Source organism: Ruditapes philippinarum, unplaced genomic scaffold, assembly GCF_026571515.1.
Source record: "Ruditapes philippinarum isolate M1 unplaced genomic scaffold, ASM2657151v2 ctg20_1_1_1_1, whole genome shotgun sequence".
Taxonomy (NCBI): Eukaryota; Metazoa; Mollusca; class Bivalvia; order Venerida; family Veneridae; genus Ruditapes; species Ruditapes philippinarum.
Window position 1 is genome coordinate 517,341 of NW_026860204.1, and position 64,181 is coordinate 581,521.

Genomic DNA, 64,181 nt, shown 5'->3' on the forward strand with positions numbered 1-64,181 from the left:
GGAAAAACCAAAAGCAATATACATGTATATGTTCATACGTATATAAAAGAAAACAACAAGAAAGACAAACCAATTAAATGAAAGACATCATTGCTAAATTATCTTTTTTACATTTATATGATACGAACAACTTTTCGTATAAATATTATACTTTTCGTTTATTTCTACACTGACTTATTAAATTTGTTATCCATCTTTCTATTTAATTGTTCTTCCTTAAAAATTATTTTGAAGCCGGTGAAGAGAACGTATTGTGTAAGTAAACATTTCCTTTACCCCGAACAAACAAAAATGTGTGCTCCCTCGAATGCAATATTGTTACAATACCAGAACGTTAACTATTATGTCGTGTAGACAACATGCGAAGTCAGCAATTATATCTTTTTTTGACGAGCTGGAATCTTGAATATCTATATTTTCCATTTTGGCAGTCCCTTTCGTCTGCTATTCTGCTGGTTTCTTGTTTGATTCATTATACTTGTTTCCGTTTCCGGTGATGTGTTATTTCCTGTTCCGCTATCCCGCTTGTACCCGGCCCTACATTACTTGTTCCCATCCTGTTCCTGTTCGTCCTGCTACATTGCTTTCTTTTTTATTCTAGTACTTTCAGAATATAATTGATAGAAAAAAATACGTTAGAAAAAATGTTTAATTGATGAACTTAAATTTAAATTAAGACTTTATGCTTTCGTTTAAATGTTCTGCTTTAAAAAGGGTCAGTGAGTTTAAAGTTTAATCAAGTTTTACGAACAGACCTGTAAAGCTTTTAAGTGAAATATTTTATAAGCATGTAAAGGTTCAGATATGATATATTCTAATAAGTATACATGTAGTGACTTATTCATTATTGTGCGAACTTTAAGTAGAAAGTATTGCAGTTCTGAATTTTTAGACTGATTTCTTCACAGAACTGTGATAGATCTACTGATAATTCGACTACATGTGTATTTTTAAATCAAATTCAAAAGCTGTCGACACTGTTTTTTGTTCGTTTGTATATTTTTTGTTGTTTTTTTTTTGCAAATATTTATATTTTTTGTTATTTTTATATTTTTTTTTATTTATTTATTTTTTTTATTATTATTTTTATTTGGGAGGGGGGATGCTTTATTTTTTTCTGCATTTAGACTTGGTAAATTACATAAAACTCCAAACTTAATCACCATTAAGTTCAATAAAATGAACAAATATTGCTGAATATAATACCTTACCTTGTATAATAAAGAATTCATTTAAAAGCCCGTTTTTAATAAGAAATAAATTTAAATTGAAATCCCTAAGGTTTTTGAGTAGCTACTTGTGCTTACATGTACATGACTTATTATCTAAAACTTTATTTTTATAGCACCATGTGAAGACCCGTTGATGGAGGGAGGCACATTCGCACAGTGTGTGCCAGGGGATTCAGCTCAAGCTTGCCCTGGGTCATGCCATTCATGCCGGGCTCTGGGTGGAGGAATCGGAATGGGCCTGTGCTGCCCGGAAATAACCAGACGTGGCTGTGGTAAGAGTCAGCCTTTTGTTTCGTGGGAGGGGAAGAGGGGTTTGGGGGGTCTCAAATTTCAAATACTTAAAAAATAAGGTACATGTGTATATGGTGTATGGTATAAAAACATTTTTATTATATTTTGAGTTTCATGTGTGTATTACTAAGACAGTGGTTTATTCTAAGCACATCATCAATGTCCGACTTGTTTGTATATCTTACGTACAGTATGTATATTTCTTGTAAGAGTATATACAGCTTACCACTTTAAGCGAAGTTCTATATTCTATACTGTGTACTGAACTGAATTCTATTTTTAGAAAACAGCAGTCCGATGAGAAACGAATTTGAGGCTGCACGCAGACGTATCACCGGAAGTTCCGGATCAACTGGTTCCGATACTTCACTTAGTGCTGGTTCCCAGTTTCCAGACAGTGGCCAAGGTGCTCCTTCGCTGGGAACTGACTTTGGAATGACCGGAAGTAGTATCAGTGACGGTGATGGTAGAAGAGTTTTATGTCCCAATGGTTTTCCTCCGGTACAAAGTTGTTCAGCAGCCACGCCCTGTGGAATGGGTCAGGACTGTCTTGAGATCAGTCCCGGTAGAGGGGGCTGTTGTACTTCCGGCAGAAGTGGAAGTGAACGCGGGTTTTCAGGTTCTACAGGGGCATCTGCGGGTCGAGGGGATATGATGTCTGGTATGAGTAGAGGTGGTGGCGTTTGTCCGGACGGGGGACCTGGTATAGGCAGATGTTCCGCAACAACATCCTGTGGTGCAGGACAAGCGTGTGTACCTGTAAGTAGTAGCGAGGGTATATGCTGTCCACGTGGCTCAGAAGGAAGAGGACTGGGAATGCCGGGTATAACCAGGGGACAAGGATCTGGGGCTATTGCAAGAACAGGCATTCCAGCGTTAACAGGAATGAGAGGCGACTCGGCAGGTGTTGCGCCTGGATTGCCTGGAAGACCAGGTATGTCGGCAATGCCGGGCATGCCAGGTGGAATGGGTGGGTTTGGTCCAGGGGGGATGGGAATGCCGGGAATGCCAGGTATGCCAGGTATGCCGCCAGCAGGCGGAAGGTTTGGCTCTGGAGCAATGGGAGGACCTGGTGGTATGCCAATGATGGGTGACAGATCGGGCAGAAGAATTCCGCTTGAGTTACTGGCAAGAAGACGGGAAATGCTGAGAAGAGCTTTAGCTAGACGAAGAATGTTAGCTTCTAGAGCGCCATTTTCTAGAGGTGCTGCGTTTTAGAAGGTAGTCCATCCGTCAAGTTTTTAGAGGGTAGTCATTCCGTAAAGTTCGTGAAAAAACTTATTTTAGAGGGTAGTCATTCCGTAAAGTTTGTGAAAAAAAACTTATTTTAGAGGGTAGTCATTCCGTAAAGTTTGTAAAAAAACTTAAACTTAGCATTAGAAATGTCACGACAAATTAGATGCATGCATAGAACGCATGTGATTTGCTTTCTTTCCTTTCAGCGTGTCTACTACGCATGCGCATGAGATACTAAAACCTAAACACAAATTACTCGGAAAAAAGTCGTAATTAAAATTTCCTGTTGACTATGCATACGACTTTTCAAAATATAATCAAAGATTTCTTAGGTTATATAAACAAGATAATCTACGATGAATATGTGTCTGGAATGACAGCAAAGTCTAAACACTGTTTAAGCTTGTTGATGACTTATAAACATTATAATTAATTGCCTTTTAAGGGCCATAATCTTGTCAAATATAATTGTATAGAGTAGTTAAATCTATAGTTGTGACTTCTTTGGAAAAAAATATCTATATTTGTGACGTCTTTGGAAAAATATATTTCTTGTAAAAGTTCAATTGCGAATCTAAAATATTTTTTCATTCTTTAAAATAATCTGAATGCTGTTTTTTAGTTTAGAATAATAAAGTACAAATTATAAATCATGAACGTTCATGCAACAATTTTGAATCAATTGTGTAGTTGTAACTAATCTCAAAAATATTCTTTAATTAAAAAAATATGTAACTGTCACTTTTTTCCTTACTTATATCCATGTGATCTGGTGTGATTTTTTATCAAGACATGTTTCTGTTATTTACCGTACATAATACATAAATAATATTATATAAGCAAAGAAAATAATTAAATATTATTCATCCGATATTTAAGTACGTTAAATGATTATTTCGCGCATGCGCACCCCGTTTAATAGGAAATTTAGGAATTTTAGTCATTCTTTGAATGTGTGATACTTCGGCAAAATTTAAACAAGTAAATAAATAGGCTATATAAATGTGTTCTCTTAATAACGATGTTTACTCTTTTTTTTTATCAAGCATGGTTTTACTTGTTTATCATGTCTAGAATGTATACGAAAAAAAAAGCACTTGTATTTGTTTACAGGAAATTGTCCGGTTTCGTGTATCCGAACTGGCTTCCACGAATGTTATGAATCAAGTGATTGCACGCAACCAATGAGATGTTGTCAACCTGCGAATGGCTGCCAACGTCGCTGTGTTTAAATTGCTTGGAGAAAACCCCAAAAGTCGATTATTTATTCCTATATATATATGTATGTGTTGCACATAATGTTAAAAAAATCGAATGCCATTAATGTCTGTACAGCAGATAATTGTTTTATTTTGAACTTAAATGCCTGTAATTATTAAAGATTTATGGTATAGCTTGTTGTTGAATTATTATTTGTTAACATTATCTGCATTTTATCAAATTATTAGATTAAATCCTTTTTGTGTCCAACTTAACAAAAGCCAACTATCGCAATTTAAGTAATGGTTCAATATCTCAGCCAAGTTAATTTTGAATCACTTTTTTATTTTTAACTCCTATGTTTCGAAGAATAAGTCGAGACATTATAATCGCTGCGTTGTCGCCTGCATTGTTCGATGTATATAAGCTTTAATGTAAGCCAGTAAAGGTATCAATATGGAATGTTTGCTTAGTATGTCAAGAGGCAGTTGTAAGACAAAGGGACATCATTCTGAAAGCATCGTTTTTTTGGAGTTATGTCCGCTTTTAGCCCGTCTGTCCTGAAAAAAATCGAGCTATTATGATAGCTGCGTCGTCGTCGTTGTAAAAAAATAACTTTAATGAAGCCCATTACTCAATCATCAATATGAAAATTGTTTATTTAAAATAGCTTATTAGGTAGAATGATTCCCAAACTATAGAATATATCAACATGAAACTTTGAAGTGATATGGCGCAGTTGCTAAACAATGGGTATTACTCTAAAGCTATATATTTGGAGTGATGTTCCTTTTTTTGCTAAGTTGAATGATTTCAAAACTATGAATAATATCAATGTTAAACTTGAGACACTTGGTGATCATGAGTTGTTACCCTGAAGGTAATAAGAAAGAGTTATTTCCCATTTTAACTTAGAATTTCTGATAACTCATTTAAAATACGAAAGATATCAACAGGGATCTTGGAATACTTATTTGTCATGATGTGTTTGATGTGTTTTAAAGTCACAACGGCTCTGTAAAGGTAATTTTCCAAACGAAGACCTAGGGTACATTATTTCAGGCATATCCGGGAGATATTATAGAACCACTAGCCTCATGTAAACTAGGCTGATCCTATACTCACATGAAGAAGGGGCAAATGATAACATATGTAATGAGCAATAAAAAATAATTTAATAAGATAAAAAAAAACATCTATAGATTAAAACATAAAGGCAACGTTGCTGCCTGTAAACAGCTTTTTCAAACAAGTATTTTTTGTATACAAAAAGAAAACAAAACAAATAATTCATAAAAAGAGTTCAGAAAGCAAAAGTGAACGTAATCAATGCGAATGCATCAGAATTTAATTTTACACGCACGCACACACGCACTCTTAATGTTATTGTTACTATAAATAACTAAGATTATTTGTGAAAGTTCATGCGATGATAACTGCAGGTTCACAATTTGATAATTGCGAGTTTACAGGTCCATTTGGTTGATACCATAAGTGCATCTACAGGTCCATTTGGTTGATACCATAAGTGCAACTTGTCCAGACCGTTGTTACCGCAAGTGCACATAATTGTTACCGCAAATTTACATTGTCGAATCATTGGAATAAATTGAACGCCACGAAAGAGAATTGTTTCTCTACATAAATCCCATAGTATTTTATCTCCTTTTTCTCAAATACAACATAAAGTTGTTTATTCTTTTCCGAATACATTATGTCAACTATAGATTTGTATTTTGAATCTTTCTTCAGAGACAAGCACTCTCTTACCAGGTTACCTCGTTCTGATATTTGTACTATTTTTAGATATCCGGCGACATAGATATTTCCATGTTGTTTTGTTAAGTCAACTTCTTTGATTATATTTCCGTCAGTATCAACTTCAATGGCACAATTTCTCTCTTCGTTTGATTCGCAGATGACTAAAGTGTTGTCAAAAGTACCTGTCATACACACTGGTGACTGTAAGGCAAGTTTTCCTTCGCTCGATTTTTTCAAAAAACATTTATGCGTTTCTACCCCTTCCGGTGAGTAGAAAGTAATAGATATTGTGCGTACAAGTCCAAAATTAGTACTGTCTTTAAGCATGAGCAATGCAATCCCATTATTGAATTCGGTGAAAAGTACTTTTCTACAAATTGTTTCATCAACCGCCATAGATTTAATTGATTTCGTTGTGTCTTTGTGCAACTTGTAAGTTACTTTTTGACAGGAAATCATTTTAAAGATTTTTTTCAGCCTTTCCAGAATGGGAGTATAAAGAGGGGAAAAATGCAATATATTTTCCTCATGAATGAATAGTGAAAATCCGGATGTCGAGCGAGCCGTAAGACAAACTTTAAATGGATAATACACCAAACCACTTGCTAGAAGAAAGTAGTCCGGCTTTAAATCGTCCGTTCGTTTGACGCATAATGTCTCTAAAAATTTACCACCATAATTTCTGTTATACAAACATAAAACTACTTCTTTCTTATCTTTGTGAAAGACACAAGTTTGATATGGGGAACTATTTGTATTGTTTTGATATTATGTAGTATTTTTACAAAATCTTCATGTCTGTCTTCTTCTAATTGTACTGTTAATGTTTTCATCTCATCTGATCCGCTGTCCGTGCTAGCGCTTTCGCTGGCGAATTCTTGATGATCCTTACACGCGCTTATTTTCTCATAAATATATTCACAATGCAAACAAACATACAATCTGCATTTTCTGCAATACTGTGACAATTTGTTCATCGGAAAGTTGCAAATACTACAGGTCTGTGCTGACTTGATGCCATCGTTAAAGTCTGAAAGTAATAATGAAAATACCTGTATCAAATTCTAAATTTGCATAAAAATTCATAAAAAGCACGTTCAGGGGCATGTTAACCCCAGAAAAAAATGAGCTAATCAACGAGCATGTTCTATTTGAACTTGAGCGTAGCCAATCAAATTACTGCCTTCACAAACTTCACGTGATTATAGAAAACGACACGTGACTACAAAATGGCGGATACTATAACAACGCTATTCGGAACTGCCTCGGCTATTATCTATAATAACCTCGGAAACAATATGGTCTACCACATGGTTTCAGATGTGAACAGAAACAGAGAAAATGTAAAACGAATGTATATATTTGACATCTTATGTCTGTTCCGGTACTCTTAAGCTTGAAAATATGTCTGACAACAATTTGTAATTTAAATATGCCCACTGATGTTCAATTTAAACAAATCCGACTAAATGTCAGCAGATTGGTTTTTGTACTTTCGGTTTCTACAGCCATAATAATATATATATAAATTTTCTTTTGTACCTATGTATTCACATATTTTAGGTGGACTTTTACTACATATTTGGAAATAAACTTGTCATGACAACTCCCAGGATAAGATTACTATTTGTTTACATGTTTAGTTTCTTAGCGTAGGTTAGACCGAAATATCGCATCCTTTCTGTGTATTCATACTATTGTGTTCGAGGTACTTATCCGAAGACTATAACTACGCCAAACTCCCCACAGCAGTTTCTTCCCCAAGTAAATTCGGTCGTGACGTCAGAGAGCCGAATATATTTTTTTCGCTTTTAATTTTAAATTAGAAAACTTTATATCATCATTAAATTGTTCTGATTAATATACAAGAATGTAAAAAATATACGTTTAAACATTATTTTGTAAATATAACTTAGATATTTTCAAATTCATAGTGACACCGTATGTATAGTAAACAAAGACTGAAGTTAGACAGTTATTGAACAAATTGCGCAAAAGATTTTGATCTGGCACTTGTTTTAAAATGTTAACAAATTGAGTGTTTTGAACATATTTTATCTGGTAAGGATGTATTTGTAAATCCGCCAGTTGGATATGGATCCTTGGCGTACTGAAACTGGCCGCCATGTTTTTATGCTCCCCGAAAAATTTCAGTGAGCATATAGTCACCGCCTTGTCTGTCCGTCAGTCTGTCCGTCCGCTTTTCTTGTCCGGGACGAAACAACAAGAGGTATCAACATCTCATTGAGAAGGTGTGCAATTTACAAGAACCGTTATTGAGGTACTGCCCGTTGTTTATTTCTATACTTTGAAATTTGTCCGGGACATAACTCTAAAACTAGACCTATCAACATGAAACTTTGCAGATAGCTAGATCTCATTGAGTAGGTTTACAGTGCACAAGAACCGTAACTCTGTCTTGCAATATTTTGGAGTTATTGCCCTTTGTTCATTTTGACACTTTGAACTTTGTCCGGGAGATTACTCTTAGATTGTAAGAGATATCAACATGAAACTTTGTAGGTAGATAGGTCTCATTGGGCTAAAGAATCATAACTCTGCTTTGCCTTATTTTTGGAGTTATTGCCCTTTGTTCATTTTTACACTTTGAATTTTACCCGGGACATAACTCTGAAACTATAAATGATATCATCACGAAACTTTATAGACAGATAGATATCATTGAATAGAAGTGCAGTGCAAAAAAAACAACATAATTCTGCCCTGCCGTATTTTGGAGTTTTTGCCCTTTGTTCATTATTATACTTTCCTGTGTGGGGACACAGGAGCATCACAAGGTTCAACCTGTTCTTGTTGTCACATGATACAACTATCGTCGCGTGGGTTTCAGTGGTGGTAGTGATTAAAGTAGCGGGACGTAACCGCTGTTATGAGTTTGTAACTACGCAAAAGAAAACTATTTAAATTGAAAAAAATGTCTTTTTGTGACAAACAAATTTTATTTCATTTATTTCAGAAAGAAAGTGAATAAAACCAAACTTATCCATAAACCGAATACAATTTCAGACAAAAGTTTTATTTATTTAACTTCCTATTTTAACTTGACGCTGATCAACCCCACACCACTTACCAATCCCCCACCCCCGCCCCACGTGATACACCCTTGTAAACACTTTATCAAAAAAAAATTTAATATTTGAACACGAATGGGGCATATTTTACAACGATTATAGACTGGTTTGCAACATTTTACAATTTTGCCGTGTTGGGCTTTCTTTAGGGATTCTTTTTCTCTCTCTTTAATTAAATATTTAAAAAGTGTTTACAAGGGCGTATCCCTTGGGGCATGATTTGAACCCCAAGCGTCTGTGAACTTTAAAGTTTCCTTCATTTAACTGACGTTGTGTGAAAGTAAACAATACTTAAATATATATAAATATATGTGTCGCTTTAGATCTACATGTACTTGGTGTTGCTTGCTGAAGCGCATGCATACTGAAATATTGAAAATTATTATTTTCAATGGAAGGAATATTCAAATTATTCTACATTACTCTACTCAGTAGATCTATTATTATAGATTCTTTCGGCGTTCCATACACTACTGTGGATGACCTCCAGCTTTGAACATTGTAAAATAAAAATAAAAAAACATAGATACAGTATAGCTAGCTTCAAAGCAAATAAGGCAAAGATAATAAAAAAACAAATAAATAATATTTCCATACCGCACAGATGTCAATCAATACCGTCCGTGCTAGCCATTTTGAGAATATATCTTTACTTTACTTTACTGGAGTTGAGGTCGCAAGACGTCATCATCGTCTTCTATAACCCCCCCATGGTTTTGTACCCAGTTCTGATCCGGTATGGTGGTATACTGTGTTTCTCCCATGAATTTGTCCAACCTGTTTTTAAAGCTATTAAGTGAAGGAGCATTCACAACCACTTCTGGTAAATTGTTCCAGTCCGAGATAACCCGTAGAGAAAAGAAATGCTTTCTAATCTCAGTTCTACATGATTTCACTTTCAGTTTATACCCATGACCTCTTGTATTTGCATTGTTATTTAATTCAAAAAACACTTCATAGTTAATATCCTCCTTATGATGTAACAATTTAAAAACTTCAATCATGTCACCTCTAAATCGACGATATGCTAGTGAAGGCAATTTCAGTGTTTTAAGTCGTTGTTCATATGACAGATTTCTTAGTTGACCAACTAGTTTTGTTGCACGTCTTTGTACTGATTCAATTGCATTGATGTCTTTCTTAAAACGAGGATTCCAAATAATGTTTCCATATTCTAGATGAGGCCTAACTAGGGTTTTAAATAATTTCCCGAAAGATTTCACTGTGAAATGCAGAAATGTTCTTCTCATTAGTCCTGTAATTTTATTTCCTTTATTGATGCAATCATTTATTTGCTGTCTAAATTTCATATTCACATCAAAAGTAACTCCAAGGTCTTTTACAGATTCACTGTTTGAAATTTCATTTCTGGTGTTGTTTACTTTAAGATGGTAGGTATTATTGACATTATGATTTCCGTAGTGTAATGTAGTGCACTTGTTTGCATTAAACTTAAGTAACCACTTTTCACTCCATATACTTAATTTGTCATTGTCAGATTGAATTTTCTCTATATCTGCATCATCATTCGCTAAATTGTACAGTTTTGTATCATCAGCAAATAAACGCAATGTTCCTTCAATGGCATCTTCTATGTCGTTAATGTAAATCAAAAATAGTGTAGGTCCTAAGACACTTCCCTGTGGAATACCACTGGTGACTTCAGTCCATTGAGATTTTTCACTACCAATTACAACCCTTTGTCTTCTATCCCGGAGAAAAGCATCAATCCATTTTAATAATTTACCATTAATTCCATAACTTTCAAGTTTCTTCAATAATCTAACATATGGAACAGTGTCAAACGCCTTTTGAAAATCATAATAAATACAATCAAAATTTTGACTATCGTCTATCCATTCCGTCCATTTTTCCATAACTTCCAGTAATTGTATAGCACAAGATCTCAGTGTTCTGAATCCATATTGTGAATTTGAAAATAGATTGTTTTCAGTCATATGTTTCACTAATTGATCCCTTACCACCTTTTCCATAAGCTTACAGGGGACACAAGTCAAACTTACTGGTCGATAGTTTCCTGCCTGGTTTCTCTCCCTTTCTTAAACAACGCTTTCACATTTGCCGTTTTCCAGTCAATCGGTGTTTCTTCTTCTTCAAAAGATTGATGAAATAAAAGAGTCAATGGTAAACATATTGCATTCTTAACTTCTTTCAGGACTCTAGGGTGTAAGAAATCAGGTCCACATGATTTAGTTACGTTAAGATTTTCAAGTAATTTCATGGTAATTTGCTCATTGAACTGTACTTCCAAGATACTTTTACCAGAACTTCTATCATTTATATATGGAATATTGTTCAAATCTTCAATAGTAAATACAGACTTGAAAAACCTATTTAGTTCTTCAGTTTTTTCCAAGTCATTTTCCGTAATCGAACCATCGTCTCTCTTTAAGTCTGCTATTCCATTTTGGACTTTTTTGCGAGAATTCACATATTTGTAAAATGCTTTCGGATTTGTATCCTCTGCAATTTTTGTTTCAAAGTTATTTCTGGCTTTACGACATTCACGGGTAGCTATATTACGTTGACGACAAAAATATTGAAAGTGAACATGTTCATTTGTTTGTCTATATTTGTTCCATGCCCTATGTTTCTTTTTCACCGCTTTAAGAGCTTCTCTAGTCATCCAAATTGGTTTATAACCCCTATTTGATGATTTGATTTTCTTAACAGGAATATGTTTTTTCATTGATTCTGTTATTTTATCTTTGAAAAATATCCAATTTTCATTCACTTCTTTACCTTGAAATTCACTTATCCAATCAACATTACTCAAGTCAGTTTTCATTTCATCATAGTTTCCTCGATCATAAGTAAATGACTCTTTCATGTATGCCTCATTGCTGGAATTACAGTCAATACCAAAGGTAATCACTATATGGTCACTTTTACCCAGGGGACTGAAGTGTTCAATATTGTTCACTAAAAGTTCTTCTGATGAGAAAACAAGATCTAAAGTACTTGGTCTTTGGCCGTTTCTGTATCTTGTATAAAATTCTATGTTTTGATGAAGATAACTATCACGTACAGCTTCTATAAATTCATGACTTACATGATTTTCAGGCGCACTTGAAATCCAATGCTTCCAGTCTATATCACGATAGTTGAAATCACCCATAACAACTACTCTCGATTGTGTTTCATTATTCAATGCACTAATCATTTCATTTATAGCTACATTATTTTCCGCACTCGAGTTAGGAGATCTATACACTAATCCTACGAGAAGCTTCTCTAAATTGTTAATTTTAATTTCACACCAAATAGCCTCTTTAGCAGAATTCTCGTTCAGTTTTTTATATTCAGTTACTTCTAAGTAGTCTCTCACAAACAACAAAGTTCCTCTACTTGCAACATTTTGAAATTTTGGATTACAGAATACATGATATCCTTGTAAAACATAACTTGAAAGGTTCGGATTCTCTAGATTCTTTTTAAAAGCTTCTGTCAATCCTACAATATCAGGTTGATGTAAATATACTAATGCTTCAAGTTCTGACCATTTATTTGATATAGAGTCTGCATTTGTGTAAAGACATTTCAAGCCATTCTGATTTTCAATTGAAATTGAATTTTCAACAGAGTTTATACTAGTGTTTTGACTAGAATGATCACTACTTGCACTTGATTGACTAGATACGGAATTTACATCACTACCGACATAGTCTCTGTCACTTTCATTATAAATATCAGTACTACTAGTATTAGCAGATTGACTAGAACTAGATTCTTCAATGTCACTATCACTATAAATTTCAGTGCTACTACTTTCAAAAATCAATTCAGTAGATTCAGAGTCACTTTCACGAAATATTTCAATAGAATCAACATTAACAAAATCTACATTTGACTTACTGTTCATACAATCAACTTCAACAGGAGTGCTATGTACATCCTCATTCCTTGAGGTTTCAAAACACGGAACTTCTAAACTTAATGAACTGGAAACATTAACAGAACTGTAACTTTTAACTATAGTGTCATTTATTTCACAGTCTACAGCCTGGGCGGCTTCCCACCCAAGCTCTTTCCTAAAGGGGGGCCATTTTTAGAAGCACTGTATCCTTGTGCACCTTTTGAATTTGTTTTACCCCTAGTTTGAATCTGCGAGCTACCTAGCTGTTCATTTTTCTTAGGACTTGCAGTTATTATTCTATTGTTTGCAAATCTTTGGCTAAATCTTGGAATTCTACTTTCCCGCTGAGACGGTGACAAAATTTCAACATCATCAGGTTCCTGAAATCTAGGACCAGAATTATAAGCTACTTTACTTGCTAATTCAGCTTTCATTTTCTTGTATGTGAACGACCTGTCCATAACTCTTCTTCTTGCTACTTCTTGTTTCAGTTCTTTATTCATCTGTCTTTGTCTGAAAGTATAATCTGGTGTTACAGTCACCTTTGCAAAGTTAGTTTTTTCCTTGAGTTTTGCACTGTTTTTTAAAATATTCAACTTAGCCCTATCATTTGTAAATGATACCTTCAATGGCCGAGGATATTCCTCTAGGTTCTCACGCTCCCTGCCTAAACGCTCAACATTTTCAACATTAGCATTTTCAATATTTAATGTAACACACATTTCTTGAACTTTCAATTTATCATCATCACGTTTTTCCTGAGTATTTTCTCCAGATGGTTCAGATAGATTATATACAATCAAATTACCTTTCCTTTTATCACGTTCATGGTAATCTCTCACTGCTTCATCCATGCGGTAATCTAAATGTAAGTTACTTACAGTTTCCATTTTCTCCTCTAATGCGTTTACTCGCGACTCCAATTTTTCATTTTTGACAGTTAACTTTGTGATAGCACTGAGTACTTTCTTCACGCTTGGAATAGCTTCTCTACAGCCTGTACAATACCAAAGGAAATTTTCAACAAGTCCTAAATCATGCAATTGGTCATGAAATGATTCGGTCATTCCAGAACACCTTTCATCAATACAAAACCATTTATCACACAAGTCACACTGAACTCCATCATCATCATTTTCAAGCAATTCATGACATGCTGCACAGCTTGCCCTTTGACTATAATTATGCTCTGAATCACTTAATACAGACATATTATCAGTATCTCTCTGTTTATTTCTTGAGTTTTGTGAAGGTTTATTGAAGGGCATCTTGGTCGGATTTCAGTTCTCAAAAAAGTCTTTAAAATATGCAGAATTTCAATTCAGAATGTTTCCTTAGTATACCACCATTTCTAGTTGAGTTGAGGGACTGGGTACAATAATGTGGGAAGAGGGGGTTTGGGTAGAAATGCCAATTTTTTTAATCGACTTTGAAAACCATGTGTTGCCACCATAACCGGAACCGGAAGTCTCCTTCAAATGCAACTATTGCTACAAATGTCAATATTAATAAAGGCACTAACTCCAAAAAACGTTTCCAAGAATTGTTGAAATTATCAATTTCTTGCAGCGTCTTTTCGTTTTTTTTCACTCATGTTTAAACTTTTTACATGTAGGACTATGTAACATTATCAAGTAATATGCACATATAGTAAGCGCGTGTAATATCTATAAATAGATTAGCATATGTTAGTGTATAATTATATATACATTATGTTGTTGCAGACAACAAGATTCTGGAAGAAATTTCCCAGACTTTCTTATTAAGCTAGGTAGATCTATGTGAACATAATATTTTAAGGTATTATGTATTAAAGTGTTAGTTAACTTATTTGCCATAATTAATATAAAATTTTATGGAATTTATTATGCTCTCGCAAAGGACCTTCAAGATCTTATTTCTATAGAATTTATTGCACACGCGTGCTAGCAATTTAAATTCCATACTGTACATTCAAGTACAGTAAAACTTGATATATGACCAATAAAGTTCTGAATTTATACGTTTTTCAGGAGTCATCAAAATTAAATTTTAATATATTCTTGACACACATTTATACTAATAGATCCAATAAATATCAAAGGATTCTTATTTCAAAAATATCGACGTTTACAAGTATTATAACATTAATTAAACAACAACAACAACAACAACAACAACAATTTTATATGTTTTCAACAATTAAAGAATATATTTCCTTCTTTTATCTTCAATATCTTACTTTTTTAAGATATGGTTAGAATTGACCATAGTTTTGAAATGATAACAAATTAAACCAAAGAAAACGTACCATGGTTAATTAAATCAGGAATCTGTTATTTTTGCATGAAGAAAAGAACAAAAGGCTGGATTCAGAAAACTTGACTAATTTTGCCGTCTAATGTTACCAATTGAGTATTTTTATATTTTCAATAATTTAGATCTTCATAGATCTGCAATAATTTTTTTATTCTGAAAAAAGAAGGGGAGTTTTTGAAACATTTAAAGATCCTGTAACACAATTTTTTATGGTTTTATATCATAAAATATGAATGCTCAAATTAGAGTTATCAATATGTAAGTTCCAAAAGCATTATTTATAAAGATATTACGAATTTAAACATTCCTGCACAAAATAAAGGAGGTCATTAAAATTTATTTTCTAAAAAAGTCTTTGTCCATTTTTTTTTCATTTAGAAAATAAATGCATATATCTAAATGATTACATATAAATGTGCACAAATATTTGCAGTACATATTTTACATATTCTCCGATGTTTGAGAATTGTTTTATTAGCATAATTATAAACAATCATATATAAAATTTCAGTTAAGTGTGGTAAACAACCTCAATTATAACATAACAGGATCTTTAAGTAGTAAAGCTAGCATACCCTATTTTCACTCATTTCACTTTTTAAAAGTATTTAAACAAAACTGCAAATATTTCTTAATAAAGGATTTTCAAGAAAACATAATGAAAAAAATAGAAAACAAAAAAACATGTTCTGATCCCACAAAGAGAAGGAAAAAAGCAAAAACTTGAAGAAATAATAACTTGCCCCTAGTGGGACTTAAAACCCTTACCCTCTGAAACTCTGTTTGCTTACTAAAATGAATGCTTCTCAGAAATGAGGTTCACATAAGGCCTCTTATACATTAAAACTGATCTGCTATCTTAGATCTTAAGTACTTTACAGTAACCAGAACACAACATGATGAAAATAATTAATCTAAAGTGGTCAAAACTATGAACACTTAAAATGTCTTTGACAGACACGAATGTCTCCGCTATATATTGACTGGAAAGGCTTTCTAACTGTTGACTTTTTTTTTGACCTATTAGTGTGACCTTGACCTTAAAGCTAGTGTTTTGGTCATGCGTTTGACACCACTATCTAATCATGCTACACATTTGTGCAATATGTGCTGACCTCTGAGTTGACCTTGGAGCTAGGGGTCTGGGTATATTGGCCATGTCACACTTTTTTGTGCCAAGTTATTTGCATGACAGATTTACAAGCCGGACAAGATTTTCTAATTGCTGAAGTTTGACGTCTCAGCGTGACATTGAGCTTGAATTTAGGGGTCTATGTTCTGCGCATGGCGCACCATCTCATAATTTTGAACATTTGTACCAAATAGTTTTAAAATTCCATTATGGGCCGGATAAGAATTTCTTCTGTCCTTTGACCTCTCCTTGGCTTAGAGATTGTGCATGACACAATCGTTTCGTCATATTTAACATAAGTGTCCATATTGTTTCAAAATCTCTAAATGCATGAAAAGGTTATGGACTGGACAAGGTTTTCGAATACACACACACACACGCACGGACAGAGGTAACCTTTGTAATACACACTACATACCCCTTGTCACTACATGTATCATTGCAGAGGCATAAAAACATGACCAATAAACTATAATTATAAAATACAAAATTGTATGCCCTGTACACAATTATTTGCGGTACAAAATTATTTACGCCGGGGTTGTGACCTTTTTAAAATAAGCAGACATTAGCCGCTGTCTGTGGCTAGTTGTCGGCGTAAAACACAAGGGATACTGTTTTGCGTAACATATCCTACGACGAATAAGTAATACTGCGCAAATCCATTATTGAAAGCATTGTGTTTATAAATATAAAGGATATTTGTTTAATTCAGTGTAAGATCGGAATATATTTCACAGAGTGAGCACCAAAAGGTATATTTGCCACGAGTGAAATATATAACACAACATGATGACAATAATTAATCTAAAGTGGTCAAAACTATGAACACTTAAAATGTCTTTGACAGACACGAATGTCTCCGCTTTATGTTGACCGGGCAAGGCTTTTTAACTGTTGACTGTTTTTGACCTATTAGTGTGACCTTGACCTTAAAGCTAGTGGTTTTGGTCATGCGTTTGACACACTATCTAATCATGCTACACATTTGTGCAATTTGTGCTGACCTCTGAGTTGACCTTGGAGCTAGGGGTCTTGGTATATTGGCAATGTCACACTTTTTTGTGCCAAGTTATTTGCATGACAGATTTACAAGCCGGACAAGATTTTCTAATTGCTGAAGTTTGACGTCTCAGCGTGACATTGAGCTTGAATTTAGGGGTCTATGTTCTGCGCATGGCGCACCATCTCATAATTTTGAACATTTGTACCAAATAGTTTTAAAATTCCATTATGGGCCGGATAAGAATTTCTTCTGTCCTTTGACCTCTCCTTGGCTTAGAGATTGTGCATGACACATCGTTTCGTCATATTTAACATAAGTGTCATATTGTTTCAAAATCTCTAAATGCATGAAAAGGTTATGGGCTGGACAAGGTTTTCGAATACACACACACACACGCACGGACAGAGGTAACCTTTGTAATACACACTACATACCCCTTGTCACTACATGTATCATTGCAGAGGCATAAAAACATGACCAATAAACTATAATTATAAAATACAAAATTGTATGCCCTGTACACAATTATTTGCGGTACAAAATTATTTACGCCGGGGTTGTGACCTTTTTAAAATAAGCAGACATTAGCCGCTGTCTGTGGCTAGTTGTCGGCGTAAAACACAAGGGATACTGTTTTGCGTAACATATCCTACGACGAATAAGTAATACTGCGCAAATCCATTATTGAAAGCATTGTGTTTATAAATATAAAGGATATTTGTTTAATTCAGTGTAAGATCGGAATATATTTCACAGAGAGAGCACCAAAAGGTATATTTGCCACGAGTGAAATATTAACTTTTGATGTTCACGAAGTGAAATATATAGAGGATATTTGTTTGTTTGTGTGTAAGATGAAATTTTATTTCATCGAGTGGGCTTTAAAAACAGTATTCTCACGAGTGGCGTAGCCACGAGTGAGAATACTGTTTTTAAAGTTCACGAGATGAAATAAAATTACATCTTACACAACAAACAGATAAATTTTCTTTTTATTTTATGCTTAAAAACAAGTTAAAACGAAATTTCCATAATTTTAACGTTAATATTAAAATCTGTTTCCCCCATTGAGAGCCCCATTTAGACGGAATTTCTCATTTTAAACAAGAAGTCTTGAGCTGAAAAAAAAGTCCGCCAATCAAGGTTAAATGACGGTGATATTTATTCATTTTATCAAAAAATATGAATGATCGCTTGTTTTAATAATAAAAACAAACAATTCTTGTAGGAGAAAAAGTCAAACCATCCATCCATATTTCTGTTACTTACTGCGAATTTATATTAGACCTGGCTTTGTAAAATGTAAACGGCAGCCATTTTTTAAAGTTGTGTATTTCATGGGAGGAAAATAATTGTGTAAGTTTCAGAAGGATATAATTTGGATTTGTTAGTCATACACCTTTTTAAAAGAAAGAAAACTTATTTGAGGATTGTAACAGACAAAAAATAAGTGTTGACAGAAGTGAAAACATTCAGAAAAGGAGCTAGGAAATTGGAAATTAATTAAACTTGGAAGCTTGCTAAGGAACGCTGGGTTGATTTACTTATTTTACGAGTGATGGCTGTCAATGCTTTTCAATTTTTCATAAAGCATACGGCAGTTATTGCTCGTAGGATACTTTAATATGCCCAAATGTCATCAAGAGCAGTTTTGCATGGGGAAGGAATGTATTTTTCAGACTGTAAAAACGAAACAAAAAAATTTTTAGAGACGAAATTTGGTGATTGGAATTTGAAGGAATAGAAGTAAGTTTTCTCTCTTTACTACTTTTGACATTTTAGTTATTTATCTATTTCAGCTTTGCTATTTCTTTTAACAGCCTGACATTGTCAGAATTGTCAGTAAAAATAAAATTGAGGTACTACATGGGGAAAATCTTAAAAAAGTAGTTTCGTCATTGAAAAAAGTGAAATTATATTTTGATAATTTTTACTGTGAAATTATCAAATATAATTTTCACGGATAAATCAGTAATCCACTGAAAAGCATAAAATAAATTTCGATCTTACACTAAACTAAACAAATTTTCTTTTTATACCCCCGCACAACAAAGTTGTAAGGGGGGTATACTGGAATCAGCTTGTCCGTCCGTCCGTCCGTCCGGCTGTCCGGCCGTCCGGCCGTCCGTCGGTTTTTTCTTGTCCGCCCAATAACTTAAGATTCCTTTGACCCTTAGTCTTCATATTTGGCATGGAGGTTATTCATGATTAGTAGATGACCCCTATTGATTTTGAGGTCACCAGGTCAAAGGTCAAGGTCACAGGGGCCTTGACTTCAAAAACCTTGTCCGCCCAATAACTTAAGATTCCTTTGACCCACAGTCTTCATATTTGGCATGGACGTTAGTCATGATTAGTAGATGACCCCTATTGATTTTGAGGTCACCAGGTCAAAGGTCAAGGTCACAGGGGCCTTGACTTCAAAAAGCTTGTCCGCCCAATAACTTAAGATTCCTTTGACCCACAGTCTTCATATTTGGCATGGAGGTAAGTCGTGATTAGAAGATGACCCCTTTTGATTTTGAGGTCACCAGGTCAAAGGTCAAGGTCACAGGGGCCTTGACTTCAAAAAGCTTGTCCGCCCAATAACTTAAGATTCCTTTGACCCATAGTCTTCATATTTGGCATTGAGGTTAGTCATGATTAGTAGATGACCCTATTGACTTTGAGGTCACCAGGTCAAAGGTCAAGGTCACAGGGGCCTTGACTTCAAAAAGCTTGTCCGACCAATAACTTAAGATTCCTTTGACCCACAGTCTTCATATTTGGCATTGAGGTTAGTCATGATTAGTAGATAACCTCTATTGACTTTGAGGTCACCAGGTCAAAGGTCAAGGTCACAGGGGCCTTGACTTCAAAAAGCTTGTCCGCCCAATAACTTAAGATTCCTTTGACCCACAGTCTTCATATTTGGCATGGAGCTTAGTCATGATTAGTAGATGACCCCTATTGACTTTGAGATCACCAGGTCAAAGTTCAAGGTCACAGGGGCCTTGACTTCAAAAAGCTTGTCCGCCCTATAACTTAAGATTCCTTTGACCCACAGTCTTCATATTTGGCATGGAGGTTATTCATGATCAGTAGATGACCCCTATTGATTTTGAGGTCACCAGGTCAAAGGTCAAGGTCACAGGGGCCTTGACTTCAAAAAGCTTGTCCGCCCAATAACTTAAGATTCCTATGACCCACAGTCTTCATATTTGGAATGGAGGTTAGTCATGATTAGTAGATGACCCCTTTTGATTTTGAGGTCACTGGATCAAAGATCAAGGTCATAGGGACTTTGACTTCAAAAAGTTTGTCCACCCATTAACTTAAGATTCCTTTAACCCACAGTCTTCATATTTGGCATGGATGTTGATCATGACTATAAGGTGACCCCTATTGATTTTGAGGTCACTGGGTCAAAGGTCAAGGTCACAGGGACCTTGACAAAAAAAAGCTTTTCTTCTCAATTGCTAAAGAATGTCCTGTCTGCAATGTATTGATTTTGACATTTTCACATTTGAAGCATGTAGAATACATAACTTAGCAATGCACTGGCTTAGTAACCTCAGATTTGGCAGGGAGGTTGTCCTTGAGCTCTAAATGGCCATTGTTGATTCTGACAAAGTGGTATGTGGGGGTATTCACGCCATCATAGTGGCAGTTCTAGTTTATTATATGCAAATAAACGTTTAAAAAGACGTTTTAACCTGATGCTAAATGAAAAGTGCACCAAATAATAATGCAACGTGACGTCATTTACGACTCAACGTGCAATGTACCAAATCAGCCACCATAACTTATAGTAAGTTACTCATGGCATACTATAATCAATGATCTTAGCTCATTAATCATTCATTAATTTAACTTTAGCACCCGAATATAGCCCATCCTCACTAACATCTATCTCAATGAATATTACTTGTGTCAATGTGTATTAAACTTGATTTATTAATAACAAAAACTATTTTTGCTTTCTTTTTTTTTTAAATTTTATATCCTGGATGGGGGGGCGGGGGTACTTAAGTCTTTTTCATATGCTCCCCGAAAAATTTCGTACGTCCCGAATTAGTGTGCGGCCCATAACTTCGTTATTTGAAGTCGGATTTTACAACTATTTCACAGAAATGATCACCATATTGAGACAACGTGTCGTGCGCAACATTTGGGACGCTACCTTGAAAGTCAAGGTCACAGCATGACCTTCCACCAAAATCTTGTGCCGCCCATAGCTTCGTTATTTGAAGTCGGATTTTACAACTATTTCACAGAAATGATCACCACATTGAGACGACTTGTCGCGCGCAACATTTGGGTCACAACCTTGAAAGTCAAGGTCACAGCATGACCTTGTTTTTAAAGAATAAACATAACTACTAATATCTACCATGTTAGGACCACCTTCTTTGTATTTTTTAATGATTACAGATTGTTTTATTTTTGCCTTACCTTCCCATATAAAATCATAAAATAAGTCATTAAATGTTTTCAAAAAAGCAGTATTATGTGTAGGTAGGCTTGTTAAACAATGAGTAAAAAAAGGAAGCGATATTGACTTAACAACAATGTTTTTTCCTAGTGGACGTAATACCCTTTTTCCAATAATTGATTTGAAGCAGCTTTGAACTTTGTACGGGAAATACATCTGAAACCATTAGAGGTATCAACATAAAACTTTGTAGGTAGATTGATCTCATTAAATAGAAGTGCAGTGCAAAAAATCTCAAACCTGCCTTGCCTAATTTTGGAGTTATGGCCCTTTGTTCATTTTCGAAACTTTGAACTTTGTCTGTGACATAACTCTGACACTACAATATGTATACTTTCCTGTGTCCAAAACCTATTCGGGGAGCATCACCCGGCTCAACCAGTTCTACTTTTTCCCCAGTTTTGTTAGAGTTATTGCCCTTGACTTAGTATAAATTTGCAATTTTCAACTTGTTCATGCATGGCTAAAAATATTTTGACCTGTATGTCTGAAAATGTACAAGAATGTTGGTCAGCCATATACTTATGCGCCTTGGGGTTTGCTTGTGGATTTAAGTTCTTGTCCTTGATTTAGTAAAAGATTTTTAGTTTTCAACGTGTGGCACATGTTGACCTAGAAGTTATAAGATTGACAAAACAGTGGAGTGTGTGGGCACTCGTGTGCTATGGACACATTTCTAGTTTGGAAATAAAAAGTTTATTGCTTCCCGGCGAGCACTTACATGCGGTTATCTAATTCTAATTTGGCTCTATAAAGGTCATTTTCCAAACGAAGACCTAGGGTACATTATTTCAGGCACACCCGGGAAAAATGATAGAACAACTAGCCTTATGTAAAGTAGGCTGATCCTATACTCACATGGAGAAGGGGCAAATGATAATATATAGTATGCGCAATAAAAAAAGAATTTAATAAGGTATACAAAACAGCTAATCATTAAAGGCACATTATGCTTCTAAACAAAGAAATTTTTACTTCTTTAGAAGGGTCAAATATTAATTTTATGATGTTTATATGATAATGGTTTTAGAGAATTTTAGATTCTTGTTACCTGAAAAAAATTGCCATAAAGTAGGAAAATGTAAACAAGTGAACAAAGTAGTATTTTGACTTTCATACAAAATACACATTCACTCTAAATGTACTTGTTGACAAAAAAACAACAGATGAAAAAGATGGTTTAAGTAATTAGCCAATGAGTAACATTTTGGATACTATAAAAGTACACCAAAATTAAAAAGCTTTTGAGAAATAAAAATAAAGAATATCTGAAGCATAATGGGCCTTTAAAACACAAAGACAATAAAGTTGCCTGTCAACAGCTTTGCCTTAATAATAACTCAACAAGCAAATTTTGGTATACAACAAGAAAACAAAACAAATAATGCATGAATAACTACATAACTAAGTTTAGAAAACAAAAGTTAAACAGATATGTGATTTTTCTTTACGAACAGAAAGTGATTAACATTTGCCACCGGTATAGAGCCAAGTCAGCCTGCACAACCGTGAAGTCTGAACAATACTAAACTGTTGGTTCCTAAAAACTTTTATTTTTATCTTGAAATGGACGGTTCCAAATTAAAATTTGGGCAAATCCATTACCTAATTTAAGCAGGGTTTGGGTTAATTCAGTCTTAATCATCAAATACACTTAGGTGCGCTATTTATGACATAAACGTTTTGCACATAGTTGTTACGACAAAAACACACGGTTCTTATGGCAAATACACATGGTTTTTACGCCAAATACTAGTATCACACGGTTTTTACTGCAAATACACATGTTACGACAAAAACACACGGTTCTTACGACAAATACGCATGGATTTTACGGCAAATACACAGGCTTGTTACTTCAAGTTTTCAAGTGATATCAACATTGTTTGTTTTATAGCAAATAATCAAATAAATATGTGTACGCCACAAAAAAATCATAGCATTTAATTATGCAATTATATCCTAATTCGGATTTATGTGGTCAAGGTCAATTGTCTCATTCTTGAAGAACGTTTCATTTTTTTGAAACTTTGTATATCCAGTTAGCAACAAGAAGTGAGATAATTGTGAACTTATTGCATATTCAGAGTGTTGTTTAATACAAAGTCAAGCAAATCCAGATTGTTGTTACTCTAAATCGAGCAAACCCAGAATGTTGATACTGGTACCCCAATACAACAAAATTCAAGCAAATCCAGAATGTTGTTACCCCAAATTCAAGCAAATCCAGAATGTTGCTATCCCAAATTCAAGCAAATCCAGATGATTGTTGTTACCACAAATTCAAGCAAACCCAGATCGTTTTTTTCCACAAATTCACTTATGTATATACGGTAATTGGTAGAAATTCACATTATATACATAATCACATATATAAATGTGTGTTACCGCAAGTTTACATGTATTTCATCAACCATTATGATTGGATCAAATTAAAAGACACAAAAGAGAAGTGTTTGTCTCGTAAAGTGCTCTCTCTTTTGTCAAATACAACATAAAGTTGTTTATTCTTTTCCGAATACATAATGTCAACTATAGATTTGTATTTTGAATTTTTCTTCAGAGACAAGCATTCTTTGACCAAGTAACCTCGTTCTGATATTTGTACTATTTTTAGATATCCGGCGACATAGATATTTCCATTGACGTCGCATGTGACGGAATTAATCATCCCTTCGATTTGTTTTGTTAAGTCAACTTCTTTGATTATATTTCCGTCAGTATTAACTTCAATGACACGATTTATCTCGTAGTTTGATTCGCAAATGACTAAAGTGTTGTTAAAAGTACCTGTCATACACACTGGTGACTGTAAGGCAAGTTTTCCTTCGCTCGACTTTTTCAAAAAACATTTATGCGTTTCTACTCCTTCCGGTGAGTAGAACGTAATAGATAGTGTGCGTACACGTCCAAAATTTGTACTGTCTTTAAACAAGAGCAATGCAATCCCATTATTGAATTCGGTGAAAAGTACTTTTCTACAAATTGTTTCTTCAACCTCAACAGATTTGATTGATTTCGTTGTGTCTTTGTGCAACTCGTAAGTTACCTTTTGACAGGATATCATTTTAAAGATATTTTTCAGCCTTTCCAGAATGGGAATATAAAGAGGGACAAAATGCAATACGTGTATATCTTCGTCATGAATGATTAGTGAAAATCCGGATGTCGAGCGAGCCGCAAGACAAATTTTTAACGGATAATACACCAAACCACGTTTTGCTCGAAGAAAGTAGTCCGGCTTAAAATCGTCCATTCGTTTGAGGCACAATGTCTCCAAAAAATCTGTATCATAATTTCTGTTATACAAACATAAAACTACTGCTCTTCTTATCTTTACGAAAGACACAAGTTTGATATCCGGGACACATAGTAGTGCCATATTTAGTACTTTTACAACAAAATCTTCATGTCTGTCTTCTTCTAATTGTACTGATAATGTTTGTATCTTATCTGATCCGCTGTCCGTGCTAGCGCTTTCGCTGGGAAATTCTTGATGATCCCTGCACGCTCTTATTTTCTCATAGATATGTTTACAATGCAAACAAACATACAATCTGCATTTTCTGCAATATTGTGACAATTTGTTCATCGGAAAGTTGCAAATACTACACGTTTTAGCTGACTTGATACCATCGTCAAAGTCTGAAAGTAATGAAAATACCTCTATTATACTCAATATACTCCTCTTAGTTCACGGTACTTAACGCTTTAAAACCAGATAGGAAACAACAAATGAAACTTATGGTTAATCTAGAACATAAAGGTATTTTCTGATGTATTGCACAAGGAAACAATAATATATTCAGTCAAAGTCAATTTTAATGGACCAAACATAGAGCATATGTCGGCCATTTTGAAAACAGTATGTCATAATTTAAATCGCGGTAATGGTGTTACATTTCAGTTTTTTCATGTTTCGGTTAAAATTTCTACATGCTATTTTGTTTGATTTAAGATATTAAAATTATTCTTACTTTGTACTCAAATTTTATTTTTTCAACAAACAAGGACATTTAGAAAATGTTTCAGACATACGCACAAATTTATTGGACTATTGCTTTTTGCAGAAATTTGCAAAATGTTGTTCTGTTTTGCGTAAAAATCTAGAGATTTAAAATATTTTGCACAAAATCTTTGTTGTTTAGGTGTATGAATAAAATATGTCAATTTTGGCAACTTTTAACACTGGTCACATGAAAATATGCCATTACCGTGAAATAAGTGATGACGCGGAATTAGTGATGTTCGTCGCTAATCGCGAGAGAAATTCTTTGTTTGTCTCTTTCTTTATTCTTTATTTCTTTACATTGTCCTAACTTTTGATATTTATTATCAAGCTTTAGATGTTTACATTTGTTAATATCCAGAAACATAGTTATTTTCACCAGTACATTTCATTGGTTAATTGAGGAAATCTCATTACCATTTTTGGATGTAGCTTTTTGGTGTTTTTTTGCACACGTCTCTAAAGATATAACTTTGTGCGTTGCCTTGATCTTTTGGGAGTGAAAAAGAAACTTTGGTAGAAGTATCATCAAAAAAGTAATAAGAATAAAAGAGAAGAAAAATTATGTTAAAATTTTGGATAGTTTAAAAATATAGACCTGTTAAAAACTGTTTAAAAATTAGAAAAATAAAAACTGTGAAAAGGTGAACTGCGTTAATTTTAATGTGGCGGAAAAAACAGATAATATATCACGGGTCGCTACAATGTTGAGTATAAATCCTGAATTTGCATAGAAATTCATAAAAAGCACGTTTTAGGGGTATTACACAGCAGAAAAATGTCTTTTTAATGAGCATATCAACGAGCAGGTTCTATTTGAATTTGAGCGTAGCCAAACATCACGTGACAATAGAAAACGGCACGTGATTACAAAATGGCGGCTACTATAACTACGCAAAAGAAAACTGATTTAGTTGAAAAAAATGTCTTTTTGTGACAAAACAAACTTTATTTCAAAAAGAAAGTGAATAAAACCAAACTTATTCATAAACTGAATACAATTTCAGACAAAAGTTTTGATTATTTAACTTCCTACTTTAACTTGACGCTGATCCTCACCCCCCCCCCCCGCTCCACGTGATACGCCCTTGTTAACACTATATCAAAACTATTTTAATATTTGAACACGAATGGGGAATATTTTACAACGATTATACTGGTTTAATTAAATATCAAAATAGTGTTTACAAGGGCGTATCACTTGTGGCATGATTTGAACCCCACCCCAATCGTCTGTGAACTTTAAAGTCTCTTTCATTTCACTGACGGTGTGTGAAAGTAAACAATACTTAAATATTTATTCATGTGTCGCTTTATATCTACATGTACTTGGTGTTGCTTGCTGAAGCGCATGCATACTGAAATATTGGAATTTATTTTCAAAGGAAGGAATATTCTAATTATTTTACATAACTGCAGAGTTATCATTATAGATTCTTCCGGCGTTCTATATACACTAGACGACCTGTAAAATAAAAAAAAAATAAAAACATAGATATAAAAAGTCTAGCTAGCTTCAAAGCAAAAAAGGCAAAGATAATTAAAATTAATAATATTTCCATACCGCACAGATACAGGAAACATTTCCATATGTCAATCAATACTGTCCGTGCTGTTTTTATGACTTGAAAGAGCCATTTCGAGAAGTTACACAGTAATATAACAAATGCAACTATTGCTACAAATACCGATATTAAAAAAAACACTAACTCCAAAAAATGTTTCATAGAATTGTTGAAATTATAAATTTCTTGCATCGTATTTTCGTTTGTTCACTTATGTTTGTTCAAGAACTTTTTACATGTAAAACTATGTAACATTATTATGTAATATGCACATATAGTAAGCGCGTGTAATGTCTATAAATAGATTGGCATGTGTTAGTGTATATATACACATATGCTGTTGCAGATAACAAGATACTGCAGAGTTTCTTATAAAGCTAGGGAGATCTACGTGAACATCATATTTTTTAAAATATTATATGTATTTAAATGTTATCTATTGGTCATAACTACATAAAATTGTATGGAATTTAAATAACGCTCTCGCATCTATGACTTTCAAGATCTTATTTTTTTTATAGAATTTATTGCACACGCGTGCTAGCAATTTAAATTCCATACTGTACATTCCAGTACAGTAAAACTTGATACATGACCAATAAAGTTCTAAATTTATACGTATTTCAGGAGTCATCAAAATTAAATTTTATTATATTCTTGACACAAATTTATAGAAATAGATCCAATAAATATGAAAGGATTCTTATTTCAAAAATAGTGACGTTTACAAGTATCAAATTATACTAGAACAACCACAAAATTTATATGCTTTCAACAGTAAAAAAATAAATGTCCTTATTTTATCATCAATATCTTACTTTTATAAGATATGGTTAGAATTGACCATAGTTTTGAAATGATAACAAATTAAACCAAAGAAAACGTACCATGGTTAATTAAATCAGGAATCTGTTATTTTTGCATGAAGAAAAGAACAAAAGGCTGGATTCAGAAAACTTGACTAATTTTGTCGTCTAATGTTACCAATTGAGTATTTTTATATTTTCAATAATTTAGTCTACATAGATCTGCAATATTTTTTTATTCTGAAAAAGAAGGGAGTTTTGAAACATTTTAAAGATCCTGTAACACAATTTTTTATGGTTTTATATCATAAATATGATGCTCAAATTAAGAGTTATCAATATTGTAAGTTCCAAAAAGCATTATTTATAAAGATATTACCGAATTTAACATTTCCTGCACAAATAAAGGGAGGTCATTAGAAATTTATTTTCTATAAAGTCTTTGTCAATTTTTTCATTTAGAAATAAATGCATATATCTAAATGATTACATATAATGTGCACAAATATTTGCAGTACATATTTTACATATTCTCCGATGTTTGAAAATTGTTTTATTAGCATAATTATAAACAATCATATATAAAATTTCAGTTAAGTGTGGTAACAACCTCAATTATAACATACAGGATCTTTAAGTAGTAAAGCTAGCATACCCTATTTTCACTCATTTCACTTTTTAAAAGTATTTAAACAAAACTGCAAATATTTCTTAATAAAGGATTTTTCAAGAAAACATAATGAAAAAAATAGAAAACAAAAAAACATGTTCTGATCCCACAAAGAGAAGGAAAAAAGCAAAACTTGAAGAAATAATAACTTTGCCCCTAGTGGGACTTAAACCCTTACCCTCTGAAAACTCTGTTTGCTTACTAAAATGAATGCTTCTCAGAAATGAGGTTCTACATAAGGCCTCTTATACATTAAAACTGATCTGCTATCTAGATCTTAAGTACTTTACAGTAACCAGAACACAACATGATGAAAATAATTAATCTAAAGTGGTCAAAACTATGAACACTTAAAATGTCTTTGACAGACACGAATGTCTCCGCTATATATTGACCGGGGAAGGCTTTCTAACTGTTGACTGTTTTTGACCTATTAGTGTGACATTGACCTTAAGGCTAGTGGTTTTGGTCATGCGTTTGACACACTATCTAATCATGCTACACATTTGTGCAATATGTGCTGACCTCTGAGTTGACCTTGGAGCTAGGGGTCTAGGTATATTGGCCATGTCACACTTTTTTGTGCCAAGTTATTTGCATGACAGATTTACAAGCCGGACAAGATTTTCTAATTGCTGAAGTTTGACGTCTCAGCGTGACATTGAGCTTGAATTTAGGGGTCTATGTTCTGCGCATGGCGCAACATCTCATAATTTTGAACATTTGTACCAATAGTTTTAAAATTCCATTATGGGCCGGATAAGAATTTCTTCTGTCCTTTGACCTCTCCTTGGCTTAGAGATTGTGCATGACACATCGTTTCGCCATATTTAACATAAGTGTCATATTGTTTCAAAATCTCTAAATGCATGAAAAGGTTATGGACTGGACAAGGTTTTCGAATACACACACACACGCACGGACAGAGGTAACCTTTGTAATACACACTACATACCCCTTGCCACTACATGTATCATTGCAGAGGCATAAAAACATGACCAATAAACTATAATTATAAAATACAAAATTGTATGCCCTGTACACAATTATTTGCGGTACAAAAATATTTACGCCGGAGTTGTGACCTTTTTAAAATAAGCAGACATTAGCCGCTGTCTGTGGCTAGTTTTCGGCGTAAAGCACAAGGGATACTGTTTTGCGTAACATATCCTACGACGCATAAGTAATACTGCGCAATTCCATTATTGAAAGCATTGTGTTTATATAGAGGATATTTGTTTAATTCAGTGTAAGATCGGAATATATTTCACAGAGTGAGCACCAAATGGTATATTTGCCACGAATGAAATATTAACTTTTGATGTTTCTATCTTACACTAAACTAAACAATTTTCTTTTTTATTACATTTTTGTATATGTAAAGAAACGTTTAAAAAGACATTTTAACCTGATGCTAAATGAAAAGTGCACCAAATAATAATGCAACGTGACGTCATTTACGACTCAACGTGCAATGTACCAAATCAGCCACCATAACTTATAGTTAGTTACTCATGGCATACTAAAATCAATGATCTTAGCTCATTAATCATTCATTAATACAACTTTAGCACCCGAATATAGCCCATCCTCACTAACATCTATCTCAATGAATATTACTTGTGTCAATGTGTATTAAACTTGATTTATTACTAACAAAAATGTTTTTGATTCTTTTTTTTAATTTTATATCCTGGATGGGGGGGGGGCGGGGTACTTAAGTCTGTTTTATATGCTCCCCGAAAAATTTCGGGGGAGCATATACTCGCCGGGTTTACCGTCAGTCCGTACGTACGTCCCGAATTCGTGTCCGGCCCATAACTTCGTTATTTGAAGTCGGATATTACAACTATTTCACAGAAATGATCACCATATTGAGACAACGTGTCGCGCGCAACATTTGGGTCGCTACCTTGAAAGTTAAGGTCACAGCATGACCTTGCAGCAAAATCTTGTGCCGCCAATAGCTTCGTTATTTGAAGTCGGATTTTACAACTATTTCACAGATATGATCACCACATTGAGACGACTTGTCGCGCGCAACATTTGGGTCACTACATTGAAAGTCAAGGTCACAGCATGACCTTGTTTTTAAAGAATGAACATAACTACTAATATCTACCATGTTAGGACCACCTTCTTTGTCTTTTTTAATGATTACAGATTGTTTTATTTTTGCCTTACCTTCCCATATAAAATCATAAAATGTTTTCAAAAAAGCAGTATTATGTGTAGGTAGGCTTGTTAAACAATGAGTAAAAAAAGGAAGCGATATTGACTTAACAACAATGTTTTTTCCTAGTGGACGTAATACCCTTTTTTCCAATAACTGATTTGAAGCAGTTTTGAACTTTGTACGGGAAATAAATCTGAAACCATTCGAGGTATCAACATGAAACTTTGTAGGTAGATTGATCTCATTAAATAGAAGTGCAGTGCAAAAAATCTTAAACCTGCCTTTGCGTTCATTGAACGCCGCCTTTCCTTGTTGATCTTGTTTATAATATTTTTTGCCTAATTTTGGAGTTATGGCCCTTTGTTCATTTTCGAAACTTTGAACTTTGTCTGTGACATAACTCTGACACTACAATATGTATACTTTCCTGTGTCCAAAACCTATTCGGGGAGCATCACCCGGCTCAACCAGTTCTACTTTTTCCCCAGTTTTGTTAGAGTTATTGCCCTTGACTTAGTATAAATTTGCAATTTTCAACTTGTTCATGCATGGCTAAAAATATTTGACCTGTATGTCTGAAAATGTACAAGAATGTTGGTCAGCCATATACTTATGCGCCTTGGGGTTTGCTTGTGGATTTAAGTTCTTGTCCTTGATTTAGTAAAAGATTTTTAGTTTTCAACGTGTGGCACATGTTGACCTAGAGTTATAAGATTGACAAAAACAGTGGAGTGTGTGGGCACTCGTGTGCTATGGACACATTTCTAGTTTGGAAAAAAAGTTTATTGATAGTAATTTCCCCTAACCGGCGAGCACTTACATGCGGTTATCTAATTCTAATTTGCATTTGTTTAACACAACGGCTCTGTAAAGATCATTTTCTAAACGAAGACCTGGGGTACATTATTTCAGGCACATCCGGGAGAAATTATAGAACCACTAGCCTTATGTAAAGTAGGCTGATCCTATACTCACATGGAGAAGGGGCAAATGATAACATATGTTATGAGCAATAAGAAAAGAATTTAATAAGGTATACAAAACAACTAACCATAAAGGCACATTATGCTTCAAAACAAAGAAATCTTTACTTCTTTAACAAGGTCAAATATGAATTTTATGATGTTTATATAATGGTTTTAGAGAATTTTAGATTCTTGTTACCTGAAAAAAATTGCCATAAAGTAGTAAAATGTAAACAAGAAAACAAAGTAGTATTTTGACTTTCATACAAAATACACATTAACTCTAAATGTACTTAATGCCAAAAAAGCAACAGATGAAAAAGATGGTTTAAGTAATTAGCCAATGAGTAACATTTTGGATACTATAAAAGTACACCAAAATTAAAAAGCTTTTTAGAAATAAAAATAAAGAATATCTGAGGCATAATGGGCCTTTAAAACACAAAGACAACGAAGTTGCCTGTCAACAACTTTGCCTAAATAATAACTCAACAAGCAAATTTTGGTATACAACAAGAAAATACAAAACAAATAATTCATGAATAACTACATAACTAAGTTTAGAAAACAAAAATTAAACAGATATAACTGATTTTTCTTTACAAACGGAAAGCGATTAACATTTGACACCAGTATATAGCCAAGTCAGCCTGCACAACCGTGAAGCCTGAACAAGCTCAACTCTTAAACTGTTGGTTGCTCATTCTTTATGCTTTTATCTATAAATGATCGGCTCCAAATTAAAACTTTGGCAAATCCATTACCTTATTTCAGCAGGTATTCAGTCTTATTCATCAAATACATTTAGGTGCGCTATTTATTTATGACATAAACGTTTTGCACATGGTTGTTACGAAAAAAACATATGGTTCTTTTGGCAAATACACATGGTTTTTACGCCAAATACTAGTACCACACGGTTTTTAGTGCAAATACACATGTTTCTTACGACAAATACGCATGGATTTTACGGCAAATACACAGGCTTGTTACTTCAAGTTTTCAAGTGATATCAACATTGTTTGTTTTATAGCAAATAATCAAATAAATATGTGTACGCCACAAAAAAAATCATAACATTTAATTATGCAATTATATCCTAATTCGGATTTATGTGGTCAAGGTCAATTGTCTCATTCTTGAAGAACGTTTCATTTTTTTGAAACTTTGTATATCCAGTTAGCAACAAGAAGTGAGATAATTGTGAACTTATTGCATATTCAGAGTGTTGTTTAATACAAATTCAAGCAAATCCAGATTGTTGTTACTCTAAATCGAGCAAACCCAGAATGTTGATACTGGTACCCCAATACAACAAAATTCAAGCAAATCCAGAATGTTGCTACCCCAAATTCAAGCAAATCCAGAATGTTGCTATCCCAAATTCAAGCAAATCCAGATGATTGTTGTTACCCAAATTCAAGCAAACCCAGATCGTTTTTTTCCACAAATTCACTTATGTATATACGGTAATTGGTAGAAATTCACATTATATACATAATCACATATATAAATGTGTGTTACCGCAAGTTTACATGTATTTCATCAACCATCATGAATGGATCAAATTAAAAGACACAAAAGAGAATAATTTTTCTAGGTTAGTAATCTCTCTTTTATCAAATACAACATAAAGTTGTTTATTATTTTCCGAATACATAATGTCAACTATAGATTTGTATTTTGAATCTTTCTTCAGAGACAAGCATTCTTTGACCAGGTTACCTCGTTCTGATATTTGTACTATTTTTAGATATCCGGCGACATAGATATTTCCATTGACGTCGCATGTGACGGAATTAATCATCCCTTCGATTTGTTTTGTTAAGTCAACTTCTTTGATTATATTTCCGTCAGTATCAACTTCAATGACACGATCTATCTCGTAGTTTGATTCGCAAATGACTAAAGTGTTGTTAAAAGTACCTGTCATACACACTGGTGACTGTAAGGCAAGTTTTCCTTCGCTCGACTTTTTCAAAAAACATTTATGCGTTTCTGCTCCTTCCGGTGAGTAGAACGTAATAGATAGTGTGCGTACACGTCCAAAATTAGTACTGTCTTTAAGAAGAAGCAATGCAATCCCATTATTGAATTCGGTTAAAAGTACTTTTCTACAAATTGTTTCATCAACCGCCACATATTTGATTGATTTCGTTGTGTCTTTGTGCAGCTCATAAGTTACTTTTTGACAGGAAATCATTTTAAAGATATTTTTCAGCCTTGCCTGTAAGGGAATATAAAGAGGAACAAAATGCAATATATTTTCCTCATGAATAATTAGTGAAAATCCGGATGTCGAGCGAGGTGCAAGACAAATTTTTAACGGATAATACACCAAACCAAGTTTTGATCGAAGAAAGTAGTCCGGCTTTAAATCGTCCATTCGTTTGAGGCACAATGTCTCCAAAAATCCATTATCATAATTTCTGTTATAAAAACATAAAACTTCTGCTCTTCTTATATTTGTGAAAGACACAAGTTTGATATGGGGGACTACTTGTTGTGTTATAAAATTATGTAGTATTTTTACAACAAAATCTTCATGTCTGTCTTCTTCTAATTGTACTGTTAATGTTTTCATCTCATCTGATCCGCTGTCCGTGCTAGCGCTTTCGCTGGCGAATTCTTGATGATCCTTACACGCGCTTATTTTCTCATAAATATATTCACAATGCAAACAAACATACAATCTGCATTTTCTGCAATACTGTGACAATTTGTTCATCGGAAAGTTGCAAATACTACACATCTGTGCTGACTTGATGCCATCGTCAAAGTCTGAAAGTAATAATGAAAATACCTGTATTAAATTCTAAATTTGCAAGACATGTAGTAAGGGCATTAACCCCCCCCCCCCCCCAAAAAAAAAAAGAAGAAATAAAAAGAGTCAATCATCGACAATGTTCTATTTGAACTTGAGTGTAGCCAATCAAACTTTCTGCCTTTACAAACTTCACGTGACCATAGAAAACGGCACGTGACTGCAAAATTGGCGGCTACTATACGCAAAAGAAAACTATTTAAACATGTGTTTTTGTGACAAACAAACTTTTTATTTCATTTATGTCAGAAAGAAAGTGAATAATACCAGTCCATAAACTGAATAAAATTTCAGACAAAAGTTTTGGTTATTCAACTTTCTACTTCACACCGTATTACCGGCGCCAGTGATGGCAGATACCTGAAATTTACCGCTTGGTACAGGTAGGTTATAAATTTGGTTGGTATTATTATATTACACAAATACGTCCCATTCATAGCTATGAAACTAGTGTCCATTAACTGGAGATACCGGTACTATTAGGTAATTTTGGACTCGTTTTTCCTGTTTTTAGACTATTTTGAGCAGGTTAAAGGTGACAGCTTCGGAAAAATCCGTGAAAATGTCTTGTTTTTTGTTCAAAATATCTCAAGTTTTAACTTAATGGCAGGATTTCGTGTTATTAATATAGACGCTTATCCATTGGGGTCACGCAAGCCAAATATCTACGCCGTGAGTCTTTTCTTAAAAGTTTTACAGACGTTCAATCTGGTCCGGTCGAAGAAAAAATGCTGCCAGATACTTATTTTAAATGCTGCCGTCGATGGCAGAAATACCATGAAAGTGGCTAATATTCTGACAGAAAATCAAGGTCAATCTTTTATCAATTTCTCTATTCTTTGCGTCCTTTTAGTGGGAATTTTATTTTATTTTATTTTCGAAGAAATATTCAAATTATTTTACATTACTGTAGAGCTATTATATTATTGTAGCCCTAGATAATTATATAATTATGTCTTGTGTAAGTTGTGTTCTTTCGTCGTTCCAGGCATGTTCATGTAGAGCTTTGAACATTGTACAATAAAAAAATACAAAACATAGATATAACAAGCTTCAAAGCAAAAAATGCAAAGATAATTAAAATAAATAATATTTCCATACCGCACAGAAACAGAAAACATTTCCAGATGTCAATTAAAACCGTCCGTGCTGATTTTACCAATCTTGTTATGACTTGAAAAAGCCATCCCGTGAAGTCAATCCATAAAATAAAAAAAGTTAACAATATAACAATTGCTAAAACTATCAATACTAATCCAAACGCTATCATACAAAAATTCTTCATAAAATTATCAAATTCATGCACTATATTTGCGTTTTTTTCACTCATGATTAAACTATTTTACATGTAGAACTATGTAACATTATTGTAAGCGCGTGTAATGTCTATAAATAGATTGGCATATTAATTGTTACTATATTGCAGTTGATAAGAAATTTACACAAACTATGGTAGATCCATAGGAACTCGAGAACGGGACAGATTGCGGCGCATATTTTCGATCGTGTAACGTTTTTTTGAAACGTTTGTCACGGTTCAGAACTGTTCACTATTTAGGGGAGAAGATGTGTAAGCGGCCGGATAGCTCAGTCGGTAGAGCCGCGGTACGGTATTCCGAGGGTCCCGGGTTCGAGTCCCGGTCAGGCTGCACATTTTTCTCACCCTGTGACATTTGGCGATAAGGGTCTTTAAAGGGTGTGGGATCAGACAGATTGATTTCATGTTCGACCAAGTCAGCAGAACCAAGATCAGTAGGACCAGAGGAGAAAATATGTTTCCACTGATTGAAGAAGGAAGTTGCCTTAACCTGCTGTTCAGAAGTTAAAGTTTCAGTGGGAATAGAAATACCAAGGTCATCAAGAGACTTGTCTGAATTGTGGGATTTATCAGCAACACCCTCTGAAGGATCAATGGTGCGAACAACAGACACATCATGTAAGTTACAAAGAGTCATTCTTGGATGAATGGTAATAGCTCTAGCAGTCAAGTTACAAACACGTACTGGAACCCTGCAAAAAGAAGTACCAGGTTGTAATTTAACCAATCTAGGGCACACATTCAACATAAGAGAATCAGTAGACTCTGTAACACCAGATGACATGTTGCCAATATGTCTCACCTTTCCCTCAAGTGTTGTTGTTTCAAAAGGCTTCACAATGACAGTCTGATGATGAAGAAGAGTAACAGGTTTGGTGACAATGTCAGACAAGGAAGATATGATGTCTGAAAGTGGAGATGATGTTGACTCTGTTCCTGATGACTTCAAAACATTCAGTATGTTGGTGCCTATTATCAAAGGAACTCTGCTGGAGTACTCTGTGTCTGGAACAATCAGAATAGGAGCTGAAAAAGATTGTGATGAAAGAGAAGGAAAAGAAATATCAAGAACTGAATATCCAAGATATGGTACCTTAGAACCATTAGCAGAAGAAATATCCAACATAAAATCTGACAACTGTGACATGACAGGCTGGGGCTTTAAAGATTTGAAGAATGAAATTCCAATAGATGAAATCATAGAACCAGTATCTATCAAAGCTATAGTAGAAGTACCATTTATAAGAATTTCAGATTCATTAGAAGAGCCAACTAGAGGAAATGTAGAAGCAGGGTCATTAGAAGGGGAAGTATGACCTCTCATCTGCCCTGCGATGGAGGTCGACTGTAGTTTAAAGGACTGGCAGAGGCTTTGACATCCTGAGTGGAAGATCTCTCTTGTTTCAAGCCCTTGAGTTCCTTCTCCATACTAGACAGCCTGGACTCCATGCCTTCCATCTGCTTAGAAAGGGCCCTTATTTCCTGGAGAAGTCTACTATCTACAGTAGTGACACACTGCTGTGCAGGAACAGACTCATTAGGAGTAGAAGGTAAAGAAACATTGGCCTGAGGGGCTGCCTGCTTGGGTGGAAGAGGGAGAGAAGTGGCTAACCGAGACAAGCGTAAGTCTTCCTCAATGGCTCTCAACTCTTTACGAAGAGTATTGAAGTTGAGGTCCTTCTGAAAAAGAAATCTAGAGGCATTCTTAAGCTCTATATCACGAAGGCCTGACCACAACCTACCCCGCAGCATCTCATCCTTGGACAACCTATCAAGATTGCATGGTATCCTGCTAAGCAACCTCTCCAGACGCAAACTATAGTCAGCAACAGACTCATCCACCTTCTGCTGTTCATTATAAAACTGTTCCTTCAACCTTTCAGTTGAATGAACATTACCATAAATGCCATCTAACTCATTCAAGATCTCAGGAACAGTGGCATTTTCACCTAAATGCAAAAGAACACCTCTGGCACTGCCTTTCAAAGATTTACGAATGGCCTCCCTGATAATAAATGGTGGATAATTACCCTCATCAATGACACAATTGACATCATAGCGCCATATCTCGAACATTGACGAGTTGTATTTCCCATCTCCTGAAAAAGAAGGTAACTCAGGGATACGGGCATGTACCAAGTCCCTATTTGTCACAAAAGACAAGTATGGTTGAGGGTTAGGCATGGGTGGAGGAATGCTATAAACAGGTGGAGGAAAGTGAACCTGATGTGTACCTGTTCTGCTGATATGTTCCCGTATAGGAGTAGGTGTAACATTAAATGTATGACTTGAGTGTACTGTATGAGGTGTACTTGCCATTGCATTAACTTGAAACTTACCAGATTTCTGTAACTGTCTAGCAAAAAATTCCAGATCTGCATCTGAATAGTCTAAGGACTGAGTTGTACCATCCGCCATGATGAGAAAACAAAAAAAAATGGATTGGACCAAAAAAAAATGAACGTGACTTAAAATTCAGGATTTCAAATGGCCCAAATTGTACACCATACACTAAAAAAAATGATTTACATCAGTAACCAGTTTAGGTCTATATAGATGTAATAAAAAACAAACAATAGAAATAAAACAATTTTATTTCAAGAGAAAAAAACACAAAGACTTGAAAATAATTAATCAACTTTATTCAAATTATGACCCACACAGTGCACCATACATTACACAAAATTTCAAGGTCACCTGAATAATATATGTACCAGATACAGTCAGTAAATTAGATCAAAGTTTGTAAAACAATAGATCTAATAACACTGATATTCAGTCTCTATTATAAAGCAGTATTAAATTCAACTGAATAATATTCAGTGCTTAACTCACTAAATAAATAACAAACACCTAAGATTGTCAAGTTACAGGTAACAAGTCTATAAAATTATATTGTGAAATGCACAGACACTTGTTCAGTTACTTGCTATAGTGTATAAATTTCAACTAATTTATGGTAATTGCAAGAGACACACAGGCTTGTGAAATTATATGCAGGAATTCTGTATTGCAAACAATGTTCAGTCCAGTACTCTATACAATATCAGAAAAAAAATCCCAAAGACCTAACTTACATGTATATAGATTATCTATAAATTTACCTGTTCAGGCACAGACTCAACTTAATACAAGTACACACAAAGCTTACCAGGATAAATAAATGTGTAAAGTTTTCTTTCTAGTACGCTTCTGCCTCTGTAAATTGTTGTTGTTCTCCTTAGATTTATTTCTCAGTGCAGGAATGACATATTTAGAACCTGTAATAGAATGAGATGTTTTATTTATTGACGTGGCATCTTGTTTGCTGTTTGATGTTCCTGCAAAAGAAGTTGACATACAATTGTTAGAATCATGTATTGTGGAAGAATTGCTTTGTGAAACATTTGATGGACTTGATGTAAGTGAGGTATTGGAATCTAACGGGGCTGTAATGGAAACATCAGAGGAGGGAATGGAGAACGAGTTCTGATCCGAATGTAAGTCAGAGGAAGCTGGCTTGTATAAGGACTCAGTTGTTTTGCACAAAGGCATCCCCATAAAGGGAAGTAAAAGGTTCCTGTGCAAAACCCTGGACCTTTCCTTGCTGTTCTCCTTCTTCACCTCATAGATGGGAATTCCAGAGGTGGGCTGGCTAAGAATGGTGTAAACATCCTTCTCCCATCTATCGGCAAGTTTGGATTTTCCCCGAACACCTACATTTCGGACCAGTACTCGATCCCCGGGCTTCAATTCGGCTTCTCTCACACGGAGGTCATAGTACCTTTTATGTTTCTTGCCTTGTTTCTTGGCCTCTCGGAGTGCAACAGAATATGCAAATTTGAGTCTGTTCTGGAGACCGGAGACGTAAGAATGGTCCTTGACAGGAGATTTGTCTGGTTCGATGCCAAGAAACGCATCGATGGCAAGCCTAGGGTGGCGACCAAACATGAGAAAGTGGGGAGAATAACCAGTAGAAGAATGGGGAGTAGAGTTATAGGCATGGACAAGAGCGGGAACATGAGACTTCCAATTGACCTTCTTGTCGTCTTCCAGGGTCCCCAACATATTCAAGAGGGTTTCGTTACTACATCTAAATATCTTTTAGTATTATCCGACTATATGGCCTTAAAAAATATATTATCAATTGAACCCAATCTGTCTCTTTTAAAACTGGTCAAATTTTACGGTATCATAAAAAAAGACAAGGGGTGACATCCGCCATTCGCCGCAACGTTTTCGGCATGAGTTTTTCCCCTTTGGCTACAATTGATTACTATTTTTTCAGAATTTTGTTCCCGTTATTTTTGTCAACTACCAGGTACCGTCCGGATATAACGTTAACGGTTTATTGTTTACACGTGTTGACATGTATAGGCGGCATTATAACGGGCACATTCGTGTTTTGATTTGTTAACATGGAGAAAACAGACACTTTAGTAATATGGTCCAACTGATTTTGCCTAACTGGAAAAAGGAATATTAAAACTTGATCCATAGATAAGTATTTTAGGCACTCATCAGGTATTCATTACTAGAAAAATTAAAACAAAAATCAAGCATATCAAGGGGGATAACTTACGCCGAACGTTGCGGTAAATGGCGGATGTCACTCCTTTTCTTTTTTCAATATACCGTATATTTGACTGATTTTTAGCTCGACTATTCGATAAGAATAAGTAGAGCTATTGCAGTCACCCGAGCGTCGGCGTCGGCGTCGGCGTAACCACTTATGTTAAAGTTTTTGTAATAGTTCAAATATTTTCAAAGTCCATTGACATATGGCTTTGAAACTTTGCACACTTGTTCACCATCATGACCCCAACCTGTAGACAGGAGGAGGTAACTCTATCAAGCATTTTGACAGAATTATGCCCCTTTTTCGACTTAGAATTTAGTTTAAAGTTTTTGTAATAGTTCAAATATTTTCAAAGTCCATTGACATATGGCTTTGAAACTTTGCACACTTGTTCACCATCATGACCCCAACCTGTAGACAGGAGGAGGTAACTCTATCAAGCATTTTGAGAGAATTATGCCCCTTTTTCGACTTAGAATTTACGTTAAAGTTTTTGTAATAGTTCAAATATTTTCAAAGTCCATAGACATATGGCTTTGAAACTTTGCACACTTGTTCACCATCATGACCCCAACCTGTAGACAGGAGGAGGTAACTCTATCAAGCATTTTGACAGAATTATGCCCCTTTTTCGACTTAGAATTTCCGTTAAAGTTTTTGTAATAGTTCAAATATTTTCAAAGTCCATAGACATATGGCTTTTAAACTTTGCACACTTGTTCAACATCATGACCCCAACCTGTAGACAGCAGGAGGTAACTCTATTAAGCATTTTGACAGAATTATGCCCCTTTTTCGACTTAGAATTTACGTTAAAGTTTTTGTAATAGTTCAAATATTTTCAAAGTCCATTGACATATGGCTTTGAAACTTTGCACACTTGTTCAACATCATGACCCCAACCTGTAAACAGGAGGAGCTAACTCTATCAAGCATTTTGACAGAATTATGCCCCTTTTTCGACTTAGAATTTACGTTAAAGTTTTTGTAATAGTTCAAATATTTTCAAAGTCCATTGACATATGGCTTTGAAACTTTGCACACTTGTTCACCATCATGACCCCAACCTGTAAACAGGAGGAGGTAACTGTATCAGGCATTTTTTTTACTATCAAGCACTAAGAATAGTCGAGCATGCTGTCCTACCGACAGCTCTTGTTAAATTAGAGATTATATCAAATTGAGATTAGATAATTAAAGACCACCCGCTCGCATAATATGAAAAGATATTCAAAGGTCGGACAAACAATATGTAAAGCCGGTACGGAATCGGATTTATGCGCCGCAATATGCGGTCCTGTTCCAGAGTTCCTATGGGTAGATCTAGGTGATATTTTTAAGGTATTATTAGCTCACCTGTCACAAAGTGACAGGGTGAGCTTTTGTGATCGCTTTTCGTCCGGCGTCCGTCCGTCCGTCGTCCGTCCGTAAACTTTTACTTTAAATGACATCTCCTCATAAACCACTAAGCCAATTTCATCCAAACTTCACAGGAATGTTCCTTTGGTGGTCACCTTTAAAAATTGTTCAAAGAATTTAATTCCATGCAGAACTCTGGTTGCCATGGCAACCGAAAGAAAAAACTTTAAATATCTTCTTTTAAAAAACCCAAAGAGCTAGAGCTTAGATATTTGGCATGAAACATCTTCTAGTGATAGTCTACCAAGTTTGTTCAAATAAAAGCCCTGGGGTCAAAAATTGGCCCCGCCCCAGGGGTCATTGATTTTCCCTATATGCATATAGTAAAAACTTAAAAAAAATTCTTTTAAAGAACCAACAGAGCTAGAGCTAAGATATTTAGCATGAAACATGTTCTAATGAGTATCTACAAAGTTTGTTCAAATAAAAGCCCTGAGGTCAAAATTGGCCCCGCCCCAGAGGTGTCATTGTTTTTAACTATATGTGTATAGTAAAAACTTAAAAAATCTTCTTTTAAAAAACCCAATGAGCTAGAGGTTAGATGTTTAGCATGAAAAATCTTCTTGTGGGTGTCTACCAAGTTTGTTCAAATAAAAGCCCTTGGGTTAAAATTGGCCCTGCCGGGGGGGGGATTAGGGGCCAGAGGTCATTGTTTTTCATTATATGTGTGTAGTAAAAACTTAACATCATGAAACATCTTCTAATGGGTGTCTTCCAAGTTTGTTCAAATAAAAGCCCTGGGGTTTAAACTGGCCTCGCTCCGGGGGCCTATATACAGGTGAGCGACCTCAGGGCCATCATGGCCCTTTTGTTTGTATAAGTGATGGTTATTGGTCATAACTATATAAAATTTTATGGATTTTTGCGCAGCCAAGATCTATTTCAAATCTTATGTACAGAATTTATTGCACGCGTGCCCGCAATAAATTCCAAAAAACTTGATATATGATCAATAACTAAATTTATACGTGTTTCAAAAGTCCTCAGAGTTAGATTTTTTACATGCTCGACACAAAATTATACAAATATATCTACATAAATATTAAAGGATTCTTATTTCAAAAATATTGACGTTGACAAGTATTATTATATTACAACAACAACAACAACAACAACAACACATTTATATGTTTTTCAACATTAAAAGAATAGATTTCCTTATTTTATCTTCAAAATATGTGAAACTTAGAATTTACCATAGTTTTGACATGATATTAAATTAAACCAAAGAACACCACATGTAGATCTCTCTGTTATTTTTGCACGAAGAAAAGGACAAAAGGTTGGATTCAGAAAACCTGTCTAATATTGCCTTCTAATGTTACGAATTAGGTATTTTTATATTTTCAATAATAATCTACATAGATCAGATTCTACATTTCTGGAAAAGAAGGGAGTTTACCATCCGGATTTTGAAACATTTTAAAGCTCCTGTAACACAATATTATTCTGTTTTATGGTTTTATATCATAAATATGATCATAAATATGATGCTCAAATTAAAATTTATCAATATCGTAGGTTACAAAAAGCATTATTTAAAAAGATATTACCGAATTTAACTTTCATGTAAATAAAGGGAGGTAATTAGAAATTTATTTTCTATAAAGTTTTAGTCAATTTTTTACAATAAGAAATGAATGCATATATTTTAATGATTACATGTATATAATGTGCACAAATATTTGCAGTACATATTTTACATATTCTTCGGTGTTTGAAAAGTGTTGTATAAGCATAATTATATACAACTGTATATACTGTATAATACATAAATAAAATTTCAGTTAAGTATGGTAACAACCTCAATTATAACATACTGGATCTTTAAGTAGTTGAGCTAGCCTACCCTATTTTCACTCATTTCACATTTAAAAGTATTTAAACAAAACTGCAAATATTTCTTAATTTAGGATTTTTTAAGAAAACATAAAAAACATGTTCTAATCCGACAAAGAAAACGAAAAAAGCACAAATTGGAGAAATGAAAACTAGTAGGACTTGAACCCACACCCTCTGAAAACTATGTTCGCTTACTGAAAATAATACTTCTCAGTTTTAGCTAGGCATCTAATATCTTAAAAGTGATATCTACATCTTTACAGTAAACAAAACACAAGAACATGATTAAAAACTAAACTAAAGTGGTCAATTTTATGACATCTAAAATTTTGAATGCCCCCACTATGTATTGAAGATTTTATAACTACTGACATTTGATATTTCACCGAGAACTTAAACTTGAAACTAGGGGGTCTAGGTTCTGCGCAAGACACGCCATCTCATTATTATTGATATTATATAGATCAATATAATTATAACGTTCTTTATTTCATTATAACTTGTTCATTTCTAATAAATTCGTCAGTTAACGAACCGCTTTCTCTGGACGTTTGACTTTTTTTTACAAACTTTACATATGTCAGGGTAGAGTATGTTTAAGCGGCGGGATAGCTCAGTCGGTAGAGCCGCGGTACGGTATTCCGAGGGTCCCGGTTCGAGTCCCGGTTAGGCTGCACTTTTTTCTCACCCTATGACATTTTGCGCCCAACGTGGGCCCGTGACTGAATATAGCTCGGAGTTCAATTCGCATTGCTCTGTCCTCGAGGGGGAGTATGTCACGGCCGAACTGTTCACTACTGTATTCCTAGAAAAGATTTCGCGCATTTTAAATTAGCGGTTTTCGCGGTAGGCATGATTCCGCGAATCTTTATAGCCGCGAATATGTCACTTATAACAAATCCGCGAACATTTCTAGCTTCAACCAAATATAACTTAAAAAGTGCAGAAAATTTATTATAATCTACTTATACAAAACACAATATAAAACAAAGGTGTTTAGAAGAAATGTGTAAAGAATTATTTATGTATGTTATTGATACTAGTTTTCACGCTGAAAAGATAAATATCAATTATTAGTAATTAACATTTTATTGACGTTAATTTGCTAGTACGGCGTTGAAAACGCATTTACTTTTGCGAACATTGAAATGACTTTGGATTTCAATTTGCCTTGGAGTAGGTGTAATCCTTTGTTAAAGTACACATAGCGATCAAGTGCACATTGATGTTGTTATAATGAAAGCTATGTACAGTCCGATAATGTGTAAAAAAATATGTATCGACATTTTGGAGATAAAGTCAGTTATGACTCAAATGAGAATAAAAGCTAACGGGTCTGACTAAATCTTACTTAATAACATAATGAAAAGGTAAGGAAATATGAAAGTGTTCACGGAACAACCTTCCTTGTTCGACTAGATGAAAATGTATCGAGTAACGTTGCGCTTTAGGCGCGACTTGTCAAAAAAACCCAAAAAACTGTAATTTAGGCCGTAGCTACTTAACATTCGCGGAATTCGCTGTTACTACATATCCGCGAAAGTTTGTCTCCGCGAAAATGCCGACGTTGTGAAAAACGCGAAATATTGTATCCGCGAACATTTCTAGGAATACAGTATTTAGTGGATAGATGTGTAAGCGGCCGGATAGCTCAGTCGGTAGAGCCGTGGCACGGTATTCCGAGGGTCCCGGTTCGAGTACCGGTCAGGCTGCACGTTTTTCTCACCCTGTGACACATAAGAGCACATCAACCCATCTGATACATTTATGTTCAAAAGAATTGATTGCTCTTGGTGACAATAATAGACTCGATGCCAAGAGAATTATGAAAATAACGTGAGTCTTTCTACTTTGTCCTTTACTCTATGCTTTCATAAAAATTTACGTCTGATGTGGCGGTTCCGCGTTTCATTACTTGTGTAAAATCGCCATATGATCATGACAGTGCCGATCTGCCTTCTGGTGTGTGGGTATGCTTAGAAACCAGTAAACTGTTTGTAATAGGACATTTTTATGAGAAAACGGGACATTTTTGTAATCTATACGAGTATATGCATTACTTATATTCAAAGATAACAATGTACATGAAATTCCAAGTTGTATATAAGTATGTCAGATAATTAAAGGGAGATCACTGAGATTTCAAGGAGCTTTCAACTTTGTTTGTATGTTTGTCTGTCTGTTTTACGACGATTTTAATTTAACACACTTTTCGGTTATATCACGGTGGTCAGCCTGTTAAAGACAGTGCTCAAAGGTCAGCATGACGAAGGGTGTCGAATTAACTGGCAGTCAAACTTTGAAATAACTCACTCTTCTACGGTGTTCCGTTAGGGCCATCCTTATGAATAACGAAACACCATACTATCGTATTGCTGTACTCCATTAAGTTACCATGTTTATTATTGCATTTTTTGTACCAATGCGAAGAAGAAAATCATACATTATCTGTATCAATGAAAACAAAGCGATTAAGTGTAACCATTCGATTTTTTGTCATATTTATTTCTTATTAAAAGAATGTTGAAAATGAAAAATATTTATATCCAAAGTCTGCCTTCTGTTCACACTTCTCAGCAACAGGTATCTGAAAAATATAAGAACGTGTGTTTTTGAGCGATTTTTAGAGGGGGGAATCATTAAGTACATAATATCAGAGGGAATCGCAAAATTTTGACAATGTTATATCATATCCAAATCTAAGAGAGGTTTGACATACTTGCAATATTCCAGAGAGGAATAGGGAGGTCATGACCCCAAACCCCCGTTCCCTCTGGATCCGCGGAAACCAAGCTGAGCATTTTGTAAATATTCAATTCAATTCAATATATCTTTCGGCAAAAACATATCAGTGATCATCGCCAATATAACATATATACAATGGTGGTACGAGTACAAAGAGAAAAGCATGAAATCATTTTAATTAATAGAGGTGTAAATTTAACAGATGTTATAGCTGTACTGGTCTTCATTTGCCAACGATGGCAAAAATCGTATTTCCCAAGTAATCTTATATATCTAGCAATTGTAAAAATTAAATACATAAAATTTATACAAACACTACACATGTAAATAAATTAATTTGTTAGATGACTTTAACGTAAAAATTCTTCTACAGTGACACACTAAAGAACTGGGCCAAGGAATGAAAGTTTGAAACCTTTCATTCTTACATAATAACTTATACTTACTTTGCTAAGGTCAAAGTGTATCTCACTCTCTATATATACATTCAAGATACCAACCAGGTTATCACATCGTCATAACAAGTCGTTGTTCGTTAGTAGGTGTATCAAGAGATATCATTCCAAGTTGCTGTGTATAATCAACTTCACCTTGATCTTGGAGATCTATAGCTTCGATGTCCTAAGATGTCATCATCTAATTCCTTTAGTATCTACCAATATCATTATCTAATCCCTTGTATGTCTGCGATGTCGTCCATCAAATTCAATATCTGAAACATTCAATCAAGCGTATCACTGTCCATATAGTTCATCATCTGTTGTTGTGATATTCTGTAACTTCAACCATCAGAATCCGATGCTATAACTAGTATCCTTGAGTGTTCATTGCTACTATCTCGGTCTGCTTTTATCTGATGCTGGTTCAAAGTGAATCACTGTGAAATACTTGTTTCGCTATCTGACATTGGAATCAGGAGGTTTCTTGTGCACAACTGTTCTTAAGTGTATCAGTGTCTGTCAATTCGTTCATCTGTGTTTTTCAGTCGGGTCAGATCATCACTTTCATCGTATGGTGCTCTTTCTTCTTGTAGAATGTAATCACATGATGTGATATCACATTTGGTTTTAAGGGACTTTCATCGAAGAACTATCATTATTTCTTTTGAACTACTTGTTGGCATTGTGAAGTTTTTCTATTATTTCAGGTTTGACATTGACCATATCTAATGTCTTAACCTCTGTTTTAGTGTTTACACGCTCTAAATATTCAGTATATAGATATCTTGCATCATTTTTCTTGTTCCTGAGTCCATCATTTCTCTCTTTAATGACTAGATCATAATTATTGTAAAGTGGACTGTAAATCTTTTCTTTATTCGGTAGCATTACAACTTCTGAAACGTATTCCCGGTCGTTATGTCCAATTTCAGCAAAACAATTTTCATTATCTCTCGCAATCAATATATATTTCTCAATTTGGTAAGGCGGGCATGTCTTCAATATTGCGACTTCATCTCGTATGTTTGCTCTATTATTGTCTTTTTTAGTGTTTTCTAAGTATACCTGTTCAGTAAGTCCAGTTTCTGACAATACTTCGTTAGTTTTTTAGTTTCCAATGGAGCCTCGCTATAGAAGGAGCTGGCAAGCTGAGACATAATTCTTTCCACGTCTGTTTCATTTTCATGTCTTTACGGAACTTTTCGTCAGACTGGACAACAGATTTCCGGAAGTCTCCACGTTCTTTTCCTGTGACATCTTGACATTTGTTATCTCCCTTGTAAAAGCTTTTCTTGAATTTTCGGGTAGCAAATTCTACAGAAGAAATTAGCGCCTTACCATGTTTCACAGGAGGTTTTTCTATGGTAACACCGGACCTGCTTCCAATGCCTATATGTAATACAACTTTGTCGAACGTGGCGCTTGTAGGGATGATGACGTCATCATTATTGACATTTATGAGGATGTCTGTAACAAAAGAAAGAACGTGTCCTATTTAGAATTATATTGAATGAGAGTGTATTTTCAACAAACATACAAGTTTTTGGTGGTGCACCTCTAGCCGCTAACACAGCACCACATATAATCAATATTTGAAAGATTGCGGACCACTAGTCGCTAACACAGCACCACATATAAAGAAATGAACCATAAGTCACAAACACAGTACCATATAATTATGATCTATAGTTGAAGTTATTGCAAATTATAACAATTATCACTTGCATTCTCATATACTCGTCATTCTGTCCATCATCATCAAAATCATCATCATCAAAATCACCATTATCTTAATTATTATATTATTTCCACCACCTTCATTCCATTTATCTTCAAAATCATAATTTTTAAAACTTCCGTCGCCGTAATCATCAAAATTTCAATCACTATCAAACCAAGATCATTATCATCATCAACATTATAATTACTTGGATCATCATCATTATTACTGAAATCATTGTATTCATCACCACCTCAAGCGTCATCATTATTAAATCCATAACCATCTAAATCATCATTAAATTCGTTATCACCTCCATCATCGTCATCTTCATCGTTATCATCAAAATAATAATAATAATCACCTCCATAATTATCATCTATTATCTCTATCACAATCATTAAAATATAATTATCATGACCTTCTTCATCATTATCAGTAGTACTATTATCATCATCATGGTTAACATCACCTCTATCATCTTTACCATCATCATTGATTATTCCATCACCCAAATGATTGTATCATCACAACTGCGAGTATAATCAAAGTTTTCATCATCATCAAATCGTATATATCATCACTTCCGTCATACATGTAATTGCTTAATTACATTAAGACCGATGTTCGTTGCTGCGCTGATGATGATGATTTGGATGATGCAATGTTGAAGATGATGATGATGATGATGACCTTAATGAGTATAATGATGGTGATGAATATGATGAAGGTGATGTAATGGTGTTAGTTTTTTGTTGACGTTGATTATGAAAATGATGATGATGCACTGATAATCACGGTGCATAGAAAAACCGGAAAGCACCAAATAGCGCCGAAAATTTCAAATAAAAACAAATTAAAACTTTATATTTTTGGTTTGAAAGTGTTTCCAATCGATAATCTTAATGATAATGTACTGATATTAGTGAGGGTTTAATGACGATTTATACTGATAAATTTGATGATGACAAATGTACTGATGATGATTATGTCGATGATGACGACTCAAATAATGTAGATATAACAATTGTATGTTAGAAATTTGTTTGTCGCTAAGTAAAAGTCGTATATCAAATTCCGTTTCAGTTTTATCAGCTGTTCTTTTTACTAATACAATAGAATCTATAGAAGCATTCCCTAAGATATCTGTGTTGTTTATTTGTTTATTTTTGTGTGTGTGTTTTCCCAAAATGGCCATAAAGTCAAAGATGCTAAGCATGGACGAAGCACGCACATACGCGCTCGCATGCCGCTTCAAACAAAACTAACCGTTTTAATAGGTCTACTTTGTCAACTTTAAACTGTATACTTAAGAATTGTATTTTTGTGACTTTTATAGTCTTTAAATACATGATTAAAGGCACAAGAAGCATTAAAAATAACCATTTTTCCTTCTGTAGAAAGGATAAAAATGTATGCATATTTTATAATGTTGAAATAATTTATTTAGAGCATATAGATTAACGGAGATAAAACATATATGTATGTTAATAGGTTTAAGTGTCATGCATTACTTAAAAGTTTATTAACATTTGTTTCCAAGAATATATTTTCTGAAAATACCAAAATGATACATTTCTATTTTTTTATCATCAATATTTCAAATATTTATGGAAAAGTGCCCATTGTAGTCAATTCCACTTTAAACACTTGATAAGAAAATAGCGCTGAATATGAAATTAAATTTCATCGAAAAAGTTAAATGTAGACAAAGGCACGTCCATACAAAATATTCAATTATGGCACATTTGTTAAACAAGGGACATTATCCTAAAAACAAACTTTTAAGAGTGGTGTCACTTTTAAACTTACACTTTTTTACAGTTTCAGTTTTCAGTTTTCATTAAACCAAGGCATATAATATGCAACTGGTTATAACAAAAAAAAACAAAAAACAGAAAAGTAACATTCAAAAATCACTGATATCACAATATAAGAATACAATTATGACTAGCTAAATAAACAAAAAGGAGATCATATTGTTTAATTCAAGTATTGAATTCAATACAACATGTGTTTTACATTGTAACAAATGGGACGGGGAATGAGAAGTATTAATTATTTAAATTTTAACATAATGTTTTTACAAAATAAAGATATTTTTAGTAAAATCTTTTTATCACAACTATTCATTAATCTGTCAAGTTTAAAAATATTGGGATGAATATAAAACCTGGGAAGAAGAGATTTACGTCTTATGTCATTAAAGTACGAACATTCAAATAAGTAGTGAAATTCATCACCGATAGCTTGATACAGACATAAGGAACAGAGCACATTATTATGATTGACCAATTGCCAAATGTCTGCCTTTTTCGATTGGTAATAGGTGATTCATTGTTCTAAATTTACATAAATATTTGCCTATGCCAAAAGGGAGTACAGTTGGTTATTGATAGTGGTTGCCCTTTATACACGTGGTAGCGGTAGCGCTCTTATTTATTTGCATTACCTGTTTGAAGTGTTTTAAAGTCACAACGGCTCTGTAAAGGTCAATTTCCAAACAAAGACCTGGGGTAAATGTACTTTATTTCAGGCACATCAGGGAAAAATTATAGAACCACTGACTTTCTATAAACTAGGCTGATCCTATACTCACACGGACAAGGGGCAAAATATAACACATGTTATGAGCAATTAAAAATAATTTAATAAGATAAAAAACATCTATAGATAAAAACATAAAGGGTACGTTGCTGCCTGTAAACAGCTTTGCCTAAATAGTAATTCGAACAAGTATTTTTTGTATACAAAGAGAAAACAAAAACAAATAATTTATAAAAGAAGTAACATAACTAAGTTCAGAACGCAAAAGTAAAACCGTTAATGATTTTCTGGCTATAATAATACTGTTGGTAGCTCTTTATTAACATACAATGACATAACGTAATCATTGCAAATGTCATTCATCAGAATTTAATTTAACATACATAACACACGCGCGCACGCACGTACACACGCGCAGACTGTGTTGTTACCGCATTTACATGCGGTTGTTTCATAAATTCATGTTATTGTTACTATAATTAACTAAGATTATTTGTGAAAGTTCATGCGGTGAAAACTACAAGTTCACAATTTAATAACTGCCGGTCTACAGGGTTATCATTTTATGTCCATTTGGTTGATACCAGTGTAATTCGTCCATACCGTTGTTACCGCAAGTGCACATAATTGTTACCGCAAAGTTACATGTATTTCATTGGAATAAATTGAACGACACGAAAGACAATTGCTTCTCTTCATGATACCTAATGTATAAAATTTCAGTTTTCTCAAATACAACATAAAGTTGTTTATTCTTCTCCGAATACATAATGTCAACTATACATTCGTATTTTGAATCTTCCTCCAGAGACAAGCATTCTTTGACCAGGTTACCTCGTTCTGATATTTGTACTATTGTTAGATATCCAGCGACATAGATATTTCCATTGACGTCACAGGTGACGGAATTAATCATCCCTTCGATTTGATTTGTTAAGTTAACTTCTTTGATTATATTTCCGTCAGTATCAACTTCAATGACACGATTTCTCTCGTCGTTTGATTCACAGATGACTAAAGTGTTGTTAAAGGTACCTGTCATACACACTGGAGACATTAAGGCAAGTTTTCCTTCGCTCGATTTTTTTCAAAAAACATCTATGCATTTCAACTCTTTCCGGTGAGTAGAAGGTAATAGATAGTGTGCGTACAAGTCTAAAGTTAGTACTGTCTTTAAGCAGGAGCACTGCAATCCCATTATTTAATTCGGTGAAAAGTACTTTGCTACAAATTGTTTCATCAACCGCCACATATTTTATTGATTTCTGTGTGTCTTTTTGCAGCTCGTAAGTTACTTTTTGACAGGAAATCATTTTAAAGATATTTTTCAGCATTTCAAGGAAAGGAATATAAAGTGGGACAAAATTCAATATATTTTCCTCATGAATAATTAGTGAAAATCCGGATGTCGAGCGAGGTGCAAGACAAAGTTTTGAGGGCCAATATATCGAACTACTTTTGATCCAAGAAAGTAGTCCGGCTTTATATCGTCCATTCGTTTGAGACACAATGTCTCTAAAAATACAGAATGATAATTTCTGTTATACAAACATAAAACTACTGCTCTTCTTATCTTTGTGAAAGACACAAGTTTGATATGGGGAACTATTTGTATTGTTTTGAAATTATGTTGTATTTTTACTAAATTTTCGTGTCTGTCTTCTTCTAATTGTACTGATAATGTTTTCATCTCATCTGATCCGCTGTCCGTGCTAGCGCTTTCGCTGGCGAATTCTTGATGATCCTACATGCTCTTATTTTCTCATAAATATGTTCACAATGCAAACATACATACAATCTGCATTTTGTGACAATTTGTGACAATTTGTTCATCGGAAAGTTGCAATTACTACACGTTTGTGCTGACGTTATGCCATCGTCTGAAAGTGATAATGTAAATACCTTTATGAAATTCTTAATTTGCATTAAATCATTAAAATCACGTTTCTGGGGGCATGTTTTTTATGTTTCTATGCCCCGGGGCATATAGTAGTTGATCCGTCCGTCTATCCATACGAGGTTATCCTAGAACGGCAAGTTGGATTTTTCTTAAGTTCTACCTGTACCAATGGCTTCATAGTTTACACACTGACTAATCAATACAATGACATGATCTGGTTAAGTTACCGGTATTTAAATATGGCTTCAATATTTACCATGTTATTGCCCTTTTCAGCACTTAAAATTAATAATGGTTAACCTAAACCGGCAAGTTGGAAATATTTTTAGTTCTATCTATACTTATGGCACACTTACTTATCAGTACAAAATACGTAATATTGCCAAGTAATATAACTGTGCCATCCATTTTTCCCAGTTGTTTCCCTTTTATCACTTTGAAAATAGATCCTTGTCTGGGCAAGTTGGATTTTTCTTAAATTTCTCGTAATTGCTTAATTTATTTAATGAAATTTTTCATATTTGGTAGGTGGGTAAATTTTAACATTTTTGCTCATACAGCCTTTATTTTTAAATTGATGTCTGTCATGTTTCATACAAACATGCCAAGGGAGGTCCACCCTTTTTTGGTTATAGTAAGGGCGTTTGGGTCAAGGTCTAGGTCGCCAATATCAAGGTCACCAATGCCAAAAATATTTTGACATTTTTATAGGTGTATTAACTTTATTTAATTGACAGATGTCATTTATATTTGATAGGAATATAAAATTGAGGTCATTTCCTTTGGATGGAGTTAGGGGTCAGTTGGGTCAAGGTCGTCAGTGCTAAAATGTTTCTTTTCCACTTTTGCTCATACAGCCTTTATTTATTTACAGATGTACTTTTGCCCATATAGCCTTTATTTATTGATAGATTTATTTCATATTTCGTAGGAAGATAAATTACATGGTATTCTTCCATTTGATTGAGTTAGGGATCAGTGGGTCAAGGTCACCAGCGCTAAAAATGTATTTTTACACTTTTTCCCACACAGCCTTTATTTATTGACAGATGTATTTCTTATTAAGTTGGAAGAGAACGTAGGGTTCAGTGGGTCAAGGTCAAGGGTGCCAATCATAAATTTCTACACATTTGCTTAAAAAACCTTTATCTTTTTCGACTGATGTTTTTCATATTTGAAAGGATGATAACTTGCGTATCTTTTGGCGTTCAATACACTAGACGACCGCCGTTATCATGTATATAGCTTTGAATACCCTAAAATAATAGATTTAACACAAAACATCTAGACTTAACTTCAAAGCAAAAAAGAAGGCAAAGATAATCAAAATAAATAATATTTCCATACCGCACAGATACAGGAAACATTTCCAGATGACAATCAATACCGTCCGTGCTGATTTTACCAAGCTTGTTATGACTTGAAAGAGCCATTTCGACAAGCGAAACAGTATATCAAATGCAACTATTGCTATAAAAACCAAATAAATTATCATTAATGGAGAATTATAAGCAGGATCATTATAATGATTAAACTCCATATTTGCGATTTCTTTCACTCGTGTTATGTAGAATTATGCTGCATTATTGTATTTTAAAAGCGCGTGTCACGTTTAAACGGTAAACGGGTACGGTTTAATCGTATGTAATGTTATCAGTTTGAGTTCAAAATGCAGTGTCTTGTACGGTGGCACAGGGGTGACATGTGAGATAGCTAAGTCGTGGCCACGAGATACTATGTCGTGGCCACGTGTAACTATGTCGTGGCCACGAGATAGCTTAGTCGTGGCACGAGATACTATGTCGTGGCCACGAGTTACTAAGTCGTGGCCACGAGATAGCTAAGTCATGCCCAAAAGATACTATGTCGTTGCCACGCGTTACTATGTCGTGATCACGAGATAGCTAAGTCGCGGCCACGAGCTACTATGTCGTGGCCACGAGTTACTAAGTCGTGGTCACGAGTTACTAAGTCGTGGCCACGAGCTAGCTAAGACGTGGCCACGAGATACTTTGTTGTTTCCGCATTTACATGCGGTTGTTTTCTAAATTCATGTTATTGTTACTATAAATAACTATGATTATTTGAGAAAGTTCATGCTGATCCCATAAGTGCAATTCGTCCATACCGTTGTTACCGCAAGTGCACATGATTGTTACCGCAAATTTACATTGTTCATTGGAATAAATTGAACGCCACGAAAGAGAATTGTTTCTCGTGATAACCCCCTACGTATTTTGTCTTAGTTTTCTCAAATACAACATAAAGTTGTTTATTCTTCTCCGAATACATAATGTCAACTATACATTTGTATTTTGAATCTGTCTCCAGAGACAAGCATTCTTTGACCAGGTTACCTCGTTCTGTTATTTGTACTATTTTTAGATATCCGGCGACATAGATATTTCCATTGACGTCGCAGGTGACGGAATTAATCATCCCTTCGAGTTGTTTTGTTAAGTTAACCTCGTTGATTATATTTCCGTCAGTATCAACTTCAATGACACGATTTCTCTCGTCGTTTGATTCACAGATGACTAAAGTGTTGTTAAAGGTACCTGTCATACACACTGGAGACATTAAGGCAAGTTTTCCTTCGCTCGATTTTTTCAAAAAACATCTATGCATTTCAACTCCTTCCGGTGAGTAGAAGGTAATAGATAGTGTGCGCACAAGTCCGAAGTTAGTACTGTATTTAAGCAGAAGCAATGCAATCCCATTATTGAATTCGGTGAAAAGTACATTTCTACAAATTGTTTCTTCAATCTCCACAGATTTGATTGATTTCGGTGATTCTTCGTACAAATTGTAAGTTACTTTTTGACAGGAAATCGCTTTTAAGGTATTTATCAGCCTTTCCAGTAAGGGAATGTAAAGAGGGACAAACTTCAATATATTTTCCTCATAATTGATGAATGCAAATCCGGATGTCGAAAGAGGTGCAAGACACCTTTTTAACGGTCGACGTTCTGCTGGAAGACGGTACTCGTAGTCCGGCTTTAAATCATCCATTCGGTTGAAGCACAATGTATTAGAATTAGAACAATAAGAATCACCGTATGATTTGTACAAACATAGAACCACTGCTTTTCTTATCTTTGTAAAAGTCACAAGTTTGAAATGCGGGTTCTTAGATAGATATGTTATATCTAGTATTTGTACACCAAACTCTTTGTGCCTGTCTTCTTCTAATTGAACTGATAATGTTTCCATCTCATCTGATCTGCTGTCCGTGCAAGCGCTTTCGCAGGCGAATTCTTGATGATCCCTGCATTCTCTTATTTTCTCATAGATATGTTTACAATGCAAACAAACATACAATCTGCATTTTCTGCAATACTGTGATAATTTGTTGATCGAAAAGTTGCAAATACTACATGTCTGTGCTGACTTGATGTCATCGTTAATGTCTGAAAGTAATAATGAATTCATATACCTGTATTAAATTCTAAATTTGCATAAAAATTCATACAAAGCACGTTTTATGGGCATTTAAACCTCAGAAAAACATTAGCTAATCAACGAGCATGTTCTATTTGAACTTTAGCGTAGCCAACCAAATAACTGCCTTCACAGACTTCAGGTCGCCGATTTCTTTTTGTACTGCTACGAAAGAGACTTTATGTTGAGTCTCTCTGAAGAGAAACAAGAAGATGTTATAGTCGCATTTAAGGTATTAGGACCCTAATGGGCACTATCAGGAACTAAAAAATTGTCATCATAAGTCAGATGTATACCTAAAAGTACACCTGTATGCAAAATTTAAACAAAGTTTACCGTACGGAAATCAAGTTATGGCCACTTTTCTGAACTCAAGCTAGGATGTTATGAGGGCCCTTTTTTAGAAAGTAGGAACCTTTAAATAATCTGCAATAACATTCTAATGAAAAATGTTTTCCCATTAATTTATGGTAAGAAACAAATAGTACCATTCAGCTAACAATCCAAATAAGCAAAATTATGGTTTCTACTTAAAATTTATGAAATCTGTATAAAAATGTTACCCTACCCCACCCATTTTTACCACGTGTCTGACCATTTTTCTACTTAGGGAGCCTAATTGAAAAATTTCTTTAAATTTATCCAAATGAGTGCCTGTTTTCAAAGTTACCCTAAATTTTTAAAAAAGCATATTGGTTGATCTTGTAAAATATGAAATACTTTTACCGTCTAGTTTTGATTATATTACACTTTGAAAATATCAGGTACCATATTTATTACTAGATTTAGCATAATTTAGCCAATAAATACCTATATAAATTAAAAAATCAAAATTAAACACTTTTTTCTTTCCAAATGGGACATGAGAGATACATAAATAATGTTAAAAGAAAAAAAGAAAGAAAAAAAGTTGACCCTTCTGGGGATTGAACCCATGGCCCTCATTTTCAATGTAGTTAACAGTAGTTCTAGCCTATTTGAATACTCTTCAAAGTGGAGGTAATGCATAAGGGTGCTAATACCTTAATAGTACTTCCAGATACCTTGATGATATTTTTAATTTAGATAATCCTTATTTTGATCAAATGGTGTCTGACATTTATCCGCATGAACTACAACTTAATAAAACAAACTCTTGAAATCTTAGTACATCATTTTTGGATCTTCATATTACTATCAACAACAATTCTATTCACACGAAAATCTATGATAAAAGAGATGACTTTGACTTTTGTATAGTTAATTATCCACATTAAGATGGAGACGTACCCCATGCAACATCTTACGGGGTTTATGTTTCTCAGTTAATTAGATTCGCTAGAGCTTGTAGCAACGTAAAGGATTTCAACGAGCGGAATATTTTTATTACCAGCAAGCTTCTGAAACAGGGCTACCGCTATCATAAATTACGGAAATATTTTACTAAATTTTACAATCGTAACTTTGATTTAATTTCTAAATTCAATAGTGATTTAAAAACTCTTCTGCGACAAGGGATTAGCCAGCCTGGTTTTTATGGCGATGTGATTTACAAACTTCGTAAGATTATGGGTCATGGTAATTTTTCTGCTGTTTTTACTAAAATCATTAAACGTTTTATTAAAAGCGGTTATGACCCTACTATTTTAAGACATACTGCATGTTTAGTGTTCAACCCTTTTACAGTTGGACACTACGCTTTCCTCTTTTGATTGCATCTGACGGACCAAGTGTGAGACTCTATGATGGATAGTTCGTAAAGCCCTTTGGGACTGAATTGTCTTAATGTTCGTCTTCTGCCTTGCTTCGTCGGGCCCTTGTAGGTGATTTTCTTGTTGCTCTGTCTTCCTTTAGGACATTGAGTACTTTTTTTATGGTCATTGGGTTTACTTTTATATGTTTCTACATGATCATTTTAGTGTTTTACTTATTTAACCTTTTGTAACCATGACAACTGTTAGAATTTCACTTGGCGGTGATTCATTTTATTTACACTGTCTCGTTTATAGGAACATGGTGGGGCTAAGAGCGAGGTTTGGTGCACCATTAACCGGTTTAAACTCCCCAGTCATTATTATGCTGCTGACCGTTCCAAGGCGGCGCCCCACCGTGTTCCTCAGATGTATGTCTATGTAGTTTCATACTGTTTTGGTGACACTTTTGCGTGTGTCCCTTGTTGTTTTCTCGTCTACGGTAAGTATCTTCCCCTTTGCCTCTAGTTTTTATTTCTTTGATTACCCCCCCCCCCCTCCCTTCCCCCGGTCTCCTGTCCCCTTCCCCTTTGTGGGCCTATTATTATTTTCTTTGAATTCCTAATCAGTTACAAATTATTTATCATTTAATGATTAACCTGTCTTTGCCCTGTCCTTTTTATGTTTGGGGTCCGCCTGGGCTCCTTCCCATTGGTTCTTGTTGCTGGGTCATATGGGGGTTGCGTTCATTGAACGCCGCCTTTCCTTGATGATCTTGTTTATCATATTTCATGTGACCATAGAAAAAATGTCACGGAACTATGAAATGGCGGCTACAATAACAACGTAAAAGAAAACTGTTTTATTTGAAAAAATGTCTTTTCGTGACAAAACAAACTTTTTATTTTATTTATTTCAGAAAGAAAATGAATAAAACCAAACTTGACCATAAACTAAATAGATTTATTTTTTATAGATTACCAGCATCCTACTGTTACTTGACGCAGAAACGCCCCAGTACTCCGCCCTTGTAAACACTCTATCAAATTTAGACAGGAATCACACCGCAGGGAACGTGTTACAGTATCGCGTTTTCCGGTTACAGTATAGAATTTTCAAGATGGAGGATTATTTATGGGAAGAAGGGTAGGTGATTTTTATTCAGGACCATACTACAAGTAGTAAAGTTTCTAAAAGATGTTTTTGTGCTTTGTTTGTAAGGAATCCCGTATCTAGTCATATATTTCTACAGACCCTGCACCGCAGTTTTATCTCTATATTGTCTCATAAGTGTGCATATTGGAAAATTTGAATCGAGAGACCAACGCATTTTTCTCCCATTCCGACATTATTTAAACATGCCTAGATAAAGTAAATCTACAAAACGTTAGTCCTTTGTGTTTAAAAACGTTTATAAATGTAAATGTCCAGTTGAACCTATTTTCCTGTTCGTTAAATGCGTTTGAAAACTGTCAAATCTGCACATTTATGAGACAATATAGAGGTAAATCTGCGGTGCAGAGTCTCAGGGGTGTAGCTACGTGTGTAAAAATTCTACGCAAAGCGATGCACAAAGTGCCAAGAGGGGGAGCGTGAGGGAGGGGGTGTCCCCCTCCCGCTGGTGGGGGTACGAGAAAATTTTTGAAAAATTAGAAGTTAAATGGTGGGTTCTGGCATGTCTTGAAGCACCTTTTGCACGTAAAGCATGAAACATTTTCAAGTCATTTTCCCCCATAAATTAATAAACGTATATAGCTGCTCGTTTTACTTTAAAATTGACTTATTTCATTATAACTTCGAACAGATTTGTGAAGAAAAAAAGGCAGTGCACGCCTTGTAGTTTTCTTATTTCACACGTGCATATAAACATACACAAAAAAATTTCCATGTAAATTTTGTTTAAGGGTGCAACTAAATTGTTTTTATAATCCCCTTCGTTGTAAAACGTTAACTCGAAAAAGTTTTTGGGTTTTTTATATCCCCCAAATCATTTTGGGGAAAGAAGGTTTTTAGCTTAAGCCTTTACCCTTTATTACCAAGTTAGTTTTTTTTCCAAATGCAAAGAAAAATTATATACTATTGGGAAATTTTTTCCACGTAAAAAATAGGAAATTTCAAGATACAACGAGATATGAATGGTTAAGACACCCCAAGGTCCCCTCAGCAGTGATGAAAAGAAACGACTTACTCTAGATATTTTTTTGTTGCTCCAAATATATGCCCTAAGATGGTGCAACGCCCCCCGTTTTGTGTACTTTCTCGATAGGCCGTTGATCTGAAATCGCCCAATTCTGTTTTTCCTGCAGATGCGACAAAGGGGTCGCTTTTGTGAGAGATCATGGTTTTTTTTGAGTGGGGCCCCATCAAATTTTTTTGCTGCCATAAAAAGGGACAAGCAACAACACTTTTTAGCCCCCAAAAAGGGCAAACTTTTTGAAAAAAAATACGCATAAAAAAGGTGTATTTTAAAGTGAGGGGTGTTCCTGCTTAAAAAACAATTCCAGCATCCCCTACTTTTCTTTTTTCGAGTTCCTGAGGGTAAACCCCAACCTGTATGGGGCTCAAAACCGTTCGGATTCTTATCGGTTTTGATATCAATATTCCCGATACGGGAATGTGCTCCGGGGGAACTTCAAAGGTTTCTAGAAGGGGAGAAAAGCGGGGGGAGAAAAGAGAGGAGGGACGGGAAAAGAAAAAGGGGGGGGAGACACTTTTTGGCTGATTGCGAACAGGGGGGACCCCCGCCAGTTTTTGTGAATTTTTTGTATCTGGCAAATTATTATCGACTTAATGGGGTCCTGTTTAAAGCCCTAAACGGGTCGTTTTTGGAATTTGGGCGAATGCTTCTTTCTTTTTGACATGTAAAAACACCAAAAATTAAAATTTCCCCCGAGTTAGTTTTTTAAAAATCTTGATTTAAAACTAAAAGATTTTAAAATATTTTTAAAAAAAGATTCCCAAAAAACGATTTTGAAAGGAGGTTAAATCTTTAAAAAGTTTAATCTTTTTTTTTCTTCGGGTTAAAACGTAAAATTTTTTGAGCCTGTCTGTAAAAAATAATTTGACTTTTTTATTTACCGTCAATAGTTTGTAAATGAACGATTAAGGGGAAATTAAAATTCCTATTTCACATATATTATGATAAAAAGAAAAGTCAACGATAGAGTGACGCAATTTTAGTTTTCACTAGTAAAAAGTAACGAAGAAAAATTTTTTAAAGAAAAGGTGTCTAGATTAAAAAAAGCGATAAAATCATTTTTGATTTTTTCAAAATTTTTTTTTTACCCAATAATTTTTTTTAAAGCAAATTTCGTATTATGCTAATGGGGGCTACGCCCTTTAAAAGGGCTAGTACTGGATTTTTTGTTACACAAAACAAAAAAAATCTTTTTGAAAAAAACACTTGTAGTATAGACCGGAAATTTAAAAACACCCAAAATGGCCCATAAATAAACCCCCATCTTTTAAAAAAATAATGTAACCCGAAAAACCCGATAGTAAAAACGTTTAACCCAGATGCGAATAGGGCAAAAATTTTTTATTTCAGGTATTAAACTGGTTTTAAAAATTTTAAAAATTTTTGTGTTTTAAAAAGCGTAGTTATAGGTAGGGGGGAATCTGACCCCCAAAAATTTTTTAAACTTTTTTAAAAGCCCCTAGTCCTAGCAAAAAAAAAGGGAATGATAGTTTAAAATTAAAAAAATATCTATACTGTAAACCCCACAGATATTTGGAAACATTTTTAGATGTCAAATAAAATACCTCCGGGAAATTTAAATTTCAATATTTTGGGGAAAAAATTAATATAAAAATCAGCAATAAGTAAAACCACAAACCCAAAAAATTTTTAAAATTTTTTTAAAATGCAAAAAAAAGAATCCATTTTCTCTGTTTTAATGTTTTTTATTAATGTTTGTAGAAAAAAAGTAAAGTTACTATATATATTTATTTAATAAAGTACATTTGTTTAAGGGGCGTGATGTTTAAAAAAATGGGTTTGGGTAGGGGAGACGTAAAGTGCGAATTTCAGAACGGGTTTAACTTTTGGAATTTAAAAAATTAAAAAACACTTGGTTTTTTTTAAATTAAAATTTTTAAAGGCCCCAAAGGGGATGAAAACAAAAATAAAAACGATTTAAAAAAAAAAAGAATTTTTAAAATAATTTTCTAAAAAATAGAAAAATGAATTTAAAATTAATTTGAAAATTTTAAAAAAGTATTATATCGGGTTTTTACTTGATGCCCGTTTGGGAAAATAAAAAATTACCGAAAAGCAAACGAGTTGGGGAAAAATTTGGGGAAAATTTTTTTTTTCTGTGAAAAAAGAATCAATGAAAGACCTCAATATAAACTTCAGGTGGGTAGTCCCCAGCACTTGGGGGTTTTGTGCGTGGCTCCCCCTTTTGATTCGCACTTGTATCCATTTTTTTTTGGCAAAACCCAGTCAAAAAAAAGTTTTTTCTAAAATTAAAAACGGGCCGGTCCCCATAAATTTTAGACTTTAACTAAAACTTTTTTTTCCGTTTTTTTTAAAAAGGTTTAAAAAGGCCCTTAAAAATTTATAAATTTTAAATGAAGCGTTGGGGTTAATTAAAATTTTTCACGGGGTTTTGACACTAACCCTCTCATAATAAAATAACAAAAATTTAAAAAAATTTTTAAGTTAGGGCGGGGAAAGGGGGGGTCCATATCCAAGAAGGGGATAAACTTCAAAAGAAAGTTTTTAATAATTTCATAAACCTGTAAAACCCGAAAATTTTTTGTATTTGTAAAATTTTCGCATTGATTAAACGGTGAAATTTTAATTTTTTTGATTTTCTATAGCGCCAAATTTATTATTTAGGAAGTTTAAATATAAGTAAATAGTTGAAATATTAAAAATATTTTTTAAACCCTAATTTGTTTGGTATAATTTTTTCAGTAGTCAAAGGAATCTTTTATAAGGTAAACTCCCCCAGTTAATTTTAATACCTAAAAAAATGCGTCTAATAATTTTTAAAACAAATAAAACCCCGAAAAAAAAAATATAGTTTTAAATCAAAATTTCAAAAACTACAAGAAAATTTTTAGCTAAAAATTTTGTAAAATGATTCTTTTTACAGTAAACTTTTAAAAACAAGTTTAAAAGAATGGGGCCTTTACTCTATAAAAACAGAGGGTTTTTGGCCCCGTTTCGAATTTTCCAGTGAAAAATTTTGATTTTCCAAAAAAAAAATTTTTGCTGAAAATGCATTTTTTAAAAAAACCAGTCATTTTAAAAAAAGAATATTTCTATTTTCTTTTTATGCAGGGAAGGGAATTTTAAAGTTGGATTTTTAGTATTTTTCATGGTTTTTTTTGGGTTTTTAGGGGTTTAAATAATGATTTGAATGGAATGTATAACAGCAAAGGAACTAGACAAAGGTTGAAACATGGCTCCCTTACGAGTTTTCCCGAAATTAAAAGGGTTTAAAGTCTTAAAAAAAAAACAATCTTTTGAAATTTTTTAAAAGTAAAAAAAATTAAGGGTTTAAAAACTTTTAAGTAATGTTATGTTAAAGGGGAAAAGTTTAAAAAAAATATTTTTGTTTGGAAAAAAAAAACCCGTCATTTTTAAATTTTTATTTTCTTAATTAAAGATAATTTTTCCTTCTGCAATGACTGTCAAAACAAAATTCAACCTGGATCAAATAAAAAATTAAGGGTTTTAAAAAAATTTTAAAAATTAAGATGGAAAATTTTCAAAAAAAACTAGTTTTTTTAGAAAAAAAAAAAATTTTTTGTTTAAAATTTTTTCAAAGATAAAATTTTTTCTGGAAAAAAATTTTTCCAAAAAAACTTTAAACCCGGAAACAGACTAGTTTTAAAACATTTAAAATGAATTGTTTTTAAAAAAACTTTCAAGGGGATAAATGGAAAATTTAAAGAAAATGTTTTGAAAAAAGTTTTCTATTTTTATTTTTTTTGAACAAATATACCCCAATGTCA

The 64,181-nt window shown here is 34.1% G+C and overlaps 3 protein-coding genes across 5 annotated transcripts in view; 1 reads left to right on the forward strand and 2 right to left on the reverse strand.

The window, feature by feature from the left end:
• LOC132759221 (collagen alpha-2(IV) chain-like) overlaps positions 1 to 4,152 on the forward strand; it is a 15,128-nt gene extending 10,976 nt beyond the window's left edge. Inside the window, exons 3-6 of one of the 3 annotated variants that reach the window (XM_060750951.1) lie at positions 235 to 255; positions 1,346 to 1,504; positions 1,807 to 2,744; positions 3,873 to 4,152. In XM_060750951.1, the coding sequence (XP_060606934.1) occupies positions 235 to 255; positions 1,346 to 1,504; positions 1,807 to 2,741 (1,115 nt within the window). In that variant the 3' untranslated portion in view covers positions 2,742 to 2,744; positions 3,873 to 4,152. The remainder of the gene's footprint in view (positions 1 to 234; positions 256 to 1,345; positions 1,505 to 1,806; positions 2,745 to 3,872) is intronic. The other 2 variants (XM_060750953.1, XM_060750952.1) reach the window with 2 other exon arrangements.
• A 6,680-nt stretch (positions 4,153 to 10,832) lies between these two features.
• LOC132759227 (uncharacterized) lies at positions 10,833 to 12,695 on the reverse strand. The gene has a single exon (XM_060750957.1). The coding sequence runs from the start codon at positions 12,693 to 12,695 to the stop codon at positions 10,833 to 10,835; it is 1,863 nt and encodes a 620-aa protein (XP_060606940.1).
• A 19,919-nt stretch (positions 12,696 to 32,614) lies between these two features.
• LOC132759225 (uncharacterized) lies at positions 32,615 to 35,977 on the reverse strand. The gene is made up of 2 exons (XM_060750956.1): positions 35,716 to 35,977; positions 32,615 to 34,571 (listed from the first exon to the last, which is right to left on the reverse strand). Exons 1-2 carry the CDS (start codon positions 35,942 to 35,944, stop codon positions 33,343 to 33,345), a joined length of 1,458 nt encoding a protein of 485 aa, XP_060606939.1. The 5' UTR covers positions 35,945 to 35,977; the 3' UTR covers positions 32,615 to 33,342.
• Positions 35,978 to 64,181: the final 28,204 nt, after the last annotated feature.

What these genes read in the sequence shown, in the direction of transcription:
- LOC132759227 (XM_060750957.1), bottom strand. Translation starts at nt 12,695, where the DNA reads ATGAACAGTAAGTCAAATGTAGATTTTGTTAATGTTGATTCTATTGAA.
- LOC132759225 (XM_060750956.1), bottom strand. Translation starts at nt 35,944, where the DNA reads ATGAGTGAAAAAAACGCAAATATAGTGCATGAATTTGATAATTTTATG. An exon ending in ATGTTTTCTGTTTCTGTGCG is followed by an intron (nt 34,572 to 35,715) that starts GTATGGAAATAT and finishes TATTACTTTCAG; the next exon opens with ACTTTGACGATGGCATCAAG.